Raw genomic sequence first — 72089 nt, forward strand, 5'->3', positions numbered from 1 at the left:
AAATAGATTAACTACCGAAAACCCAAAAACATATAACAAAAATAAATACCCAAACCTTGAAAACCACAAACCAATTATTTAATTTAATATATCCTTCCTAATATATATTTTGCACTATATTTTATACAACGTAAAATACTTTTTCTTTCACTGAAAAGATATCAATCTTTTAAACATTTAAAAAAAAATAATTTAAAAACACAAAATGCCCATCGCTCCTAATAACCCGTTAAAATATTTAAAGAGTTTTATTTGATTGTACAAATATTTTGAAAAAGCACGATATTGGGTGGAAAAATTCAAAAGCTATAAAAAAAAATAAAGTTGTTCATCAGCTTTTTTTTTTAATAATTGGCATCTACTTCGTTTTATATTTTTCTGTTTGGGAGACCTTTTCGTTGATGTTGAATGACTCATCTTTTTAAGATCTTCTTTTTGGCATTACATAAGAAGGATTCCATCTGCTGGAAAATACGTAAAAGTAAGAATAAGAAAAAATGCGCTGTATTTCTTTTAAAAAAATAATAGAAAATGCGTTTATGTTTCTAAGATATTTTAAGTGTTTATTTAAGTATTAATGATACAAAACGTCAATTGTCGAAGGAAGACTTTCTAATATAAAATATGTAATTTTTTTTCTAATTAATATATTAATTTCATTTTAACCTAATATATGATTTTATGTAATTTTTTTAATTAATATATTATTTCATTTTAAAGTAAAAAGATGATTTTGGCCATTGATATCATTTGTCACATTGGGTCTTTTACATTTATATAGTATAAATCTTTATATTAAGTAATATTTACATTAAGTTGAGGTTAAATTAATGTGATTTATTTGGTAATAGGATATTTAAATTGTATTTGAAAAGAATTAATTATAATATTAAAATAATATTGATATTATGTATAATTTTTTGGAGTAAAATTTGTATTACTTTTAAACAGGGGATTGCATAATAAGGTGAGAGTTTTAGGCTTGTCTGTAATTGGGAGGCTCGTCTATATCCAAAAGTGCACTTTCGTGAGAGAGTTTGCATATAAAAAACTTCCAAAAGTTCAAAATAAGACATGCATATGTTAATATGTGGTTTTTCTAGGCTATGAAACAAATAGAACTTTTAGGAGAGTAAGAGACTAGAGATATAACAAAAATATAAAGCTAGCACATGGGATTTGAGTCTGTAGTTGGAACCTAGATTGGCTCCTCATGATTGGTAGTATAGCAACCATATCCATGATAGGGGTTATAACTACCATGTTTGTTAGTTATTGCAATTGTACATTTACACGAGCGAGAATGGGGCGATTGAACTCAGTGGCAACAAGGAAAAAAAAAGCCAATTAGATAGGGGTGAGGCTAGCGAGAGATGGAGCATGTAAACATGGTGCCACGGTTATCATAGATTGTGTTCTACGGTCGAACTTTATGACATTTATGGGGATAGGCTTCCATGTCCCCCAGTTGAATGACCAAGTTGGATGGTGACAACCTTCCCCTCACCATTTCACATGCTTAACACCCTATCCTAGGAATGTATGTATTTTTGAATGAGTTGCCAACAAGCCTTCTTAAGAGGAGTTTCTGTGAGAATATTTCAAGTGGAGAATATCTCGGGAAAACAATCCAAACAAACATAATTCACAAGCATACCAACAACCTTGTTCCCCAATCATCAAATATAGAGGGGAATAATGATCAGGAGGTTAGTGATTTGAGTGGAGACTTAGAATAATAGTTCTTCCACGTGACAGATCTTAGATACTCCATGAATAGGTGTGTCATTTTGGAGTTTATAGAGCATATGGATTATGAGTTGAGAATATCCTTCCACAAAAGTCTATAAAATCCATGTTTTGTGCTATATCTAGGCCTTTGAGGAGAGTAGTTAACTCTGCTACATTATTGTTATTGGTGCCCAACGTGCTAGGGTATATGTAGAGTGGTTAAACAAGATGATTTCTGAATATGCCACCATAACCACTTCAACCGAGATTACCTTTGAAGCATCATCAAATTTTAGTTTAAGAAACGAGTGAAGCAGAGGAGATCAAGATGAAGGGATAACTAGGGTAGGTAGTTGGATTGGGGTGGACAGAGGGGCAAGGGTGATGGGGGGAAAGTTTCGTACACTAAGAAGTTTAGCTTCTATAAAATGCACTCGCTAGTCTTAAGGGGATTAGGGGAGAGTGCTAATGGTTTCTTTCATATTCGTTTGTATGATGTTCTAGAGAGAATTAAGAGGAATTTAGGAGTTTTTGAAAATGTGGAGGTTTCATTCCTCCCATGCAACCCATTGTAGGAAGCCGTTAGAGAGTGTCCATATGTGATTGAGGATGGGATTAGAAAAGGCTTGGATTCACTATTGATCTATGGTGTTTACAATGCTTAATGAATCCTGGTTAGAACAATTAAGGAAATTATCCAATCAAAACTAAAGGCCATTGGAGAAGGTGCAACTATTTAATAGATGTTTAAGGATTTCAAAGTGGAGGACATAGAGAGGGAATCTAGAGTGATGTTGATGGCTGTATTTTTAATGTTATACCATATTAGGGTTAGGATTTACACCAAGAGGCAAAATAAGAAGGAAATATCTGGCTAGGTGTTATGCTTCCAAATATTCATCTACATCATATCAATTTCTAGTTCTTGATGCCTTGCTTCCATATGGTAAGCTTTTGAAATGGTGAAGGACCCCTTTGAATTATATCCCCATCATATTTTATCTAGTTATAAGGAGAATGAGATTAACATTTGTTAGAGGTTATGCCACAACTGACTCTGTTCTTCCCCCTGTGGCTTGGGTTACCAATTTAATTATGGTAATCATTTTCTCCACCCTTAACTCTTTCTTGAATTGGTCTAGTAGTCCTTAATTGTTAGTAGGCCCTCAATTATCATTTATAGGTGAAGTTTTTCTAGTTTTTGTTGATGTTGGAGTTCATGGAATTGTTGCACAAGTCCTCCTAGTATAGAGCAAAATATCTATCCTTTACTTCCCATTTTTTTTTTTCTAGATCAGATTCATTCCTTTTTTGGCCAAGGTCCATATAGATGAGCTAGAGTGGGTAGGTGGCATTTGTGTCATAAGTTGAGGGGAAGTGTGTGGGACATATTTTTTTTTATGCCAAATAGATTTCCATAGATATGAGCCTCCTTGTATCCATATCCACTAGGATTTGGTGCTAAATATTGTTACCATAGTGGAAGGATCACATAAGGCAAGCCTCCTTTCATTTTGGTCACACAAAGTTTGTCCGGGGCAACTGAGGAAATTTTTTTCCAGGTTGGATCCTTCCCATAAGAAAGAGTGCCATAACTGAAGGATTTCATGTAACATAGAGGCTAGTTCCATACACTATGAGCATAGGTAGATGCAGATGTCTTGAAGGATCTCCTTTAAGAGTACAAATCATCAAACTATGTTGAGGAAACAGAAGGTCTAACTAGCTAACTTCTTGTTGATTTTGTTTACAAGTTCCTCCTATAAACTCCACCTAAGAAAAATATTAGCCAACATAGCATCGATGTATTTAGAGGGGATTTGGATGATATGGAAACCAAGGATTTTTCTATATGTTGCTGAACAAAGGATAAAGTATTGAAAAAGTACACTCGAGACTTCATTTTGTTTATTTCCATACCTGAAGCTTGAAATATGTTTTTCAAAATGTGCATGAAGTTCCTTGTTTTTTGGATTATGGGAGTGCCCATACACATTCTATAATACAAAAATTTTAGTAGGGTAAGGTAAGATTCAATCCAAATAAATGAAGTCCTTTGATTTTTTTCTCCATTACAGCTACCTTAAGAGCTCTTCCTAGTCCTTCAATAGCTAATATAAAAATGAAACCAAAGAGAAAGTCTCCTTGCCTTAAACATCTAAAAGATTTAAATCAGAAGGTAGGGGATTTTTTAACCAATATTATGATAAAATCTAATGATAACTGGTTGTTTATCTAGCTGATCAAATATTGATCAAATCCAAAGGCTCTAACGATGTTAGAAAGGTATTGTCAGATGATCTTTTCAAAGGATTTTAAAAGATCTAATTTCAGAAACATGACCATTTTTCTAGAGCGTTAAGTATTGGATGGTTTCATGGGTGACCATGATGTTAGTGAGGTATCTGGAGAGCTTCAACATATGTAGTTTTATCTAATGAAATGAGCTTCGGAAGTAGTGGTTTGAGTTGATTGCCTATTACTTTGGTAATTATATTATATATGATTTTACACAAAGTTATGTGTAGGTAACCATTGGGATCCTCGACCTCATCCTTTCTACACACCAGCATGAGGAAGGTATCATCTAGGACTTACAACACAAACTTTGTTTGTTGATATTCTTCTGCCACTTCTTAGAAATCATGGCCTATGGTGGGATAGCACTTCTGAAATAATTCTACAATGAAACCATAAAGGCTAAGAACACTGGTACTGATAATTTCTCTGATAGTTTCTTCGACTTATTCAATGGATATTTCTCCAAGGATAACTTCATTTTGTTCCTTTGTTACACATGAAGGAATATGCTTTGTGATTTGCTGGATCAGTTCTTGTTTATTAGGAAGGGGTTCTATTATGAGATCCTAATAGTATTTGCTGACATCTTGAGCTATATCCTCATACTCCTGCAACTTAATTCCTTCATGGTTTTTGAGAGAGGAGATGTGATTGTGATGGTGACGTTGCAACATGGATCTACAGAAGAATTTTGTATTCTATTCCCCCTCTCCGAGCCATCTTATTGCTAATTTCTGTTTCCATAGTAGTTCTTCTTGATTTTTGTGTTCATAAATTTTGTAAGATTAATTGCTTCTTACTTTTTTAATGTTTTTTTATTTTCCATGGAGGATGGATTCCACTTGAATTGTCTCCATTTTCTTTTCCAGTTCCTACATTTCTTCCAAAATGTTTCCAAATTTTTGTTTGTTCCATAAATTGAGCTACCATTTGATGTGTTTAAATCTTCTTTTTAACCTTTACATTAAGGCTCCTTCCAAAGTTTCTGTTACATTCCACCAGATTTCTATGTTGCCTTGAAAATTAGGACAATGAAACCAAAATTTCTCAATACGAAAGGGTTTATTCCTGGGACAAGTTTTAATATCAATATTCAAAGATATAGGCCAATTATTAGAGCCATGGTTAGGGAGAATATATGCTTACAAAAAGATGTTTGAGTTCATTATAGATTTTGACACTAGGAACCTATGTATTTTGGAGGCCACTTATTGGGTACCCCCTATCAAGTTATTCTAGGTAAAGGTGCCATTTTTAGTGTCCAAATAATCTAGGCTGGAGCTCACCAATGTATCCTAAAAATGAATGGAATCGACATATAGTCTTCAAGTTATACCACCTCTTTCTTCTTCCATGGTTTTTATCATGTTGAAGCTTTCATATAAGATTGAGTGGAAGGGAAATACAAAATTACTTTCATTGATGATATATTTGAGAAAATGAAGTTTATCATTTAGGAGGGGAGGGACATAAACATTTGATAAATAATAGGTTTCTGTGGAGATAATAAGTCAAAATTAGATTGTAAGGATTTGATATGAAACAAGCATGTTGAGAATGAGAACCTTGTGTGCATTCCAAGTAATTGCAAGTGCACCCAATTTCTCCTTGGCATTGTCACTTTACAATATCTAACCATTTTCTAGTTATTTTATTAATTATATCACCTGAAGATTAGTTGTTTTGAAGCATCATGAAGGTAGGATTTTAATTAAACCATTTCCCGTAATCAAGCTGTGTTAATTCCAGAATGAAGTGCATCATGATGGATCCTCAGATATGAGAATGAGGTCATCATTTGTGATTCCATCCTTGCCTTCTGAAATCTCCCACAATTCTCAAGTTGATATCATTTTAATCCCCATTAATTCAATCAATCTCTTCATCCTCAAACCCAGTACGAAGCTGAAGGAGGAAGAGTGCGATACTCCAAAATGCATGATTTACACATGCCACAAATAAATTTCACCATATATTTCTCACTCTAGGGATGCCACATCAATGGAAATGAGCTTTGATTGAAAACATTTGTTGGTTCAGTATCTATCCATCATGAGGTAAGGATTGAGAGGGTGACATATATCCCTCAACATGACCTTAGGATTATTGAGGTTTGAACTTTCAACTCTAGAGGAGACTAGGGAGGCCTTTAACATTCTTCATGCGATGATTATCCAATTTTGGGAATAATTGACAATATAGTTCCTTCCTTTCAGTCTATATGCAATATTAGCTTGTATCAGCTTCTTTATTTTGATTGCAAAGAATATGGAAATATGTGTTGTCCAAGAATGATTCCAATATTCTTTTGATTATTTCAAGGAGAGAGGAAAGAAGGTTGTTTTTTGGGAGGGGTTTAGAGTGAAGGTGTTGAATAGAGATTAAGCAATCAACCAAAATGACAATAGAAGAGATGCATCTAGCTCTGGCTAATTGTAGATAAGATGAAGCCCATATAAATCTGTTAGATTATCTGATTTGTTCCCAAAACTCTAGACCAGCTTGACCTCTTAATCTCCATTGAGATTAAACACCCACCCCCCTACTACCAGCCCTTGTAATTCTTGTTTTAAGAAATTACAATTTTGAATTTATGTGTAGATTAAAATTTTAAATAATTTTTTCTTAATTTCAAAAATTATATTTATGCTTTTAATTAAAATTTCAACATTTTTTTAATTAAATATAAAAATCAACTAAAAGAATAAAATTAATATTTGAAATATCCTTTGTAAACAAAAATGACTCATATCTATGCTTTGAGCTACGTTAAAATCTAAAGAAATTATCAAAACAATCAAAATTTCAAAAATAAGCCTTACTAGAGGAAAAAATACATATTAAAAATAAGAGATAGGAAAAAAATATTCATAATAATAATTTTGCAATATTAATATTAAAAAAAAAGAAACTTCAACATAAACTTTTGATAGGCGTCATCTACCGAGGCAGAGAAGATTCCCGAATGGTAAAAATGGCTGAAATCTAGGCAAAAAGAATTCAAGAAAATTTAGCATAGTAGTGGTTGAATCATGCTTTTTATGGTGCAAATCGATTCAGCACCATCAAAAACATTTGGGTTACCCAAAATCTTTAATTTTGATAGTTATAGTGGATTTTCAAAAATCCCTATCGGAGTTTATCAAAATCTTTCCTGAATTTCCATGAATTTTAGGGAAAAAAGGTAGTCTGGTTAATTTACGACATTTTGATATCATAAATTTAAGAAAATAAAATGATATCAAAGTTATGAAAAAAGAATCCAAAAAAATCTAAAATATTGTGCGACCAAATGACAACATTTAATGTTCAATGTTGTGTTGATATTGTGTGCCATCTTTGGATGAAAACACGAGAAGGATTTTGGAGGCAGGAGTGTGTGATATCATAACACACATGTCAAGGGTCCCATATACCTCCTGGCGATCCTCCATCAACTTCATCTAACTATAGGATTGATCCGACAATCTCTTAATGATAAGGGTCAAGCTTTAAATATAATGCTTGTTTACTTGTTTTTCTCTCCTTTTAGCCGTAAAATACAGTTTATTTTAATTAAACATATGACTCATTGTGAATCAACAAATAATTGAGAAAAAGTGTCAAAATTATGGGCATATAAAATAATATAATTTTTAAATTTTACATCCACACACACACACACACACACACACACACACACACACACACACACATATATATATTTCTATAGAGAGAGAGAGAGAGAGAGAGAGAGCGAGAGAGCGAGAGAGAGAGATCTATGTGTGTGTGTGTAGCATACACCATTGTTGCACAGTAAATGAGATGCATGCCTTGATATATATATATATATATATATATATATATATATATATATATATATATATATATATATATATATATATATATATATGTATATATATATATATATCAAGGCATGCATCTCATTTATTGTGCAACAGTGGTGTACGCTTCACATTTATTATGATACCATTAAATGGATACAAAGATGACACCTTTTACTAGTTATTTGGTAAACTTTTCAAGGTCAAAAAACTTAGATTTAAGAAAAGCATTATAAAAAATATCTTTAAAGAATTTTTGACCTATTGCAGACAACATTCTAAGAGTACTTTTCTACAATATTAATGCCCCTACTTGTGCTCAACCTTTTTGATCCAATGGAATTTAACTAGGTCTAATTTTAATGTCCATTTTGGCACTCTATAATTGTGTCGAAAGTCTCATCAATTCCATAATTTATCTGATGCATGTTTCTCACAGTATCCCTTCCATAATATATCTGAAATGTTTGTTTAGAGTAGTTAGTTTAATCTATGATGTAATTTGCATATTTAAACCCATCCAGATAAAAGGAGGTGACCTATTGAGGATGAAGTTTCCTGTGAAAAATCTTTCCAGTTCAGGTTTTTTATGACAACTTTTTCCACATCAAAAGCTCTCAGAAGACACATGAATACCCATCGCCAAGATAAAACATTGATCCCATTAATAATATTTTTGTAGTTGAATTTACCAAATAATTCAGACATTTCTACCAAACGTAGTTTTTGTGAATGCATGGACTGAAAAAAGATTAAGAATGCATGGAATCCTAAAGATTAAGATGAATATGTCCATGCCTGAGGTTGTCATTCTAATATAAGAAGTTGTCTCTTTCAGTCAAGATTCATCATATGTCTCTTTCAATCAAAGATTCATTAGATGTCTCTTTCAATCAAGATTAATCATAAGATGGAAGTGTATATTTACAAAATAATGTATATTTATTACACAATGAACATGAGGAAAGAAAAGATGAGCAATTGGATCATGATTGAAACCTTGAATAGTCAAAATGACACTTGTTCCAATCTCTGTTGCAAGCCATCTATTTTCAATTTGATTATTTTTAAATAATTTATATAGTTCAGTCCAATATATTATTTTTACTTTCATGAAAATGTGTAGCCACAACATTGGTTCTCCATTTCAAATTCAACAACAATTTTTTGGAACCATAATGCCTAGTCCCTCATCACTTGAATCTCAATTTATAGCACAAAAAGGACCCTATCAGCATAGCCCACCTCCATTAAGGTGGAATCTGGGGCACCTACAAGGCAATTGGTATGTAGACTTGCATGATCCATGTAATGGAAAACTAGAGGCCTTGCCACTCATTAATATCTAGAACTGACAACCTTATGCAAACACCACAAATATACTAATGAATACCAAAAACAGATATGGTAGGAACCAAGACCCTCAACCTTAGTGGTGGAACCAAAGTGAAGAGTCATAATGTTTTAGATTGGAGATGGACATGAATGTTGTGTGTGAAGGTCTAAGAGAATGCATGGACACCACCATCCTCAACCCCACCATCCATATGAGGCTCCTCATGGGGGTCAGTATCCACCACTTGTTCAAGGAGATATTGTGAAGATATACTCTGAAACTAATCCTGATTTCTTCTTGGTTGGTAGATATGATGGTACAAATGAATCAGACCCAAGCCAGGTTGGTGACATATCACTTTTTCCCTATGTGAACAAGACCCAAATATGTCTAGTGTGATAAATTGGGTTTTTAAAGTATGTACATGTGAACCAAACCCAAAATAGGTTGATGGAAGAGATTAATTTTTTCTTTGTGTGTTTTTGTAAATAAAACAATCACAAAGAAGGTTTTGTGACAAAGATTAGTATTTTCTATGTGTGTGTGAATAGATTGGTTGATTATATCATTTCGATCTACTACAATGGATCATAGATACTTCATGGAATGTGAAAGCCAAGGATGATGAAGGATTTCCTGCATTTTTCTTGGTAAACAAAGCTACATGCTAGGAATTGAGACATGGGAATTCTGACAGGATAAGGTGAGTTTTTTCATAAGGGTTATTATAATGACTTTATGGAAACCTTCATGACATAGATAATAATGACTTCAATGGGATTTTTGAGAAGGGCTTATGTAGGGATTTATGATATAGTTAATAGTGATTTCAATGGGGTTGCTATTAGTGGCTTATGTATGACTTAGTGATATATAGATCGGTGATTCCAATGGGCCTAGTAAGAGGGGCTTACGAAGTGAATTAAGGATCTAACAAAATGTATGGTATTTGGGTGATGTATAGGGTTTTTATGTATATTATTTTGATGTTTAGATCACTTATGTGCTTACCACCCTAATGATTTGAATGAGGTTTTTCTTTTCACTCGACGTGTTGATATGGGTAAACGGTACCAATGTACCAGGCCTGTCAACAACACCCATCTTAATGTCGATACTAGCACTATAAATAAAAAGCATCATGGAGCCCTTCGTGAGGGAGCAAAGATTTCTCTGTGTAAGAGGAGAAAGGAGGGTCAAAAGTCGACGACCAACCCAATATGTAAGTTTTACGAACTATACTCATATGTTTCCAAAACTATTGGTATATTATTTTGTCTTATTTGGAACATTGTCAAGAACTCACAAAAAAAAAAGAAAAAAAACGTTCGGAAGCAGTTTTATTATAGGTGGTGTCTAGTATGTATGGATGCATATATCAAAAAATGTCTTTAGAAAAGGAATAAAAATGATGATTTTTCATTCATTATGTTTGTATAAAAAAAATATTATGCATGGTAAAAGTAAATATTAAAAGTAATATGAAGGCAAATTTAAAAATAAAATCGTCACAAAAATATTATATGATGGTTAGTGGTACTCGTGAATTTAACCTCTGATTAGGGTGAGGGTGGAGTATCTAAGTTTTTTTTACTATTCATTATCTATATTTTTTTTTAGTAAAAATATTGATTATTTATAATTAGATATATAGATATTTTATTATAATGTTGTTTAATAAGGTAATACTTTTGTTGGAAGTTTGTGGGAGTATTTGAATTATTCTTTTGATGGTGGAATTGACAACTATAATTCTCATTTTAAAAAAATCACACAAATTTTGTTAGAAATGGGCAAAAATTATTTTTGACTAAAATATCAACTCACAAAACTATTATTTTTATTATTTATAATTAATTTTTTTTAAATAATTAAAAAAGTATTTAATTTAACAATGGTTTAAATAAAAATATATTTTTATCAACAAAATTTTGCATTGCTCAATATCATTGTATTCCTTAAAAGCTTTTACAATTATTTAAATAATTATTTATTATGAATATAATTTTTTTTGGAATTGCAATGTTTGTAATTCATGTATTTATATATAAAAGAAAGAAAATAAATATATATTTAATATAAAATTTAGTCTAAGAAACATAAAAATAGAAATTTTATATACAAATATAATAAATATTGTAGAGTAGATTAGTTTTTATCATTGAAGTTAAAAATTATGCTTTATGAAACATCGTAAGGCCATAGCATATAACATTAATTTATGCCTCTTTTACAACTGTTGAAAGACACAAATATTAAGAAAGAGACAAGACACGAAGGCAAAGAGATCACAACTTCAAAGCATGAAAAAGAGGAAACTTCAACCCATGTATGGTGCAACAACTAACCATAGATCTTGCACTCATGAATAAACACATACAATAAAAACTAACTGAAATTCACACAATATTAAGTACACAATATCTCAAATATAATTTATTAAGAAATAATAATATATTTAGAGAAAAAAATATTGGCCCAATGATTGGCCTCTCATTCCTCACTCACTCACACACTTCTACATACATACATGCCTCATGGGCTCAGCTATACAAATGGATTAGAACCCAAGTAGGTTCTAGATCCATAAACTAACCCCCAAAATATCTCTCTTGATCACTAAAATCTCTCATGTAATCCCTTATCCCTAGGTAAGAGCCAAATATCCCTTAAATCTCTGAAACCTTCCAAAATACTTTTGAATTTTCTAATATTTACAAGAATTATCATTTTCTGCTAAAACTATAGAAAAATACATTAATTAATTAAATCCTCAATTTGAGAACTAACTCCTCTATTAAATATTTGACCTAGGTTAGATGCACCTACATCAGACTTGCTAGGTAAAAAGAATTCATGGTCTCCAGACCATATGTCTTGTTAATTGATTATACATCCTCCTGGATCCAAACTTTAGTCTCACACTGATAAATTACTTTGTCATACTGTTGCCATTCTATTGTTGTCTTTTTTTGTCTTCCAGGCTTCAAAACTTTATGTTGTGGTTCTCCTCTTGCTTTGTTGATCTATACTTTCTTAGTTGTTAGTAATTTTTTATCATCCTTTCTTTTCTTTGTTCAATGAACATCTTCTGAGATTATTTCAACATCGACTTCTTCATCTCTTTAATTTTGATATCTAACTTGTCTTCTAGATGGTGTGCATCACTATTTCTTTGCTGAGTTTTTTTGTTCATCTCTATGTTTCTGTTGCACCATATTTGTTGATTTGAAGGTCTATTTTAATCCACCATAATTTCCTCTATCTTCGGATTGTCCAACCATTCTTCTAGAAACTTTAGCTCTCCTACAATATCTCTCATGTTGACATTTGACCCATTTATTTGATGATCATTTTCTATTTTATCAGCAACTTCCATTATTTTTACATCTTCAACATCCTTAAGCTTCATTTCTGTATCATTATTTTACACAAAGTCAATATCAACAACATATCCTACATCCACACACCACTTGTTAGATTTAAAACCAACATAATATTTATCTTCCATCAATGATATAGTCATCATATGCGGATCTTCTAAACAATTTGTGGTGCCATCTGTGGGAATCGAACCCACGTTCATATCATCATCGTCGTCACCAAGTAATGAGACTTGCTCTGGTTCACAAATACATACATTTGTCAGGAGTTTCTCTGCTTCTCTAATCAAATTTCTTACCTTGTGTTTATTCCTCCTTTCAATCAATTGATTGATTGGTCATTTAACTATTCTCTTTATTACCCTTCCATGTCTCTGATTTTGTAGTAGATCCATCAATATTTCAAGTCGTGCCTTTAACTCATCGATATCTGTCTCAATTTCTTCGTCATGTGTGCCAACTGCTATGGCATTGTTGTGGCCTTCTTCTGAATTCTACATAATCATCTTCATTTCATTCCATGAACTTCGCTTTGTTTACTGTAACCTACAATTGAAATACTTTACCAAGTCATCTCCTCTAAACTTGGCCAATGGTTCGCTTCACTTGAACCTTCTCCTGAGAACTCCTTACTCCTCTTTGCTTCCTTTTCTACAAACAATTATAGTTTCTCCTCAAATTGTCTTTATAATGACCAAACTTTGGGTTTCGGGCTCTATCGATCATGCACCCATTACAATCGACAACTCAAATTCAATGCACTTTTGACTTATGACTCTAAATTTCGTTTCCACCCTACACTTTTAATTTGACATGAACTGTTAAGGGACCTTGACTTGTTTTTTTTTTACATTGAAAGACTCTCAATTTGTGCAAATAATTTACCTCACTTGGAAAAATCACTTGATAAAATATTCAATTTTTTCTTTATCAAAACTTTATCAAAAGAAAAACATTTAAATTTGACCTTGACACAATTTTCTAGATTCTTCTACTTTTACTTGATCCTTACATTGAGAAACTCTTTCATTCATAACATCTCAACCCTCACATAAGTCTCTTCCCATTTACAATTGGACTTGAGTTTGATTTTGGCCATAGATTTGAATCCAACATTTTACATTTTCTCTTGAAACACTCACTTTCAAATACAGACTTATAATAAATATTATTAGTCAAAGATATTTAAACCTTGAAAAATGGAGACTTTTTAATATTCACTAAACCATTTACTTTCTTTAATAAATGTAAGTTGTATTTATTAAATAAACAGACACGTTGGAATAAATTACTCCTATCTATCTTCCCACTCATGAGTTTTTGTGCATTATAAATGTCTTAAGTTAAGTGGACCACCGTTTGAAACTATGAATCTTCATGAAAATCTTCCTTCTCAAAGAGTATTATAAACCACTCTTCCACAGTGATATTCCACTTTGACTTCATTTGGTGAATTACTAACTTGATTGCAATATGTCAACCACTCTTGTAGCATTCATCTCCTTTAATGTGAACCTTGCCTCACATACGAAAAGCAGTGATGGAAAGAAAAAAAATCTATTACGGTGGCAGAAACTAGAGGTGAGATGTTAACTCATCCAACACATCTAGTAGACTAATGAACTAATATTAAATTGTACAATGTAACATTCATTTCATGCTTCTTTCATCTCCTTCTTGAGGATTTTATTTCACACATCCATGACAATGTACCACTGTAATTCAACATGACGATACAATGCCTACCACCACCTCCTTCACGCAACATTCGACTCCACAGTGCAGAACACTTTCGACATAACTAATCTTGCATGTACCTCTGCAAGCTAGCTCTTTCCTAATTTACATAGCTCATATACTTTTAATCTCTTCAAATTTAGCTACACCACTCCACAAGTCAATCAAGTTTCGAAATGCACTTTAATCTCGAAACAACTCCATGAGAATCAATGATGTCTACTACTTCTTCCTTGCAATGATTCCCCAAAATTTATGCAATTATGAGTATCCACCTAGTAATTGTCTTACAAACATCGTTTATACACCAATCTACCTACAATCTTCGCACTCAACATTCACAACCCTTAACATGGTAGGAACACTCCAAGTTGCAAGCAACCTGGGTTCTAGCATGTTCCACATGTCAGTCTCTCCTCACGTTAGCTATACCACTTGATTTTAGCTCAAGTAGCTATATGCAACACTAGATCCTCCATAAACTACACAACACTCAACACTCCATGTACCAACAGCAACACTTGTGGCTTAATCCAGTGGTGGCATGCCAGAATAGCATCAAAAATTATCATTACCACAACAAACTCACTTAATCAGATGCTCGATTCTCATAACCTACTTTGATACCAAAAATTTGATGCAACAACTAACCATAGGTCTTGTAATCATGAATAAACACACACATACCATAAGAACTAACCGAAATTCACACAATATTAGGTACACAAATTCTCAAAAATAATTCATTGAGAAATAATAATATTTACAGGAAAACTATTGGCCCAATGATTGGCCTCTCATTACTCACACACTCACACACTTCTACATACATACATGCCTCATGGGCTCACCTAGATTTATACAAATGAATTACAATCCATTTAGGTTCTAGATCCCTAAACTAACTCCCAATATATCTCTCTTGATCCCTAAGATCTCTTATCTAATCCCTTATCCCTAGGTAAGAGCCAACTATCCCTTAAATCTCTCAAACCTTCCAAGATACTTTTGAATCTTCTCCTATTTACAAGAATTATCATTTTCTCCTAAAACTATAGAAAAATACATTAACTAATTAAGTCCTGAATTTTAGAACTAATTCCTCTAGTAAATATTTGACGTAGGTTAGATGCACCTGCATCAATGTATCAAATGAAAGTGCTATAATTGTGGAAAACTTGGTCATTACGAAAAAGTTTGTAGAAATCAAGTATGAACATTCTAAAGCAAAGTGTGAAGAGAAGAGAGATCTTAGACTCTTTATTACTTCACTATTGAACAAACATATGCTTAAGGAGATATTAAATAGACCACATGACACCAAAAGAATGAGCGGTTTTCCTAATTGAATGAAAATAAAAGACTTACATAAAACAATTATTTGAAACAACTATTGACAACTGAATCACTCGATAAACCATGATTTATAAGAACTATAACAATGTCATATATACAAAATAATGCTATGTAGAATTAATAGAAATGTGCTTCTAAGTACATAATTGTGTGTCAAATAACTGATCAATGAAAACTACGATAACCAAAAAAGTGACACAACTATGTCAAATGGACTAAATGTCCTATCTGAATGAATCATGTTTCTTTCACCACTGTTGAAAGACAAAAAAAATATCAAGAAAAGACAAGGACCATGCTATAATGAAATCTTACTACATTATTGTTTCCTTGAGCCTTACAAATCATGAGCCCTATGTTGAAGAAATAGATCGTGATTTGCTTCATTCAAAATCAGAGGTTGTTTTGGTACAATTCTTACATATTTATTTTGGATCACTTCCTCCTGCTATAGAAAACCTTAATCAGTACAAAGCAAAATTTTTATAGTTTGAAATATGTGTGTACAAAGGACTATAACAATTATGTAAATAAATTTTGAATTTCTCCAACAATTTGGAAAAGGAAATATATTCTTTTGTAGGGAATTATTGTTATCGGGAAAACTAGTGTCTATTCAAAACTGCTAGTCCCACTAAAATGGGTAGCTATCTTAGAAACAAACAAACTAAAGTTACTTGTATTTTCCTTTATGAGATATAGATGAGAAAGAAGCAGAGAGTACCAACCTCAATCTTTCTCTTGGCTCCTTGCTCATGTCCTTTCCCCTTTGACAGAATCTCGCCACTGCTTCCTTACTTGTCCCGCTTCAAAGAGCACCTGTAGAATCACAACAACATAATACCATCAAATCATAGAGATCTATCACTATAAACAATATAGGATCAAATATATATTGACCATATAAATGCATATATCAACTCAATATTTAGAGATACACAAGCATATGGAGGAAAACTCAAATAGCTTTGTTGATAAAAGTAGTAGAAGAGAGGATTACAACCACTTGGTCTATCCCAACACCATCCTCCCAGCTTGAAAGCCCTCTTCACCTCATACAAAGCAAGATCACACAACAATGTCTTCAAAGAGAAACCAACATCACTTCTTTGCAAATTACCAAATTCCAACCTCCGGATCTCTGGGATGAGGGATCCATATATAGATATTTGCATGGGGGTGAGTTAGCTTCTGGGATTTTGATTAGTGTCATCTCTCTGATAGTTCTTGGTTCCACTTGGACATTTCATGATCTCTTACTCATCCTTGGGTGAATTCAAGGAGGCAAGTGTCAAATGAGAAGCTTCTAGAAGATTCTCAGGGTTTCCACCTAGCAAATTGCTTGTGCCATTTGTCTACTCTCGCTCATCGCACCCTACAAAAGGGATTTCTAGTATGCATCACACTTTCTGCATGTGGCAAGTGAGACGCATCACACCCTTAGCACTGGGTAGTCTGTATGGTCCTGTTTTGACTAGTTCTGAGTGGTTTTTCATGGAGAACTTCTGGGAGATGATGTAATCAACTGACATTGCTCCCTTAGGGTATGAAACAACACTTTTAGGGACTTAGAAGCCCTTGGCTTATGGAAATATGTGATTCGGGTTGCAGTGCCCAAATATGTCTATAACAGTTGCCCCCTAAAGCTTGAGGTCAAAAATCTTCTGATGTCGGGTGAAATGCTTTATAATGAGGATCCGAGGTTTTTCGAATTGGAAGGTGACCTGTAATAAGAGACAATACAATACATTATCTTCATAATATTTTCATGATCTAGCTGAGGTGGGAATTCCCATGCTCAGCTTGATAAATTCATTTTCATGTACATAGGACAAACAACCGTCTATGTGTAGATTGATGATTCTGGTAGAGCCATCATGATTCTGGATGATTATCTATGTAGCAATGATGTACATTTGATGTCTTTATTTTCCTAAATATATCACAGCTCGGATGGATGAAACTAGATCTGGGGTCCTCAAAACTTGTTCAATCTTCACTCGAAAGTACAAGTCGATCCATGTCAAAAGATGTTCTGATATCGATCATGGAACGACATCACTTGATTACAAGCCAATCATGTAAGCTGTTAACAGGTGCGAGAGGAATCACTGATGATGATGATGATCCTCAAGGTTCTACAGTACAATTCACGTGGTGTGAATACATGAGTCGATGTCGAACATCAAGCAAAATCTTTCATTCGAAGGCCATTAATGTAAACCTGTCACCAGAAGTGAGAAACTTGCCATTGAGGAATGCAAGCTTCAAAGTATTGAAAGGGTTGTTCCTAGGTCAGCTTCTTGGATAATGAGCTGATGTCGACAAGAAGTGACCCGTCGTAGGAGGGCATTGATGGATCCCACATCTACGACAGGGAATGGAGTGAATGATTTTGTAGAGATGAAAACGATCTGATGATGCAAGGTTCAGGGTGGCAGTCATGAAAGAATGAAGCGTGAAGGTGTTGCAGCGAATGAGACACAAGTTGGGTCGGTGAATTCTCTAAGCGACTTCTCTTGAACATATCGACGACACTGAAATGGATTGGTAGCGTTAACCCCAAAAGTGGATGGTACGGTGGACCAATGGTGATATGACCAGCGAACGAAATAATCCAACCCAAATCAATCATGGTGATGGAGTGAAAGTGTCATGTTCAACAGCAACCTACTACCAGTAAAGTTTCTTTAAGTTTTCTTCCCAATTTTCCCCAGTCATTTATGACTAGTACCTCTTTATTTTTTCCAAGCTTGAGGAGGATAAATTATACTTACTCTATAATTTTCCCTTCGAGCAAACCTGTCACTATGTTTTAATGAGCCTAGCGACAATGAAACTCGCTCTTGTTTGAATGGACAAGTTTGTCGCTATTGTTTTAACGAGTTTAGTGACAAGGATAACTCGGTCCTTTTCAATTTTAGAGAGTCTAAAAAGAGACGGAAAGGAAACTCCAATATTCCTTTTTCGTAGTATAATCCGTTAAGTTCGAAGCGAAAGGGATGACTTTTCAATAGTTTTAATGAGCCGAACAAGACAAACACTCAATATTTTTGTGTAATAATGCCTCAGGTCCAAAAGACTAAAATATAGAGGAGGGATGGCACTTCCAATCACTTTAACAAGCTAGAGAGGCCAATTTCTTGGCAATCTTTTCATATTTTACGAGTCAGATGAAAAGAGCTTAAAGGAGACTCATTTTTGAGGAACGGGTGATATTTCGGGTAGCAGCTGGTTCCAGGTGAGGGTTGGAACATTCTAATCACGACAGTGTTAAGAAGATGGCTAACAGAATCACTCATCGTAGTTTTTCCTCAAAAGGGCTAAACAATCAAATGAAGGTGTATGATTGGCTAAAACAGAGTGGAGGTGATGGTAAGAATGTGACCAAGGCTCAAAAGCTGTTGATAATGCATTCACAATGGTTATTTACCGGAAGTGGGTTCATTTTTAACGAGCTTAAACTCTGGTGGAACATATGATCCTTGGTAGGTTTAATTTTTAACGAGCTTGAAATTTGTGTAAACTGCTCATGCCCGTCGTATAATAAGGATGTCTCATCGATAGGTTCATTTTTTAGGGAGCTTGGACTATTCGAAATTATGCTCTGACTCCTTTTATTATGTAAGCTAGGAATGACCAATCCTACAAGTTTAAGGGGTTAAGAACCTACAAACTAAGAAAATAAATGGTCGCTTTTCACTTTCATGCAAAAGGTTTGCATTCCCCCAGGTATTGCGAAGTAGATTTTTCCAGGTTACCCTTCAATTTGCAGACAAAACATTTGTTCTGTTAGGAAAGGCATACCTTCTGACAGAGGTATCCTATTATGGGCTAATATCATTTTCCTAAATGGATGGGTGTGTCAGAATAGTCATATATCCTCCGCAGAAACCTACCCTATACCTGAAGTTTTTCTGTCGAAGCAGACCAGGGTGCATGCCCCCTGGGTTTCAGTTACAACCACCGAATCACTCGCGTTCATCAGGTGGACAGACTGGAGATTGATGAGACATTCCTTGTGCAAAAATACTTGTTAGGGATGGAATTTGACTATTAGCTATGTGTGAACTGGGGAATGAAAGTTGGTCTACGAGCTGGACCACTCTTCCTTCATGCCGAAAACACATCACTCAAAAGAGTGAAGAAATAATAGCTCCCATGCTATAAATGTAGTCACGCCCAAGGAGTAGATTGTAATCTAAAGGTCCTTAGACTACCATTATGTTAAGATAAATGGTTTTCCTTCTCAAAGTTATAGGCAAATTTGGAAGGATCCCTAACGTTCGACTGGTTCCTTTGTCGAAGCCTGTCAGATTTCTAATCTCAGGCAAAAGTGATGGCGAACCAAGCACTTTCCAAGCAGTTGAGGAAAGGATACTCACAGAAGCCCCTTCATCTATGATGGTACCAACCATGACCATTCTGTAAGTTTGCACTATAATTTGGAATGGTACATTAGATGGTAAATGGGGTCTACCTAGTAGATTCCAATCGAAGGAGACAACTAGGTTGCTTGGAGGTGAGACTGAATAAACAACTGGATACATCTTTGACGAACTTCCTTCCTGCGGTAAAGGAACGGGTAAATTCCTTCCATGCTCATCAGAGTTTGTGTTTATGAAAAGAATTTGAATGGTGTCGTTCTCATTCTCTTTGGTGACTATATCATCTGAAGGTAAATCCTCTAAAGACAATATGGGGTCGACTGCCGTCTTGACCTGTTGACTTTGGTCTAATGTGGACTCAGAGGGTTCATCTTCAATGATAGGTGCTTCGACTGACAACAAAGGTGCATTAGTCGGATTTTCAACTAGAAATGGACTCGGCAAGAGTTTCTTGTATCCAGGAGGGAGTCGTTGCGGTGATGCAGGATGGTTATCCAAGACTCTTTTAGCTTCATCCAGGAAGGGACAACGGTGGAGGGCATGATCACCTTCACACAATCTGCAAGGATATTTAGATTTTCCTTTCTGTCTGGTGACTTCATTTTCACTAGTTGACAGTGTACTCTCAACATGATCGTCAGAGGTTGACGACACCGTATTGTTCAAGCAGGGAGACCAGTCCCTTAAAATCCGTGGGATGCAAGGACAATCTCAATGATAGTGGTCCCCTTTGTAGATGATACATGGAGATTTAGGTTCAGATGGTGCAGCGTGTGAATTTTTTCTAGATGATGTACGGTTGCCCCTTTTTTCCATCGGCTCCTTCTTCTTCTTCTCAGTTACTTGGTTTTTAGTTTTACTATCTTCACCCAGGGAAGAGGAAGAAGGAGAGGGAGAAACAAACGAGGTATAAGGTTGGGGAGTAACTCTAGTATCATCTAGTTGCTGATTTGATTGCTCAAGAATCACGGTGCTTTGAACAATAGAGGTCGAGAAAAGCCATACCGATAGGCCAATTGTCAGTCCTGGAAGGGACAATGTGGCCATATGAGGTGCACCAACATCCCCCCGAGAGGAGAAAGGACTAGGTTTCCCGCAAGGGGAAATCCTTCCTTGGTGGACTCCATTTTCTCAATCTAAGATCAATGAGGGAATATTGATGTTATTCCAATTAAAATAAATTTTAGATGCTTTGACACAACTTGCTTTTTCAATCTTTAAGAGTTGAGAAAAAGCTAGATATGACTCTAGTCACCTTCAATTTTTAATGAGCCTGAAGTGCCAAGTGCTCAGATGGACCTTACCCTTTAAGGAGTCTGAAAAGGAACGAAAGAGACTACTTTGGAACTCTAAATAGAGGGATTACCAAACCAATTGCAAAACTACAGAATACTTTTTATGGTATGGCAGTCAATCTTCCGGAATGTTGTGTTCAATGCATTGCGATCGATAGGGTGGCCGACACGGCTTCCTAAGGATAAAGGATATAGCCTATTATGGTCTCCCAATATATACTCGACGATACGTGGAAGCACAAGTCCGTACTGGCACTTGTCATCTCAAAGAGGAGGAATCACCCAACCTACGATGAAAGCCATAGTTACCAAGCTTTATGATGCCAGAATACATCTCTAGCCTAGACTTCTAGATGTGGTGCGTTAGGTTCCAAAGCATTTTTATGTTCATTAAATTTATTTTACAGTTGATATTTCTTAAGAAGTTTTCCTTTAAGGTTCACCACATGATGTAGATATACAACTCATAAATATGCAATCTAAGATGATAAACAATCGTTTATTCTTCTTTTTGCAATGAAAATCCCAGCTACTAACGAAAGAGAAATGAAATCCTTTCAACATAGAGCAGAGAGCACACACTAGATGCACTATCCTAAATTAAAACCAACAAGCAGTCTAAATGCAAATGCACATGCATGTACTTGTTTTCTAATTTCTTAATGTGTAAATGACAAAGGAATGCTGGGTAAAAATTTGAATTATACCTTCTTTCAAAGCGATAGTACTAATGATTTTCTTTTCAAAAAACGAAAGGGAGACAAGATGACACTTTGCGATTTTGAATTGAAAATTGCTTTCTACACTTGAAATGCAATTAATTCAGATCAAATACAAGAGTAACAGTGTAATCGACTATCAAAAAGAGAAGGATTCTTTTGTTTGACTGAAAAAAACACTTGCGGCACTTTCAAATCAAAAGAAGACAATTCGATTAAGCTACTATTTTGTAAATGAGAACTGTGAATGGAGAAAAATACATAAAAACATTCACAAATATTTGTACAATTGAGGCTAGATGATGCAAAGAAAGGGGGTTTCAATAGTGGTCTATGGATCACAGACAACAAAACTCTTGAATAAAGCTGAAGGGAGTGAAGAAAAAACCAAAATCTGGAGGCAAAAACAGTCATATCTGATCATCACACCTGTAACACAGGGAAATAGGGATGCGTCTCACCTACTGCACACGGGAGGTGTGATGCATCTAGATTTCCAAGAAGAGAAGGTGCGATGGTCCAGGGATGAGACTTTAACTTGGTTTCTTGTCACAGTTTGTAGCTTAGTTCAGGGATTTAGGCCGAGCTAATGATAGTCAGTAAATACAAAGTATAGGGGCTGATCTAATGAGGTTACTTGAGCTACCTCTACGGCACTTAGGATGTCTGCAAGTCAATTGTTTAGTTCATAAACAAACCCAGAGATTGACTGAAGTAGCATTGATCTACTTTGCACTTGCATAGCAAGTGCACTTCGAAGGCTAGCTAGTTTAACTTCAGGCTCTATCCGTGGTTTATGAATCTAAAAAATAGAGACAAGAAATCAAACTAATTCCTCCCCAGCGGAGTCGCCATTTTGTTATCAGAAAAAATTGTGTCTATTCAGAACTGCTAGTCCCACTAAGACGGGCAGCTATCTTAGAAACAAACAAACTAAAGTTACTTGTATTTTCCTTTACGAGAGATAGATAAGAAAGAAGCAGAGAGTACCAACCTCAGTCTTTCGCTTGGCTCCTTGCTCATATCCTTTCCCCTTTGATAGAATCTCGCCACTACTTCCTTACTTGTCCTGCTTCAAAGAGAACTTGTAGAATCATAGCAACATAATACCATCAAAGCATAGAGATCTATCACTGTAAACAATATAGGATCAGATATATATACCATATAAATGCATATATCAACACAATATTCAGAGATACACAAGAATATGGAGGAAAACTTAGATAGCTTTATTGATAAAAGTAGTAGAAGAGAGGATTACAACCACTTGGTCTGACCCAGTGCCATCCTCCCAGCTTGAAAGCCCTCTTCACCTCATACAAAGCAAGATCACCCAACAATGTCTTCAAAGAGAAACCAACATCACTTCTTTGCAGATTACCAAATTCCAACCTCTGGATCTCTAGGATGAGGGATCCATATATAGATATTTGCAGGGGGGTGATTCAGCTTCTCGGATTTTGATTAGTGTCATCTCTCTAATAGTTCTTGGTTCCACTTCGAGATTTCATGATCTCTTACTCATCCTTGGGCGATTTCAGGGAGGCAAGTGTCAAATGAACAAATTCTAGAAGATTCTCAAGGTTTCCACCTAGAAAACTGCTTGTGCCATTTGTTTTCTCTCGCTCATCGCACCCTACAGAAGGGCTTTCCAGTAGGCATCACACTTTTTGCATGTGGCAGGTGAGATGCATCGCACCCTTAGCATTGGGTAGTCCATATGGTCCTGTTTTCACTAGTTCTGAGTGGTTTTTCATGGAGAACTTCAGGGAGATGATGTAATCAGCTGACCTTGCTCCTTTAGGGTATGAAACAACACTTTTAGGGACTTAGAAGACCTTGGTTTATGGACATATGTGATTTGGTTTGTAGTGCCCAAATATGTCTATAACAATTATCATACCTTGTACAAGTCCAAGACATTTTGTTCTGTTTTGCTTTAGGGAACTCATTTATCATCCTCAGTCACATACAGACCGAAGCAAAAACGAGAAATCTAAAATTATAAGAACTTTGGTCATTGCAACATAATTTGAATGAAAAAAAAAAGACTGGGATTCCACATGCAACAACATAAAAACAAATTTGTTTTACTCCCCATCCAACTCAACTACCCAATTAGGAAAAAAAGATTTCTATATAATTGGACAAATTTTCAATCTAGGAAACAACTTATATATCAACTTGTATACAATAGCACATCCACCCAATATGGGTACTCATAGAACAATTGAAGTATGCCCGAAATTTCAATGTAACAAAAAAATTACAACAGTGAGGGGTACCAATGGATGAAAAAGTTCACCATATTTTATTACATATTCTTATCAGAATATCTTCATCAGATTGCATATGCTGGTTCAAAACTTTAACAAGAGATACTTGACCTTATCGTAGGACTCCTAATCTCTATACCTAAAATTCCAGAGAAGAACATAGTTGGTTGGAATGCTCTGGGTGAAGGACATGCCCATCATGGCTGTGGCAAGATTCTAGCTTATACAGGGCTTTCAGCTTCCAAAGATGTATTAGAATGTGTTGTTAAATATGTGATTCTGCTCATGTGATGCCTACAATATCCCGCTTAGGATGTGGCCTTGAAAAGTTGTGATATTCATCGCAAGTTTTGCACAAGATGGATTTTGCACACGAATGGGAAGTAGTTTACAACTCCTTGTATAATCCTCATATCAAGGAATGATCTGTTTAATCAATTTTTAGAAAATATCTTCATTCCTTGTTAGATGTCTACAAAATTAATACTACAAAACAAGCTATATCATTTTTTAGGTGGAGAAAGTGAAATAAAATCACTGTAGGGGATTAAACTTAATAGTAAATACTATTTCCACAACTTTTTCTAAACATAGCCTATTTAATATGTTAACTGCTATCAATATACAAGGTTCAAAATTGATAATGGAAAAGTATGAAGAGGTTGTAAACTTGTTTCTACATGCACATCATTTTTGAACTATCGATAGTTCTCTGGAACGTTTCAACACAATACAATGGTGCATAGCATTTATGTCAAACAATTATCCCTTGCACTGGGCCCGACCTTATTTGTTGTGGAAAGAGCATTGATACCATTACACGAGTTGGGAGAGGGCAAAGGAGAATAAGCATATTTTTGTTGTTGTTGGAGAATCACTTATGTGAGAGAGAAAAGAGGCTTGCGGTTTCTGTTAGATGAAACATGATCAAAGATACATAAAAAGAGGGTCATTCCCAATGAGATATTAATAATAGATTTCAACAATGCAATGTGAATGGCACCAAACCTTATCCCTCATCCTTCACATTTCATTGATGAAACTGAATTGGAATTACTAGTGATGGAAGAGTATTGATTTCTATACAGATTGAAGGGACAAAAAAAAACATATCTTTAATTAGATCTCTTTTTTTTTATAGGGTGTTACAGGAAACGTTTACTGGGAAATATAAATAGTGAATCTTTTCCTAACCAAGATTTCATATTATGTCAATTCATATCATAGCTTTGAATATAGATGGTGGCTTGAGGCGCTGCATGGATGTGAACAAAATCAAAGATTTTACCATGAGCAAGGGATTACTGTAAACTGTAAGAAGTGCCCCTAATTTTAGACAAACGACAAATAGGGCAATACAATCTTTGAACTGAGAGCTTGATGTTCTTCACTATTTGTTTAGACTTTTTTGTTACCTAGGTTGAACATTTATATTAAGTACTAAGTTCGACCCCAAGAAATCCAGGATGAGGTCACCGATAATGATACAACAATTGGAGAGTAATATCCTAGAAACGGTAAATTTAGATAGTAAGCATGTGAACAAAATGTTGATGACAATTTCCAAAGGCTGGCCTTGTTCACTAAAAAAAGATAGGATTAGTTGTCTTACTTCATGCTAGTGGAGGAGAGGATTGGATTGGAGCAAAACATGGTTCGGGTTCATTTACAACATTAAATTTATTGTCAATATGATTTAAACATAAACCAAAACTAATTTTGGGTTCCATTCTACGGATATGAAAATAGATTTTATAATTATTCCTAAAAAACAACACAACCAATTAATATAAAATTCTTGGCAACACTTCTCTTCATGTCTTGTGGATTTTATTTTGCATTGACTTCCTATTTGTAACAATACTCTGTTTCGTTTTGTTTCATATACTTGAGAGAAGTAATACAAGAAGAATTTACAATTCAAAAGCTTATGTTCAACATAAAAATAATAGGTTATGCCAGCCAAAAGCGGCTTCAACTACAACAAAGGACATGATCTAAACAAGTAGACTTAGGATTCCTTTCCAAAAATGTATGAGGCTTCATAGTTGATCAAGTGCTCAAAATTATCCTCAAAACTCAAAGTGTCAGAATTTTATTAAAATTAGCTTCAGATCGAAGAGCTAGTGATTCTTATTCCAATGGTGTGAATGACACTCAAATCCAAGCTCGTATGCAAAAGTTAGAGTAAGTCAATGTTTAGATTTGACTTACTTACATGGTAGGATTGGATGATGTGAGAAGGTCCTTCAGTGAATGAGGAGGCGCCAAGTGGAAAGGTTCCATTAGCCCCCTCATGTCACAAATCACAATCGCAGGTAGGTTGTCATTAGAAATCGACCCCTGTATAGGGAAGGGTGAAACACGATAAGGCAGATGAGATGGCTTTCAAGAAACGGTTGGAGGTGCGATGTGATAGATCACAATCACAGATCAACAAAGGGTCAGTGTTACAAAATCGGCACCCATTAGGTATCGGGTTGTGATGCAATATCATAATCACAGATTGCAACATGGTGGACAGGTCCCACATATTTATAAGAGCCCATGTTATTAGTTGATTGCGAAATGAAAAAGGATCTCAGATGCGAAGCAAATTTAGGTTCTAGTTAATACTCTCATTGGGTCCACCACATCACAATCACACATTGCCCACTTTGTTCATAGACCTTAAGCTTGTAGAACTTCATCGATTATGATTTGCGATGGGCAGTCGGTGCTGACAGATTATGGCCCATCGCTCGGTAAAATTCTCACTCAGTTAGCGGATTTTTGGAGCGAAATTGTGGGTTCCTGTCAGATGTGGAGCAATTTGTGGAACTAATGGTGGAAAAACTAGGCGATGTCATAACTTGTTCAATTTTCCAGCAAATTGGTGGCAAAAAGAGGTTAGATAGCCATTTTTTAGTATTCTGGACTGATTTGTTAGGATATTCCCACACATAGGAAATAGTTAGATATAACTAGGTCTAGTGTGGAGTTAGGTAAAGTGTGTTTCTTTACTATGTGCTTTTGTAACTTACAATCTGATAGTCATGATATGTAGTGATTTGACTGTTCATTCTCTCCTCGGTATTACCGACACTTGATCTGTGGCTTAATACGCGATTGGTCCATGATCTCTATTTAAAGCGCATGGAGGGTAATTTGTAGTGTAACCCTTCATGAGAGAAGCTTCTGTAAATTTTCATTCTTTTATTAATAAATTTCCTGAAGTGGCCGTGTTGGCTCAGGTCATGGATTATTTCCCTCTTTGAGGGTTTTAACCACGTCAATAATACTGGTGTATTAATCTGTGATCTGCTTGTGAACAGTGTCCTTTGGTATTTTGTCTGAGGAACTTACCCTACAAATTCCTACATGGTATCAGAGCTATTTGAGGGCCGCATCCATTGGTGATCCAAATCTGAAGCTAATAGAACTGCATTTGACTATCCTTTTCAAGATCTACTATTTCTGACCGCTTTCGGGCCAAGGGGACTACTCTATTGTGTTAGGAGCATCTGTTCCAGTGAGTCATTTGACGTGAAAAGGTTTATGGTAGCCCTAGCTACTTCATTTTTAAGCTATGGAGGTATACAATGTTTATTTGTAGTTTTTTGTTATTTTCTCTCAGTTTATTTCAGTTTATTTAGATCTATGTTTTTTCTTACCAAATCTATACCTTTCATTTCTGCGTATGCTCTTTGCCCTATGACTCTGTGCAATATGGGAAAAACAGAAATAGAAAGGAAGGATTTTTCTCATGCGTATGCTCTTTTCCGTTGTGCCTTAGTGTGATCTCGAAAAATCAGAAACATTAAGGAAAATATTCTGTTTCCAACTAAAACTAACTTCAAGCCATAAGGTTTACTTTTTTTGTATGTCCATTAAGTAAGCATGCACCCCAAAGCTTCAGTGACTAAAAAAAGCAACCCCTCTTCCTCTTTTCCAAAAATTACTAACCTTTTAAACTAGCTCACTTGGTCCAAACTTACTTTATGACAATAGAGGCCTTGGGTTCAAGTCTTTCTTTTTGTTGAGTTTGTTTTTCAAAAAGCACATGTAGATTATGTTTTAAAGTTACTTTTATGTAAAAGTGTTCTCACCCATTATAAAAAGTGAGTCACTTATAATTATAAAGTCTCTTTGTCTTTTATTTAAGTTACAATTTAGTGGGTAGTTCATAAAGTACGATTGTAAAAGTGATTTTCACTTATTTATAAAAGTGACTCACATTTTTTTTTTAAAAGTGAGCTAATTAGATTTATGTTTGGAAAGGGGGAGAATTTTTTTAAATATAACATTGTCATTCATTTCCGCGCATTCATGCACTTCATCGGTATCTTCAACAACTTTTCTTCAAAAATCCATAACTTCTTCATCAGGAAGCCGTTTTCAGAGCCATTTTTTTTAATTAGCCTAATTTTTCGAGATCGTTTCCTTGGAACACTTAGATTCAGCATCTACAGCTTAAGTTTATGTTAAAATGGAAATTCCATGGCAATTTATTCTTGACAACACCAACTGCTTCCAATGGTGGTCCTACATTGTGGATTTACTTAGATGTAAAGGTTGTTATAGAATAGCCTCAGGTTAGGAAACCAAACCTCAAGATGAAGATAAGGCAGCCAAATGCGAAAATAGGCAAGATCAAGCATGTGGGTTGATAGGGATGTCTATTTCTCTAGATCTTAGATTCCATATCGAAGAACTTGATACTCCTAATGAAGGAATTAAACAACTCATTAAAGTTTGTGGAATTAAAAATGAAATTAGAGCCCATCAACTCGAAAATGAGTTGCTTACATTGTACCCCAATAATTTTTCTTCCATTGAAGATTTTTTTCCAAGTTCAAGACCCTTAGATCTCTCTTGGAAGGTGTTAAGGTTAAGAAATATGATGGTAGCCTTATTTATTCCATTCTTACTGAGTTGGGACCAACCTACTCTTGTTTGTTTCCACCTTCCATTCTACTAGAGAAGCTTGTATTTCTTAAGGACAAGACCACAAGTCCCCCTCTTTTGATGCCTTTTGTGATTCTTTAATAAGAGAACAAGAAAAGCACTTATATCTTAGTCTTATTAATCTTGGAAACTCTTCTAAGAAAGCCTTATCCACCTAATAGCAACCAAATTCAAAGAATTTTAAGAAGCAGTATCCTAAAAAGAATGGTCCTAAACCAAACAAGGGTCCTAATCAATTTCCATCTCAAAATGAAAAATCATTTCAACAAAATGATAAGGCAAATAAAAACAAAGTGAAGAACATTGATAGACATCGCCACATTTGTAATCGATATGGCCACTTAGAATCCAAATTCTTTAAGAATATGGAAGCCTTGGAAGCAGCAATGAAGAAGCATAGCATCCATTTGGAGCACTCTTCAACTTCAAATTCATCTTCAGGAATAACACTTTCTGCATGTGGTTGTCAAGAATCTTGGTTTGGTTATGCACTAAATGTATCTTCTTCTTCTCATTCTCATGAGTGGCTCATTGGTTTTGGATCTTCCTATCACATGGCCAAAAACAAAGCCATGTTTTCTTCTTTAAATGATTGTAACACCAAAAATATATATGTTGGTGATGATAGATCTCTTAGTGTTGTACGGACTGGAACTGTTCATATAGACAATTGTAAATTTAATGATGTATTATGTGTTCCAAAATTATCCTACAACCTTTTATCTGTATATCAAATAACTCATTCAGGTGAAGGTAAAATCGTTGAATTTTCACCTCACGATGTTGTAATTAAGGACCTAAGAGATCCTAGACATATTTTAGCTACTGGCATTGCTGATGATTCTACAAGGTTGTATATGTTTAACAACTTTGGGTCATCAAATCTTCCCTCGGTATTTGTTTCTCATAATGAAGTGAGCAAACTTTGGCATGAGTGATTTTGTCACTTAAACTATCGCTCCCTTCAAAATCTATGTAAAGAAAATATGGTGACAGGTCTTCCAATGGTATCTTCCAGAGATGGTGTTTGTTCTGGATGTGTACTCGGAAAACATCATCGGGATAGTTTTGAAAAATGTCCCTCTTGGCATGCCTCATCCCCTTTACAACTTGTGCATAGTGATTTATGTGGTCCACTTCCAGTTGTTTCATTCCCTGGCTACAAGTATTTCTTAACTTTCATTGATGATTTCTCCACACGCACTTGGGTATGTTTCTTAGCACTCAAGAGTGAAGTATTTAACATGTTCTTGGCCTTTACGGAATTTTTTGAAAAACAATCTGGACATCAAATTCTTAAGCTAAGATATGATAATGGCAGAGAATATTTTAACAACAAATTCATCAATTTTTGCACTGAGAATGGAATTCAAATGCAACATATTATTCCATATACTCCACAACAAAATGGTGTAGCTGAAAGGAAGAATCGCACCTCAAAGGAAATGGCTAATTCTATGCTTCAATCTAAAGGACTTAGTCTTAATTTTTGGGAAAAAGAAATTAACTGTGCAAATTACATAGTAAATGACACTCCTACTAAGGTTTTAAAGAATATTACTCCAGAGGAAGAATGAAGCTCAATTAAATGAGATGTAAGTCACTTTTGTGTTTTTGTAAGTGAAGCATGGGCCCATATTCCAGATGAGAAACATAAAGCTTTAGGACCTAAGAGTGAAAAATTATTTTGTTGGATATTAGGAAGATGTCAAAGGATATAGACTTATTCCACTTAAGTCCAAAAATGTTATCATTAGAAGAGAGGTAAAATTTGTTGAAAATATATCGGCCTATGAGCCTAGTTCGGTGGATGTGCCACCTCTCTCTATCCCTTCTACTTCTGAAAATATTTCTTCTTCAGATGATGATAGCGAGGATGAAAATCCTCCGCCACCTTCTCGGGATCCTCCTTCCACTTCTTAGATTCCAAAATGGGTCCGTGCTACTAGTGATGCAATAGGTGCTCTTACCGGTGATCCTATAGATTAATGATGTACACATTATCAGTTTGATAGAGCCTCTTCTTTACTGGCTGAAGCTTCATTAAATTATGATCCTGACATGTTTGCAGAAGCTTCAGGCTATCCATATTGGGACGTAGCTATGAATGAAGAATATAATTCATTATTGGCAAATGATACATGGGATCTTCTTCCTCTACCAAAGGGATGAAAACTTGTTAGATGGAAATGGGTTTACAGAACCAAGTATGGACCAGATGGAAAAGTTTATAAACATAAAGCTTGTCTTGTTGCTAAGGGTTTTCACAAGTTGAAGGAATTGAATATACTGAAACCTTCTCCCTTGTTACCAAAATGAACTATATATGCCTTGTTCTTTCCTTTGCTGCCTCTTTCAAATGGGAAGTCCATGAGATCGATGTTAAATATTCCTTCTTACATGGGGACTTGCATGAAGGAATATATATGGAAGAACCTACTGGATTTATACAAACAGACTCCAGCCTTGTATGTTGGCTTAAGAAATCCATTTATGGTCTCAAGCAAGCCCCTTGGGCTTGGTATGCCAAAATGGATATCTTTCTTTTAGAAACTGTCTTTTCTAGGTGTCATTTTGACAATACTGTCTACACCAAGAAAGTGGGAAAGTCTCTTATCATTCTTGTTCTTTATATTCATGACCTTATCTTGACTAGTGGTGATCCCAACCTTATAAACCATGTGAATTCCAACCTTAGAAAGAAGTTTGAAATGATAGACATAGGACACTTGCATTATTTTCTTGGTCTTCATTTCTTGCAATCCAAGGAAGGTATTTCCATTTCCCAGTCCAAGTATTCCTATGATCTTCTACGCCATTTTTACATGGGAGACTATAAGCTAGCCCCTTCTCCCTTTTAGTTTGGAGACAAAATTTCAGTCACTTGTACTTCCCCTGAAGTTGATGCTACCTTATACCGTCAACTTGTAGCAAAAATTTTGTATCTGACCCATACTCGTCCTGACCTTTCCTTTGTTGTTGGTCTTATTGCTCGATTTATGCAAAAACCACATGAAAGTCATTGGAAAGAAGCTAAAACAATACTTCGTTATGTTTGAGGTACAGTTTAGTTTGGGATTCATAACAGTGCATAAGCATATCCTCTATTGGTTGGTTTCACTGATTCCAATTGGGTTGGTGACCCTGATGATCAGAAGTTTACTATAGGTTTTGTGTTCACTCTTGGTTCAGGACCTATTACATGGGCTTGCAAGAAACAAAGTTCCATTTCTCTTTCTTCAGCAGAAGCAGAGTATTATGGTGTCATAGAAGCTAGTAAGGAAGCCATGTGGCTTTGTCAAATCTTGTCAGATTTTGGCTTTTAGCAGCAACATCTGACTACACTTTCGTTTGATAATCAAAGTGTCATTCAACTATACAAAGATCCAGTCCAACATTAGTGCAACAAACACATTGAACTGCACATGCACTTCATAAGAAAGCTCATTCATGACCATGTTCTTAAAGTGCAATATTGTTCAACAAATGATCAGTTTCATACATCTTTACAAAGGCTCTCATGGAGGGGAAGTTTACTAAAATTCAATTTATGGTTGGAATTCAGGAAGTTGTCACTAAGGGGGGATAGGCTCTAATGCCTCCTTCTTTATCCTATTGTGTCGTATTAGTACATCCTTCAATCCTATCCCAAGTTTTTCTTAACGGGGGATGTTAGGATATTCCGACACATAGGAAATAGTTAAGTATAACTTGGTCTAGTGTAGAGTTAGGTAAAGTGTGTTTCTTTACTATGTACTTTTGTACCTTACAATCCGATGGTGATGATATGTAGTGATCTGACGGTTCATTCTCTCCTCGGTATTATTGACACTTGATCTATGGCTTAACACCCGATTGGTCCATGATCTCTATTTAAAGAACATGGAGGGTCATTTGTAGTGTAACTGTTCATGAGAGAAGCTTATGTAAATTTGCATTCTTTTATTAATAGATTGCATGTAGTGGTCGTGTTAGCTTAGGTTGTGGACTGTTTCCCTCTTTGAGGGTTTTAAACACATCAATAATACTCGTGTATTGATCTGTGATCTGTTTGTGAGTGGTGTTCTTTGGTGTTCTCTCTGAGGAACTTACCCTATAAATTCCTACATGATTGGAGTAGGTTTTAGAAGCATTTGAGCATTGTAAACACAATTTTGTTTTACAGTTTTGAGCATAAGAGAGGGCCCAAGCCATTGGAAACTGGACCAAGGAGATGTAGCCCAAGAGGGGAGGACTCCTTTATCATGTGCTTGTTGTAATTTCTTTTTTATGATGTTCTGTACATGTTTAGGATGTTGTTCAGTTTCTGGATAATTTTAAATTGCTCATAAAGTTAACATAAAAACTCTTCATTTTACTTGCAAAAATTGATGAATCCTTAAGAACAATGAAATAATTTTGTTTATAATATAATGAATATCTTATCATTACAAAATAATACTCTAAATTAGATTAATTTGGTATCAGAGTGCTAGTTTTTTCTTCGTGAAAGAAGGATTTAGCTGTTTACAAGTTTATGTCATGCTTATAAGGTTAAAATTGAAAAGAGGTGAAGCAAATCTGGTTGGAAGCCCTGAAGTTGGGTCAAGGGTGAGAAGAGAAAGGTTGCCACAATCTCCAACACTAGCTGAACCTCAAGTTGTAGTTGAGACTCCAGTGATCATGTCTCTTGAAGGAGAACCTAAAAATATGAAAAAGGACAAGAAGACCTTTAGAAAGGATTTCTTTGATATGACATAGATGGTGAAGGTCCTCTATGAAGTGAGGAATAGCAGATTGCAAGGAGAAAGCTCCAGACCTCCCAATGGAAAAGGACCTTTAGGAGGAGGTAATGTAAAAGGAGGTAATAGAAAAGGAGGTAATGGGAATGGATACAAACCTCCACCCTCTCCACCATCTTCTTCATATTCTTCTTCGCAAGCATCTTCACACTCTTCCACTAATACAACCCTTACTCATAGTCATCATCATTCTTCAAAAGGAACTAGTAAATCACCTTTTCTAAAACTTGATGTTAAATTTGAGTTGCCCATGTAAATGGTGAAGTGAATGCAAAGAAGCTTGATAATTGGATTCTTCAGTTGGAGGTATATTACAGGATTCAAAACCTTCAAGAGGATGACATCAAGATTCAGCTAGCTTCCTTGATAATGGAGGGTGCAACACTAGTATGGTGGGAATCAAAGACCCAAGAGGAGATTAAAAAACATGGTAAGATCTCAATTTATTGGAATGATTTCATTATTGAAATTGAGACACAATTCTACCCTCTAGCTTATATGCAAAAATCGATCATGAATTGGAAAAACCTTAGACAACTAAAAGGTCAAAATGTGCAAGATTACACCCAAGAATTTAGAAAAAGGTCTCTGATGTTAGGTGTAAATATATAGTCACAGGACACTTTGTTGAAGTACATAGGGGGTTTATATAGTTTCCTTAGGCATACTATATCAATTTTTAATCGCAATAATCTAGATTATGTGTGTGTGCAAACCAGTCATCTTGAGGCAAGAGGGAAAAACACCACAGAAGAAGGTAGTAACAAGTAATTTAAGAGTAAAGGAAAAGAAAATTTCTTTCAAAGGGAAGACAAAGAGAAATGTGTCTATCAAAAAAGGAGAGAAAATTACATGCAAAAATTGTTCCAGAGAAGGTCACGATGAAGCTCACTATTGGAAGCTTCATCTCGAAATGAAACCAGAAACAAAAAACAACAAGGGAAAACGGAAGACAACTGCAACCACTCAACAGGATTTGGGATCCGATTTGGGTGATGAAACTAAAATCATACCCATGGGGTTGAAAGGAAAGGAATCCATTTCTAGCATTAGTTCTTCAGACTTGCAAAATGAAACTCCAAATGAAAAGAGGAGAATAGAATTGTTTCACATAAGGGTGATATCAAGACATAACAAGATTGATACGTTGTTTGATAGTGGCTCTCAAGCTAATATTATATTTGAAAAAATTGTCAAGAGTTTAAATCTAGAAACTATCCCACATCATAAACCCTATCCACTAGGATGGATATGTGACAATGCGCAATTGTAGGTTACTAGAAAGTGTAAACTGAGATTCGCTATTACTAGAAATTTCATAGATGAAGTGGAGCTTGACATTGTGTCGTTAGATATCTGTGGCATGGTTTTGGGTAGCCCATAACTTTATGACATAAAAGTTATCTTCCATCAACAAGAAAATAAATATAATTTATTTAAAAATGGAGTCGAATATATTGTGAGAGCTCATAGCAAGAAAACACATATTTCACTTGTTAATGTAGTGCAGATGAAAAGATTGGTGAATTCGAGAAAGAATTTTGTGCTTCTTATGATGAAACCCAAAAATGATGCTGATAATGAAGCTTGTAAAGGTTGTGATACAAATTTGAAATATGAATTGGTTGACATAGTTAACCATTTTGATGAAATGTTTGAGGAACCAAAGGGATTACCTCCCAAGAGAGGAATGCAACATGAGATACAATTGCAACAATATTGTCTTCTTCCTAACATTGGCATGTATAGGATGCCAGTGATGGAAAGCACATAAATTAAGATGCAAATCCCAGAGTTGTTGAATAAAGGTATCATTAGACCATCCTCCTCGCCTTTTGGCTCACATATTGTCTTGGTGCCAAAGAAGGATGGAACATGGCACATATATGTGGACTTCATGCATTGAACAAAATTACGGTAAAAAATGGTTACCCACTGCCCATAATAGATGATTTACTTGATCAGTTTAAATATGCAAAGTATTTTACTAAGTTGGACTTAATAAGTGGCTACCATCAAATTATAATAGTTGAAGGAGACATTCTGAAGACAACGTTCAAAAGAAAACATGGTTTGTTTGAATGACTAGTTATGTCATTTGGTTTATGTAATGCTCCAGCTACATTCATGCATGTGATGAATGATGTTTTGAGGCCATTTATAGATGATTTTTTCATAGTCTACTTATACGAAATGTTAATTTTCAGTAAATCCTGTGATGAACATGTGATGCATGTAAGAAAAGTACTTGTAAGAAAAGTACTTGATGTCTTGAAAAAAGAACAATTGTATCTTAAGATGTCAAAGTGCGAGTTTGGAAAGACTTCTTTAATTTACTTGGGTCATATTGTTGGAGGAGGCGGGTTGAAAATAGATCCCTCCAAGGTTGATGTGATTGTAAATTTTCCAAGGCCCAAGACAGTTATAGACGTAAGAAGTTTTCTTGGAGAAGCCCAATATTGGAGGAAATTCATTGCTAATTCTTCTCTTATAGAAGCTTCTTTCCATGCGTTGACAAGCATAATTTTTTTCTTCAGTGGGGAGGAAAAGAGAAAAATGCCTTTGATGTGTTGAAGAAAAATATTAGTACAACTCCCGTACTTGCACTTCTAGACTTGACACAACCATTTGAGATTCAGACATATGCTAGTCTCTATGCTATGGGTGTAGTCCTCATGCAACATGGTAAGCATATTTGTTTTCATTCGTAAACTTTTAATGGTGCAATGATTAACTATCCTAAATATGACAAGGAATGGTATGCATTGGTGCAAAGTGTGAACAAATGGAAACATTACCTGATGGTTAAGGAAACAATCATTCACACTGATCATCAACAATTGCAATACTTGCATTCACAATCAAAGTTGCAGCAATCAAGGGACTTTCGATGGATGGGTTTCCTTCAACAATTCCACTTGGTAATTAGGTATAATAAAGGTATCTACAATAAATTTGTTGATATGATTTCTAGGTTGATTGTTAGTGCAACTGATTTAATGAAGAATAATGTTTTTTTACATGAAAGTTATATGAAGCAATATGCATTAGATAATGACTTTCAAGATTTTTATGCAAGCATGAGTCAAGGTAACTATGTATAGGAATTAGATTACCACTTGCATGATAACTTGTTGTACCATCTTGGCAAGATTTGTATTCCACAGGGAGAAAGAGTTAAAATCATAAGAGAGGCACATACTTCTCTTATTGCTGGTCATTTCGGTGTAAGTAAGACGATGGCACATCTACAGAGGTATTGTTATTTGTCTCATATGCTTGAAAGTGTGTCTCATTTTATTAATGGAGGTTCATTATGTGCAATCAGTAAGCCTAGTAATAAGAATTTAGGATTATACACACCAGTTCTGGTTCCTTCACGATCGTTGGAGAGTGTTTCTATGGATTTTGTAGGAGGTCTTCCACTGTCAAAAAGAGGTCATGATTGTTTGTATGTAGTTGTGGATAGGTTTAGAAAAGTTTATATTTTGATGCCATGTAAAAATAAAGTTACAACTAAATAAACTGCTAAGTTATTCTTTCAGAATGCTTGGGTACATTTTGGATTTCCATCACTTTGTGGGAATTTTTGGTCAAACTTGTGGAGATTCAATGACACCAAATTAAAAAAGAGTACAACCTTTCATCGACAAATAGATGGTCAAATAGAGGTAGTGAACAAAAAAATGATACATCTTCTGCGTGCGTATTGCAACAAGCTTCCTAATTTGTGGGATGAAGAGTTGCACTATATTTAGCATGCTTACAACAGAGCCAAGCACTCTTCCACTTAAACTTCACCATTTGAGGCATGCATTTGATATTTGCCTAAATCTCCTTTGGATTTTATTTTTGGAAAAGATGTTGCTATTGAAGGTGATAACGACATAGACAAAGCAAGAAAGTCCATTGAACAAATACAATTCGTACACCAAAAGGTTCAAGAACAACTTGAGAAAAGCCAAGGAAAGTACAAAGCAAGGCATGAAAATCATCGTCAAGATCACAAGTTCCAAGTTAGTGATGAAGGTTGGCTTCACATTAGCAAAGAGAGGCTCCAAGGAGAAGGTAAAAAGATAAAGACAATTAGATATGGTACACTCAGAATTTTGGAAAATATTGGTAATAATGCCTTCATGATGGATTTTCCTTCATATATGAAAATTTAAGTTGTTGTTAATGTTCAGAATTTAAGGTTGTATGAGCCTCCTTTGATTAAATATCAAGGAGAGAATGTTCAAATTCTATCTATTGAAAACCTTTCTCCAGAATTCCTTGATGTGCTTTAGCAAGACACTATACTTGAAAAAAAAACAAGGACATCGAAAGGGGGAAGTATTGATTATCTTCGAGTGGGACTCAAAGGTATAATTCCTTCAAAATAAAAATGGATATAGGATGGAAAGGTGAGGAAACTATACCCTCACCTGCTGAACAATTGAAAGTGATCATTTTGGGGTGCAAAAGGCTTCCAGTGGGGAGGAGTGATCAGGTGCTCAAAATTATGCTAAAAAATCAAAGTATTATAATTTTGTTAATCGTAGATTCGGATTGAAGAGCTAGTCATTCTACTTCCAACGGTGTGAACGACCCTCAAATTTGAGCTCGTATGCAGACGTTAGCGCAAGTCAAAGTTCAGAATTGACTTGCTTACATGGAAGGATTGGATGATGTGGTGAGGTCCTTCAATGAATGAGGATTTGACAAGTGGCAACGTGCCATTGGTCCCTGCATGTTGCAAATAAAAATTGTAGGTAGGTTGGTGCTAGAAATCGGCCCCCATACACGGAAGGGTGCAATGCGATAATGTAGGTGGGATGGTTTTCAAGAAATGACGAGAGGTGCAATGCAATGGATCGCAATCAGAAATTGGTGAAGGGTCGGTGTTATAGAATTTCCCCCCGATAGGTATCGAGTTGCGATGCGATATCGCAATCACAAATCACAACATGGTGGACAGGTCCCGGATATGTATAAGACCCCAAGTTATTGGCCAATTACGAAATGCGAAAGGATCATAGATTCGGAGCAACTTTAGGTTCCAGTTAATACTCTTGTCGGGTCTTCCACATCGCAATCGCACATTGCCCGCTTTGTTCACATATCTTAAGCATTCAAAACTCCATCAATTGTGATTTGCGATGCATAGTCAGTTTTGATGGATTATGGCCCGTTGCTTGGAAAAATTCTCGCCCGGTTAGCATATTTTTGGAGAGAAATTGTTGGTTCCTGTTAGATGTGGAGCAATTTGTGGAACGAATAGTGGGAGAGCTAGGAGAAGTCATAACGTCTTCAAGTTTCCACCAAATTGGTTGTAAAAAGAGGCTAGATAGCAATTTTTGAGTATTCTGGACTGATTGGAGAAGGTTTTAGAAGAATTTGAGCATTATAAACACATATTTTGACACTTTTGAGCATAATAGAGAGGCCCAAGCCATTGGAAGTTGTACCAAGGAGACATAGCCCAGGAGGGTTGAACTCCTTTATCATGTGCTTGTTTTAATATGTCTGCGATGATGTTCTGTATATTTTTATGTTGTTGTTCAGTTTTTGGTTTATGTTGAATTGCTCATCAAATTAAAATAAAAACGCTTCATTTTACATGCAAAAATTGATGAATACTTAAGCACAATGAAAGTATTTTTTTATAATCTAAGGAACATATTAGCACTGCAAACTAATATTCTAAATTATATCAATAGAGGGTGGTGAGGCAATACTATGTGAGGGAACATCTAGCATGAACTTATCAAATGTAGTACCACGATTACGATTCACTTGTCTTTCTTTGTGTGTTGTGTATGTCCTGAATCTGATGAGCTAGAATCATTTCTTGTGTTGTCTATATCATCTTTAGAAGGATAATATGGAAATATGGGTTGGTGAAAGTACAAAAACATTAGAAAGTAAAACCATGCAATGATTTCTTATTTCTTCTAATCTATCATGCAATAAAATTAAATTTATTCGGATAAATTTTAAAAATCTATCAACTGAAAATAGCAACACTAAAATTCTAAGAGAAATCAATTCCATAGTCCATCAATGGTATATTCTCGAGTAGACCATCATTCTCACATATAAGCTCTCGAATATCAATTTTTCCCTTCTAATATTAGTCCACAAAAATTCCAAACGACTTTTGTACCTCAATTTCCAGTACAATCTACAATTTTAAAAAGTCATAAATGAGAACATTTAGATTCTGGATGTCATGACCAAAATTGCAACCAGAGTAGTGCAGTCATCTATCATAAACAAAATTGAATAATACAACCATTTATTCCTTTATTAAAAAATCTTTGTCAACTTTAGTATAACACTCACCCTTCACTTTAGAAGTACCATCCAACTGTGGCTAAAACCAATCATGATAGAAGTCTGGAATGCAATAAATAAACTAACTGAAGCCTTTTCTTGTAATTTGTAGGAAGATATTCATAAATCCACCTTAAAATGGACAATCCAGGCTATACTTCTTCTCCCTGGACAACAATGTGTATGTGTACAATGGAGAAAGTTCCTTTTCACATAGTAGTAGAGATCTTTTGGCATATATATTTCTTTAGCCTCTTTCCACCAATAATAGGAGTTCTGCCAAAAGAAACAGTAGCATCAAAAAAATCCAAACTATATTTCTTACAGTAGGACAATAAAACACATTTATGTTGTCCAGATAATATATGTAGCATGAAAAAAATATAACTAAAAGTCCTTGCACCATGAAATACATAGCAGTAGTTTTAGTGTCTAGTGACAATTTTTCTATAGTGTAATGACCAAGAAAAACAATTTGAATTTCCACTCACTCCAGAGAAAAAAAAATTGGAAAAACTTACATCATAACATGGTGCCGATGAAGTTTGACCCTACAACGGGTATTAAAACGGTAGTAGAATCACCAAGTTAAAATCACCTACCTACTCAAAAGCTAATCAAGGGAAGAAGGCAATACTCTTTCAAAGTCTACACCCAATCTTCAAATGGTGAGTGACAAACCCCAAAAACTATATTTGGAAAAAATGTTTACATAATTACCAAAAACTTTGGAACCCCCATCTAGGAAAACCAAATAACCAACAACTAAGTGTCTGCAAGAATAAGCTTCAAAGTACATAACTAAATTTTCTGATTTTGAGCTAGCAAAGATCAGGACTCAAACACAACCTTGTGCTGATTAAGAACCAAACTTTCTCACTGTGGCTTCAGAGGTCCACACTATCCACTGCTCATCTACATTGTTAAATTGTAATCTTCCTGATACACTTATACAACTGAAGAGTGCCATTTTTATACACTTATTTTATTTTATTATGTACACTATTGTGTATTTAAGTTGGATGCATATTACTATTTATGGGTTATGTAGTATACAAATGTAGCTACTCCCTTTTTTATAAAACTCGAATTCAAATAACAAATATAAGAATTTTTTATGGTATGCACTTGTGTGAATGCATGTTGGATGCATTTGAATTTATGGGTGATGTAGCATATAAGTATAGCTATGCCCAAATTCAAATTCAAATTGAACAGTACTACAATGACTAAAATCATCATTAACAATTAGGATATGATAAAGCTAACCATGAAATTTTAGGTCCATAGGTACAGATTGCCTGTCAAACTAGAGGATTAGTGTTAGCTAAATATAATAGGATAGAACATTATGGACATTGAATTAGGGATAAGTGTCAAGTCCTCGTTGTTTGAGCTGCTACATTGGGCATGCAAATAGAGTTGTTTGTCTTCATAGGTGAAAATTCACCTGATTTTATCAATATTTTTGTGAATGTATGAAAATATTTAATTTAGAAATACATGCTCAAGGTTCTATTAATCTAAGTAAGCACTATATCAAAACAATGAGCTTTTGGCTTTTTCATTCAGACTTATGGTTTCCTTTTTCTCCCAAATTTTGAGTTGCTGAAGCTGAGGTCTCAAACATTACTACATGATTATTAGGTTCTTGTATTCTCAACGTGGCTAGGGAGGCTTGCATCGGTTGTTTATGATTTTTTTTAATTGCGTAGTTATGCTAAAACACTAAGAAAATAAGTCTTGTTTCGACAAAGGTTATTTGAATAATTTCTGTTGAACAACTGCTACATCAAAGATTTCATGATCCTGAATAACTGGTTCCTTCTCTCCCTACCAACTAAACTACCTAAAGCGATATTTTTTGACCTTCCCTTAGGTTAAGTAGATAAATTGGGAGGGAAGGAGAAGCCCAACCTACAAGGAGGATGACTAAAGGGAAAAGGAGACACTTAAAATCCTACAATATTCGGTGCTCTGGTAACAAAATTTTAACTACATGGTCAAATACCAAAATACTTATAGCTTGAAAATTGTGCCTTGTTATGGAGATGCAGAAGACTCTTACAAAGATCACTCAGATTATTTTTAATATTGTTTTTCCATAATTGTCAAACTTATTATGTCTCATCATATATGGGGTGGCTAATAAATTATACGAAAACCCTTTAGATAAACACAAATCTCTGTGAGTTGAAACAAGGAACACCCAGGTAATACCCACAATTCAAACCCTAATTCATCCCCAAAACATAAGAATATACTAGAAGAGACAAAAAACCATGAGTTCAAGAAAACCCTATTATTTTTAGAGTCACGGTACGTGGAAAAACTTTGCCCAAAATTCTCAAGATACTCCTATTGGCCTCATCCTTCCCTTGAATTTCTAATATATGAACCTAGTCCAAGTCAGAGAAGTCGTCATCATCATGCATCACAAGAAGGGGGGAAGGGCAGACTCACACTCATGCCATTCTTCATTTTCTTCTTCTTCCTGGATGTCGTTGTTTTGTTTCATAATGCCATAGGCATGAGCTTCCACTGTGAGATCAGAAGCCATCATGGATAGGAAAAAATCATCTTCGGCATCAGTCTTTATTTCCCTCACTACTGCTTCTTCCATAAAAGTCTATACATGAATGTCTTTCCTATTGTCATTACAGAATACTGTACCGATGTCGGCTCTATTTCTTCTTCCAAACTTTCTATATTGTGCTTGCTAATACAAGGTTTTGGCTGCGAAAAAATCTTGCAAATGATATAGCTTAAAATCAGTTTCGAGATTTAGTGCTCCATCACATTCTATTAAGAAACAAGCATTCGCCAGTTACAACCACCAACGTTCCGTCTTTGCAAGTTCCTAGCCAGTCACAACTGCCACATGTCATTGTATCTCAAATCAGCGAATCATTATAATTCAATTTTCTAACAAAAGATCGAATGGTGCATAGTGAAGACAGATGAGCAACATAAAAGTTCTTCCTAAATAGAATTACATCATAATTAAACATTAAAATTTACATTAATTAACATTAGAGTGATAGTAATAAAAATATATCAATTATTATAGTTGTACCTTAAGAGGAAATCAATAATATAAATATAAAATTTATATATATTTTATAATAAATAAAAATAATATTCATAAATATTGCTAACCAAGTTGGCCCAATGAAATGACTATCTCAACATCACTATATCTTTCCTTATATGTTGTATAAGTCAAAACACATTCTATTTATGTAGAATGAGGATGATCACAAGGACTTTTCAGGTACATGTTCAGTCATAACTTTAGAAAATATTAAAAAAAAAATTTCATCTCAAAAAAATTAACTAATAATTTATTAAATATAATTTTGAATTAAAAATTATAAAAAAATGTATTCTTAAAATTTTAAACACTTTGAAATTATATCTAATCATTTTTAGATATATAAAACTAAATAATAGGTTGCACTTTAAGCTATTGATAGCACTTTAAGCTGCTATAGTGATAGAGTGGGCAATATTGGGAGTGCTAATAAATCATGCCATGATGAAGAAGATTCAGGATGAGGTTGAAAGAGTAGTTGGAATGGATCACATGGTATGCGAGTTTGACCTACCGAGTCTCATTTATTTACAAGTTGTGGTGAAAGAGACGCTTAGATTCCACCTATATAGGCCTGTCTTACTACGCCACTTACCTGGCACATCCTGCAATGTATTTGGCTATGAAATCCCACAGAATACTCTCACTCTTGTCAATGTTTGGGCGATAGCGAGGAGCCCAAAGTGGTGGATGGACGCTGGAAATTTCATCCCAGAGAGATTCATTGAAAGAGTTGGGTTTGAGGTAGATGAAAGTGGAGGTCAAAACTTTGTGTGCCTTCTCTTCGGAGTAGGTAGGAGAGGATGCCCGGGACAACAATTGGGAACCGTTATTGTAGAGTTTGGTCTAGTGCGGCTCTTGCACTGTTTCAACATGAGACTTCCCTTCCATGACATACGTGGGCAAACTCAAGAAGTGGATATGAGTGAAAGGTTTAATGGAGTCACACTTGGAAGGGGTCAAGAACTATGGGCTATTCCAACATCACTGTCTCTTGAGCAACATTTTTTTAAGGGACCAGCGCACTTACTCTCTGTGCTTAACAAAGATGAACCACCTCACCATCACTATCTCTCTGCTTAACAAAGATGACCCAACTAACCATCACTATGTCGAAAGATACGTTGAGTAGTTGACGCCGAATTTACCAAAAAAAAAAATTACCCCGTGAGAGAATGAAATGTGTTAAGGTAAAGTCAACTTGTTGAAAGTCTCCAATGTTTTTTTAGCCAAGTTATTTTTTTTGGTTTCATTTGATCCCTCTTATTAGTCCCTGCCTAGAAGGCATACAGGGACTACCACATTCAATATCATCGTTGACTCATATTAGTTTTGAGTTGACCATATATTAACTTAGAAAGCTAATTATATATATTAATAATAAAAAATTAAAAGATTTTTTCACTTTGTTATAGGTTGAATTTATTTGAGGGTCTTGGGTCTTATTTCTAGCTTTCTGTGTTCTGAGCTATATTTATCATAAAAAATTTAGATAAAACTAAAGTAATAAGTTATGTTATGGATATAAACCTGAACTAATGCTAATTTTCAAGATAGCATTACTCTGAAATATTTAATGTTTCATATGTTTTCGTAAGTGACATGTTTTCATCATTGACTTTTGCATGAAACTGTTAGGTGTAGTCACCTATGTTTATCGCCTCAGCACATGTTTGGCTTCTCATCACACTACCTCATCTCAAGACCTTGCAAGGTTGTCTTCGCTTTGAAAATTTAGAGCCTGAAAGCATTTGGTTCCTAGATATATGTATATGTTAGAGGTTCCTAGTCTAGTATTGTGGTAATCAAATCCATCCATGTCTACATACTATTAGGGTTGCTAACCCCGAATCTTACATATTGTTCTATTGTTTTTATTGTTTCCCCATCCTATTTTTCCTTTGTGACATGACCTACCTGTTCTTTTGGTTTCAACAACTAAAAGCATAAACAAATCTTCATAATATTTTAGCATAGCCACAACCTCTTTGCGATATGTTGAATCTACTTATGCACCAAAATTTGGTTATTTGTAATTCCTTAAGTCTCAATGGATCCAAATCCAACAATTGATTCACCTGAAATGCTGGTAGGTGGGGATAGTTGATCAGTGAGGGAAGAAATGCATAATTATGGAAAATTTTAGCAAATGGCTTCACACCTTGGTTGTTATAGTAGCTAGCCTTGTTACTTGAGGATGTAGGTGTAGAAGGGCTTTGTTGCTTATTGGTATGAAAGCGCGAAGTTTATGGCAAGGGAAGTTTTGGTATTGCGATGTCTTGAAAGTTGGAAGGGCGGATATGTGACTGTTATGTCTTTTTGCCTATGGTTCTTGTGGAAATTTTTTTAACATACTAAGAATTATTTCCCTTGCTAAATTGAAGCACGGACTTGGAATTCACCCATGTTCTCGAACATTTCATCAAATAGCCTTGCAAACACAACAATATTACCAGAAACGAGAAACAAGAAATGAAACAGGAAACGAGAATGGTACGAGAAGTAAAGTTTGGAGGTTTCGCATATAAGAAATGAGGAGAGAGAAAAACACAATATTAAAGGTGAACAATATAAATGAAGCATTAATCATAAACATGCAATGTTTCTACTTATTAAATTGTAAAGAAACATTCATAAATACTAATGTAGTTTTAAGAAAGAGGTGATAATTTTGTAGATCCAAAAACTTAGCCATCATTAATTCCAAGAAAATAACAAACATTGATAAGAGTAATAGATTCGAAATATAAATAATTAAATGTATACTCTTGAATATATATGTATCTCTAAGGTCACTTCCAAAAATTCATATAAAAATGCAAGTAAATTTAATAATCTAGATTTTCAAGCTCATTTTCTGGAATTGTTGTTGAGCTCGAGCTAATTCCAAAAGATTTATTTTGGTCAATAGACTTCATGGTATCATCAAGAATGTCTTTGACATTGTATTGTAACACGTCAAGTGTAAGCTCATCATTTACATCATCTTGTGAACCACCATAATCCCACATTCTCGTGGGTCCAGTTTTATATTCTTGTTGTTGTCGAGATATCAAACGTAGATTTGAGTGTACAAACACAAAATCTTGTGCCATTTTTGTGCCTAGGCAATTCCTTTTCTTTGAATGGATGAAAGCATATTCACTCCAATTTCTTTCACATGCAGAGGAACTAGTCACCTATAAAATAAAATTAAAATTATGTTTGCCATAGTCAATTGAAACCTTAAAAGAGAAATAATCCAAAAGTAGCATTAGAATTAATTGTTTGAACCATAAATCAATACATTAAAGGAATTTGTAATGAGAATCTTTCCGAAAGAAAACAGATAGCCAATCGATGAAGCAAGGTGGTCCATGTACCATATTGTATCTAGAAGTCGATGGGTCCAAGTTGTTGTGTGTTGTATTCTTAATATTCATTTGCAAAGTGGTCTTCTGATCTTAAATACTTTCCTAACTCAAACTGTAAAGCAGTGTGATCATGACAATCGTAACACCTACTTATAAAAGTGTTCCAGTTTTGCCTCACCTCTTCATCTGACAATGGTTTCTTATGAAACCATTTAGGATTGACAAAGAATGTAATTGAATGAAGAGGGAAATGAATCATTTTACACCTTATCAGATTAAGTTCCAACACTTCATTTATGGTGACTTTGTCGATCCTAGAATTTTCATCTTCCATTATTTCATGAAGCTCCTCTCTCATTTGATCCACACTGTCAAAAGCATCCCCTAAGCATGGTTTATCACCATAAAATATGCAAAGTGTGGAAACAATAGGTGTAATAAGGGTGACAATCTCCTCCACTCTCCTCCAAAAATTCTGTGAAGAAAGACCAATAATAATGTCATCATGTTTTAGGTTATCCCTAGTATGAGAACCCTTCCACCTTTGCCAATCCATTGATACCACCATCTCTCTCAAATAGTGATGCATTTTAATAAGGAGTTGAAGCATAATGAATGCAGATGAAAATTTAGTCTTGAGACATCGAAGAAGCTAAAGTTTTTCATATTTCGTATAAATTGTTATGGATGTTGCATGATTAACATTAAAGTGTTGTAGCATCTTTGCTTCAAATATAGTTTTATCAACCCATGTAATCTTATTAATCAGGAGAAACTTCAAGTAGTGCACAGAAAAAGGGGTCCACTATCTTCTGTAACATATTGGACAACGCTTTCTCTTCCAACCTCCTCTATTGCCTCTTTGAGGAGACCCGTTAGATATGGACCAAGTTTTTTCTTTCCTATAGTATCATATTATTTTAAGAACATAACTCATTTTGGGATAGAAACCAAAATATTGATAAGGGGATGATGGTTAACATCTGTCCAACCATCTGAGATAATGGAGACCCCATATTCCTTCCAACTATCTTTAATATCTTGAAGTCTAGCTTTTTCCCGAGCCCTCTCTTCAGATGACACTATTGTCTTCATCTTTTCATAACTATGAGGTTTGTAACCTTTAGGAGCATTGTTAACTAGATCCCTTACCATTTCATTCCAATAAGGAGACCTACAAAAATTGAAATCTATGCCATTTGTGAAAGAATTCGTCTAATGGATGCATCGATATTTCTCCTCCCTTTTACGTCCCATAATTCTTCAAGGTGAGAAACATAAACTTGATGTTGAGAACAAGAGTGTGGACCACCAATTATCAATCCACTAGGATTATTGTTGCTTTGAACTAAACCTTCAGCAATATGCATCAACCTTTCAAGTTCATTAGATTTCTTAAGTAGAGAAGCTTTCTATATTTTAGGTACAATCTAACATTAGGCTCATTGCTCTTTTTTCACCATTCCAAGTAAATGTCATTGAACTCTTCCTACATTCCCAGACTTTTGTTTTTTACAATAAGGGCACAAACAAACATTTGAACCAAATGATCCACTTGATCCTTTGCAATAAGATATAGTGCATTTCATAGCTTCCCATAACATTGCCTCAAAGGCCCATTTTGTGTCTTGATATTCTTTGCTTTGGATTATTTTGGATGCCTCCACGGAAGATTTTTGTTGGGAAAGGGGAGGTCTACTTTGTAACATTGATGGATTTTCTTTCATTGCAATGGGAAATGTGTGGAATACAAAATATATGATTCTCTGCCACAACCAATTTTAATCTCCACAATTTATATTTGAAAACTATTTACAAAGAAAGAAAAAAAATAATTCATACCCAATTAGAAAAATATAATTAACTAAAAAGTTGAAAAGATAAATTTATTCACATGTATAATTTGATGTATTGTATGACGGACATTTTCTGACATTTTTTTATGATGGTTGAGCAATGGAAACATCATCTACAATGTGCATATAATACCAAATATGTAGTATTTCATTTCTATGTATCTTGTTTTTAAAAGCCAAGTATTGAATTCTGGAAGAAATGGGGAGATTAATATCAATTCCCCTAAGATTTCTATTTATTTTTCTTATTTGACATATTTTGTATATATATATATATATATATATATATATATATATATATATATATATATATATATATATATATATATATATATATATATATATATATATATATATATATATATATATATATATATATATATATCTATATATATATATATATATCTATATATATATATATATATATATATATATATATATATATATATATATATATATATATATATATATATATATATATATATATATATATATATATATATATCTTATTGATTCAAATAAAATTATATCCATTTGACAAGTGTGGAGTAGCTATCATATTATTTTATACAAGAATATTTTTGAAGCCCTTCTGGGCTAGGGTCAAGGCATTCAAAAGTTGTATTTGAAGCTCATTTTTTTGCCATGACTCGTGTAAATCAAAGAGATCGTGACAGAGAGCGGGTTTCTGCCTAAGCTACTAAGGCAGCGAAGACCAAGGATGACGAGCTTACTCCTCATTCATGAACAATGAAGAGGAGTAGCTAAAGAACTTCTGGAAAAGGCTAGCATGTTTGCAAAGGAGTATAAGTTCAACCTAGACAAGGTCTTTATGATTCGAAATATTTTTATACTAGATTTATTGATGATTCTTCTCTATTTATATTTCTATCTAAATTGCAGTTTGCAGGAGGATTTGATGAAGAAATAATTAACTATTTTAAGGAATTGAGAAAACAAGCTTGAATCCATGATGAAGAGCAACAAAATCTACAGTTTTCTGGTTTAGCAGCTTAGTAGCCTTCCAAAGAAAACACCTATGATTATTCAAAGATAATTATGTGTGTAATAATACATTAACTTCTATATAGCCACCATGAATTTCAAGAATAAAATTTGTCTCTCCAATTGGATTTGTTAGGTTGTTCTCATCGCAAGGTCATAAGACCAAATCACTGAGAGCACACTACTATGCATATGCCAATGTTCCATTCTTTAGCCCTGTTGCATTGTATTGGATGTTTGAGTCTTGATAAATACAGTTTTCGATTATCTCTACGATTGTTGGTGCCTTCTATGTATGGGATGGGGCATGGTGTTGGACTACTTCGAGTGAAATTGCAAGAGGATAGTCCCTGATTGAAAAATTTAGGTGTATTATGTGCAGCTCCCAAGACACAATGAGAACGTAGCTACCTACTATGCATGGAGTTATATTTTAGCCTTGTGCTTTGTTAGATAAAAATGAAAAAGAAAAACCATGTACATAGCCAATCTGTGGAGCCACTGCCTTCTTTAGTTTCATTCCATTAAAGTAAATAATTGCCTAAATGCTAAATGGCATTTTAGCATAGTAAATATGTTTCACTTGAATTCCTAAAATAATGCAAATCATTTTCATATAATTTGTTCTAGAAACTCTCAAGACTTTGCACAAAGTGGGTAACCTTTCAAGATTTTCATACAACTTCATAGTGTAATAGTACAAGCCAGTTGCAAATAATTCTTGTATGATGTGTGTACCTAAAACTTCATCAAGGTCGATGATAGGGACTTTGATGAATACATGATATATAATTGTTATTTATATCATTTAGAACTAGATAGTAATCCTTTACCATCAAACATTATATATGATAAGTTTAGTTTATTACTAATAACAATTAAACATAATAAAATAAAGATTATAAAAAACTTCTTATTAAATTAAAAAGTATTTTTAAATCAAATATCTAAATAATTTCTAAAATATTTATATTTTAATTTAATTTATTAGTTAATTTAATATCATGTTTTTGGGGCCACAGTTGCCACTGTGAAGTTAAGCAATTTAAAGGAAAAGGATTTATCAAATTCACCAATGCTTAAAATGAGTTATCAATTGTATTTCAACTGCAGCAAATTATATATGTGGCATGCTCTCTCTTATTTTCACGAGTGTGTTTTAAATATATTTTTAACTTGTGAATTTATTTGCAATAACTTAACTATTTTTTAGGGAAGTCCTGCTAGTTGTATTTTAAAGTATTCTATTGAGATTAGTTATCTACTGTTCCAATGACAGACATTGGTTAAGACGATGGCTTCATTCATTTCATCCATGCTGGAGAATTGGCAAGAAATGGTGGCTTGGATAGACTCTCATGGCAATGAAATTAACGTTCATACTGAGTTTAGAGCATTAACAATGGACATCATATCCCATATTGCATTCAGTTGTACTTCCAATCAAGCCAGAGAAATATTTGAATTGCACAGAGAATTACAATAAATGGCTGTTGAAGCTGAACCATATGTCTTCATCCCTGGAATCCAGTAATGACAATATACTTATCCTTTAATTATATGGCTTTGCAAGTTCATTGATACTTGTACTTTTTTTTAAACGTCCTTTTGGATTGTTGTTCTATTTTGTCCATGAGTGTCTACTTAGTGCTCTGCATAATCCATAAAGCATTTACTGTGATACAAACATAATGCTTCAGGTTACATATAATTGACAATTGTGGACTTAAATTATTTTGGGTTCTTTGCAGATATATTCCTACAAGCTATAAGCAGGAACAATAAACTATCGAAGTCTTTTGGTAGGAGAATTAAAGGAACCCTAAATTCTATAATTCAAAGTAGGTTACAACCCAGAACATTCCTCTATTATATAAAGAGGCTGCATGAAAAAAACTTGTCTGAAAAACACTTGTCAATCACCATTCATAAGAAAATCCAGAGATTGAAGTTTGTAAATAGTACCTTTTGACAAAAAAATTGACAATGCCGCTGAAGATAACTCGATGATGGCATGAAGTTGCGTGAAGCTACTTGCTCTGATCTATGCCTTTCTTGCATCTGACGAGTGATGAGTTTGCTCTCCTCTCTGACTTAAATACTTGAAAAGCCATGAGCAACTGCACAACTAAAAAAAGCCACTGGTTTGCATGGATCACTGCACAATTAAAAATATTAGATAACTATTGTCCGAATAAATAAAAATATGTGATACACAATAAAAATACTACCCAACTAGAGTCTGGAGCTAGAGTTTAATGGCATAATGCAACTATTAGAGCCTGCATAGATTCTTTAAAAACATAAAGACAATTGGTGCTTTCCTTCGACTTCGCTCTCACAATTCTCGATAGTTCTCTCACTTTGTATGCGTATCTTCTAGAAAACTAAAAGTCAATAGGAATTGAACTGTGAATTGAACTGGACTTAACCTACGTTTGGGAAAAATAAATTCAACTGGAGTTAACGAGAGTCTATCCTAAGAAGAAATTTTTTGTTTCTCTAGAAATGCGAGAAGAAACTATTTCGTTTCGCCAGAAACTGTTTCTGGTGATTGAAAATGAAAACGACCATTTAATATGGTGTTTCTAGTGTCCTTCAGTTTCTCTGGGCGTTTCTCCAAGAAACAAAGGGCATGTCCCATTTTTGGTAACTAGGAAACATAATATTGGAAAGGGTAGTCTTTCCTATACCATCAAAGCCATGCAAGATAATTTCTACCGCATTTTTATCATTTCCATACTTAGCAGTTCAATAACTTATTCCACTCTTTTTCTGATTAAAAAATTACACTGCTTGTGAAATAACAATTCAGGGTCACCGAGATAATGGTGTTTGAGAATGTTTCCTTCAAACAGTAAATTTAATGGAAAAACCTATTTCATCATTCACCTGTGTAGATATTGGAAATGGGTGTGAACGTCAATTGAATATTGTAAGTGGTCAACATCATTGTAAATAATATATAGAGAAAATAAAATGCATAGGTGAGGTGATGAATGCATCTAATAAATATGGAATAGGTAAGGATTAGAAAGAGATATCTAGTCAACAAAAGACAAAAAATTTCATGATTGATTCGTTCCAGTGATAATTTCGTGAATATTACTACGAATAATACTCCACACAAAAATATGCAAAGTCAATTTGAAATTAGTATTTTTGGGTGCATCCCTCAATTAGAGAGATTGCAAAGGAAATAAATAGTTTACTGCCATGTCCATTAAAATAACATTCCATGTTCATGTTGACAATGATGCCAAAGAATCCAATGAATGTTGCGTTCAAACAAAAGTAAATGCTCGTGAAATGTGAAGAACTGAGAGTGAACTCGAGTTTGCATTTAATAACGAATAAATTTTCGGAGGTTTCCTATCCCTTTTTGATCTCTTCCCATCTTCATGGCTAGAAGAGAAACATCATAATTTATATCCCCATCTAGAGGAATAGGAGAAAGAGTATGACCTGGTTGAAAGTGATAAAAACAATATTGGATCATTGCAAGACATAACCCATGACTCTAGATTGTAAAATGTACGTGACAACACTTACCATCTTGGAAGTGATAGATCTAGCCCCATTCATGTGCTAGGATAGGACATAGAAGGCATGACACAGTTTCGAGCTTCATTGCCAAATATGGGGTTCCATTAATCTGATAGAGAAACTTCAGCTTCCAAGGACTTTATTGAGTCATTCTCTTGAGATCAATTCTTTCTTTTGTGAGTGATCAATGAACCAAGATAAACCTTTGCCAATGCCTGAAAATATGGAACCCGATGTTCAGAAAAATAATGTAGTTTAAGAGGCAAAAACATCTTAATCATGCAATTTATATGGAAGAGAAAGTTCAAATGGAAGTGTGCAGCATGAGGCTAGTATTTGTACATTACTAAACCTTCATCCATATACTACAAGTTTGAGGATATGTTGCATTTCTACTAAGGCATCTGTTCTGTTGGTCATTTCCTTGTTCTCGATCTCTTCTATGTAGTTCATATTCATTATTAATTACATTGAATATATTTTGAAAGTAGAAATTTCCTTCTATTGATATTTTGTTTTAATATAATGGGAACTAAGGCAATGGCTAAGGCATTTGATTCTAAGCGAGTGCCTATGGACGAGTTCAGTAGTTGAAAAGATACAATAATTAATAGCGAAAATATTTTCGTTAGAATAATAGGTCGGTATTTCCCTTAGTCTGCAGGTGTGCCTATTGTTCTTGGAAGGGCTTCCATTGGCCTCGAAAATCCTGTTGAACCCGAGGGTGAAATCCTTGTAGAAGACATAGAAACAGAAACACATAAAAGTTATACATCTGATTCTAATGTTCCTTCTAGTGGAGGTTGGAGTTGTTTTTCATTCATAAAATAGAATCCCTGTGAGATCACTTTCAAATCATGAGGTGATCATTGACCGAGACACTTCTTTTTAGAGCCCATCTGATAAAGCCTTAGAATTAAAGAATGGTTATAGCAACCCACCAAAGAAATGTAAGGTGCAGACAATTTTTCCAACCTCAGAGTAGTTAGCATTATTGAACCTTAAACAAGGGTAGAACATGATCACCTTTAAATTTTTGACAAGTATTTGGGGGAAGCAACAACTTTGAAGTTTTATTTCAGATTTTACCATTGAATTTGTCTTATTAATGGGGTAGAAGTCCAAGTAGTTATTAGATTTCCATTTCTTTGACTTTACAGGTTGATTCCCTAATCTATTTATTGAAATGGAACACACGAATTTTCATCTTAGATGTTGATGGAACTATTTCCAAGTAAGTCACTATGTTATTTCCATATCTTAGTTGTGAGTCAGTTCAATTTGATATTTTAAAAAAAATGGGAACTTTAAATTGAATATAACAAAAACAATAAGCATGTTTCTGGGTATTATTTCTCTTCATTGTCTTTGGTTTAAGGATATACCATCATGAAACATGAGTATAATTTTTTAATGACGACATTTGGTACTTAAGTGGAATATATGATCTGTACCTCGTCAATTTTTTGAGTGCTAGTGCTGATAATATTCATATGCCTTTAGGTTGGAATACTATGAGAGCATAGACATATTTGTCAAGAACCTCACAGGTTAGGGTTCTGAAGTTAATAAGGTGCCAAGTTCCAATCATTGCATATAACTTTTTCCATGGGATGAGTTTCAAGTAAAATTAAGGTAAAGGAGTCTTCATGATAAATTATGCGCTTTTTTGTTTTTATTTAAATAAAAGAAAGTGAGTATGTTACTTTATGTGTTCTTTTGTTTTTCTTGAAAATAGAAACAAGTGAATATGTTACATGTCTTCAAGATAAATTATGTGCTCTTTTTGTTTTTATTTAAATAGAAACAAGTGAGTATAATAATTACACAAAAATCTCGAGACCACCTCAACTATATCGATGGGTAGAAGATTTACAAAATGATAGAGAATGAGGTGAACTCCATTTTTATTTGACCATTAAATTATACAGTTGTGAAGGGGTGATGCATTTTGGAAATGATAAATTAAGCTTTCTTTTAGAAAATACAAATGCTTTCATAGAAAGAGTGTGAATAAAAACACTATGAAGGGATGATGCATTTCAGAAATGATGAATTAAGCTTTCTTTTAGAAAATACAAATTCTTTCATGGAAATAGTGTGAATAAAAAAGTTGTGAAGGGTGATAAATTAGGCTTTCTTTTAGAAAATTGAAATGCTTTAATGGAAAGAGCGTTAATAAAAAATTAAGAACTCATGGATGGAAATCCTTGGAGAGCCAAGGTTTAGAGATGAGGTTGCAATTTTACTTAATTATCTTAATTATATTATATAAAAGAAGAAAGGTTTCATTGCAAAGATTCAAAAAATTTAGAACTACCACATGGAAATCCATAGTATATAGGCATCATTTGCATTTTTATCAGTGCAAGCCTATACAATTGTCAAATAGGTAAATTAGGATAAAATAAGAACCAAACAAATTTTCTTAAGAGAGCATGCACAGATGGTTACGTCTACGATCATGAAAATCCTAAAAATATATACTAACCATTAGTTGAAATAAAGGGCTTCTGGCTTGATGTTTTAGTTTTAGATTCGCTTCCACCCGATCTAAATTCTTGCATCATTGCAATTTTTGTTAACGTTATTGGTTTTGTAATTTGGCATTAACACCCCTATATTCTTGAAATTAATATTTTTGTTTTGTACTTTTTCCTTCAGAGTATTAAAAGTACTAATTTTCTTATTTTTCAACTAAATATATTACTTGAACCTCTTATATTACTTGTCAACTAAATATATTAGTTGAAATAAAGGGCTTACAACTTGATGTAACATCTAAATCTAAATATATTAACTGAAATAAAGGGCTTATGACCTGATGTTATAGACATATTTGGGCACTGCAACCCCAATCACATATGTCGATAAACCAAGGGCTCTTAAACCCCTAAAAGTGTTGTTTCACACCCTAAAGAATCATGGTCAACTAATTACATCATTTTCCAGAGATTGCACCTGAAAAACCACTCAGAACTGGCCAAAACTGGACCATACTGACTGCTCCTTGGTTAAAGTGTGATGCATCTCACCTGCTACACACAAGAAGTGCGATGCATACTGAAAAGACCTTTTGTAGGGTGCGATGAGCGAGAGTAGACAAATGGAAGAGACAGTTTGCTAAGTGGAAACCCAGAGAATCTTCTAGAAACTTCTCATATGAAACTTGTCTCTTTGAATTTGCCCAAGGATGAGTAAGAGATCATGAAATCTCCATGTGGAACCAAGAACTATCAGTGAAATGACATTAACCAAAAACCCAGAAGCTAACTGACCCCTCTACTAATATCTATAAATGGATCCCTCATCTGAGAGATCTGGAGGCTAGAATTTTGTAATTTCTAAGGAAGTGCTATTGGTTTCTCTCTGAGAATAGACATTGTATTGTTGGATGATCTTTCTTTTCATGAGGTGAAGAGGGCTTTCATACTGGGAGGATGATGCTGGATCAGACAACTGGGTTCTAATCCTCTCTTCTACTTCTACTATCAATAAAGTTCTTTGAGTTTTCCTCCATATAATTATGTATTTGTAAATCTTGTTATTTGTGGATGTAATTGTATGGTTAATGTATTTCTGATTCTGCATTATTTATGATATCATAGATCTTGATGCTTTGATGATGTGTTGTTGCTTTTCCTCTACATATATTCTCTGAAGTGGGACAAGTAGGAGAAAAGTGGCAATCTCTATCAAGGGAGAGGAAACAAGCAAGGAGCCACGTGAAAGATATAGGTTGGTCCTCTTTGCTTCTCTCTTATCTATCATACATAAAGGAAATCTTCAAGCGCTTTGAACTGTTTGTTTCTAAGATAGCTACCCGTCTTAGTGGGACTAGCAGGTCGAAAAGACAGTAGTTTTCCCAGAAACAAAATGGCGACTCCACTGGGAAGTGAATAGTTTGTTTGTTTGTTATTGTTGTTTACTTTATAAACTATAGACTGAGCCTGAAGTTAGCCAGCTAGCCTTCAAACTACTTTTGCTATGCAACTACAAAGTAGATGAATGCTGCTTCAGTCAATCTCCGTGTTGGTTTATGTACTGAACATCTAACTTACAAGCATCCTAAACGCCCTTGTGGTAGCTCAATAACCTCAAAAGATCATACCCCTGTACTTTGTTTTTACTATCTATCATAGCTCAACCTAAATCACTCAACTTAGCTGCAAATTTTGAGCAAAAACCAAGCTCAGTTTCATTCCCTGGTCCATCACACTGTCTGTAACTGGTAGCCTAGATGCATCGCACCTCCTGTATGTTGCAGGTGAGATGCATCCCTATTTCCCTTAAGGACAGGTGCGGTGACTAAATGATACTGTTTCTCTCTCTGGAATTTGGTTTTTTCCTCATTTTCAGCTCTATTCAGTAGTTTTGCTACTTATGATTAGTATATCACTACTGAAGCCCCTTTCCTTCACATTATTCAGCCTCCATTGATCAGGATTTGTGAATGGCTTTTATGTATTTTTCATCATTTATAGTCCTCCTTTGCAAAAGTAGCCTAATCAAACTGTTGTTTTTGATGAGAAGAAGTGTTGTAACTGTCATTTTGAGTCAAAAAGAAGAGTGTCATAAATTCTTCCTCTTCTAGATAGTCGATTGTACTTTTGCCATTGCATTTGATTCGAATTATCGATATTTGAAGTGTTGAAAGTTGTTTTCCATTCGAAATTGAAAGTTTCGTCTTAGTCTTCCTTTCATTTTCAAAAGAAATCATTAAAGTGTCGCTTTGAAGAAAATAGTTCAGATCTGTACATAGTTTCTTTATTTAGCATTCTCACATTAAGGAAATAGAAAAAACAAATACATGCATGTGCATTTGCATTTAGACTACATGTGGAAAATGATCTAGGAAAAGTTCATTTAGTGTGTGCCCTCTGCTCTCTGTTGAAATAATCATACTCTTCTTTTGTTAGTAGCTAGGATTATCATTGCTAAAAGAAAACAAACGATTGTTTAGCATTTTAGATTGCATATTTAGGAATTTTACATCTACATCATGTGGTGAACCTTGAAAGAAAAACTTCTAAAAAGATCAACTCTAAAATAAACCTCAATGAACATAAAAACTCTTTGGAACCTAACGCACAACATCTAGAAGTCTAGGCTAGAGACATATTCCAGTGTCGTAAAACTTGGTAAGTATCGTTTTCATCGAAGGTTGGGTGATTCCTCCTCTTTGATATGACAAGTGCCAGTACAGAGTTGTGCTCCCCATACCATCGAGTATATATTGGGAGACCACAATAGGCTAATATCCTTTATCCTTAGGAATCCGTGTCTGCCACCATATTGGTTGCAATGCACTAAACGCAGCATTCGGGAAGATTGACTGCCATACATAAAATCCTTGGAAATTTCTCTTTAATTTACCACCAAGGTGTATATTGAAGTTTTGTGATTGGTTTGGTAATCCCTCTATTTAGATTTCTAGAGTAGTCACTTTTATTCCTTTTCAACTCCTTAAAAGAAAAGGTCCATCTCAGCACTTGTCACTTCAGGCTCATTAAAAATTGAAGGCAACTAGTGTCATCTTTATCTTTTTCTCAACTCTTAAAAATTGAAAAAGTAAAGTTTTGTCAAAGCATCATAAAATTTATTTAATTCGGAATAACATTTTCCCCTTTTAAATTTTGAGTTGATAAAGTAATCTACAATCATGGAAGAAAGTCAATCAAAACCCCGTCATTTGTGGAGGCTAGCGAGTAAACCGTCTTTGACTTCAGAAACGAAACCATTCCGGGAGAAACAGTCTCATTTAACTGAGTCCACCTCTCCTGGTTTATTTGAAACTTGTGTTTCAACATCATTAAAGACTACAGTTACTCCGATCATTTCTGGTACATCTGCCTTTACAGAAGAAGTTCCGCAATTACAAGAGGACATTAGAACTAATCCTAGCGTAACGGTAGACACTTCTATACCTGAAACAACTCCATCCAGATCTGATCCAAAAACTGAAGTTCACTTACCTGAACATCTAGAAGTTGAGTTCCAGAATTCAGAAGGTGTCACCCCTCTAGTATTTGTCACTGCAGAAGCTATACCTTCTTCAGCTCCAGGAATATTTTACGAACCTGATGGTCTACCTCTTCCCCCTGGACTGATTTCTATAGAAGAAGTTGTAGAGGATCTTCCATCTAGTACTCCATTGCATTTTGGAGTTGGGATCCACTTATATCCTTCTATTCCTGAAGTTAGTTCTTTTAATCATCCTTCATCACAAGTTCCTATCAAATCACCAAGAAATATTTTGGATAGACTAAATATGTCTGAAAAACCGTCAACATCTAGGATTGTGTCATCAGATACAGTCGCAGAAAAACTTCCTACTACCATACCTATGATGTTTTTTGGTGTACCATCTGTCCCAACTAGTTGTCAATCACTAGATGGAGTCCACCCAGGGACTGTTTTGACGACATGGTCTATTCTCATTGGTTCCTCTAGGATCCTAGCTGGATTTTCTTATGTTGAAGCTCAGCAAATTGATCCTGCATACCAGTTTCAATTTGGGCAGCCCAGTCTTCAAAGACCCATCTATCCTTTGAGCACTGGATTGCCACCATGCGAGGGGCAGTATTATTTTTCATTGTTCCCTCCTGGAGAACAACCATATGAGAGCTCACAACAAAATTCACGTGAAACTGGAATTACATCCAGTGGTTGGATGCCAATACTGCCTCAAGAACTAAGGGTTGTATATTCAATGCAACCAACACACCCTGTGTCGAATATTACCACTACGCCTGCTATTCTGATTGTGTCACAAATATAAGCACAGCCTGTTGTATGTCAACCTCAAATTTCTCAGGTTGCGGTACAACAACCTTTTGTCTCTACGACTCCACCATAATCTCAAATTAGTGCTTCCTTAACTGGAACGACTCAGGCTCAAACAAGTGTTATCACTCCGCATCTTGGTCAATCATCCAGTATTGGCCAACAGCAAATGGTTCAACAACCATGGCTGGTGAAATATCAACAACCCCAATTCCAACAAGTTTACTGAGGACCTAAGCAACAAGGCGCTTCAGGTAATGGACAACCACATTTTCAAAGCAGTTATCAACAACCATACTATAATGGTTATGCCAGTCAACCTTATCAAAGTTATCAACATCATATACATTATGCTGGTATGCAAAGACCCACTGTTCAGGCAATCCCATCATATCCTGGGTATGCTTCGCCAAATCTAAATTAGCAGTTGCCCTTTGTAGCAACTTTGGAATTACCACATTTGAACCAGTTAATGAATGATCCAATTTCTTACGCCCCTTGGTGGCCAGCGATTCCCCATAAACTTCCCTAAGATATTCCTAAATTCAATGGAAATCCAGGTGAAGATCCATCAAATCACGTAATGAACTTTCATTTGTGGTGTTCATCCAACACCCTCAATGATGATTCGATTAGGCTTCACCCTTTCCAGCAAATACTAGCTGGTCCGGCAGGGAAATGATACATCAAATTGCCTAGAGCTTCATTCGATAACTTCAACATCCTTGCCACTACCTTTTTAACTCACTTTTAGTTACCCATAAGGTATGAGACGGGAACAGAACTCCTTACCAACTTTAAACAGGCAAGAGCCATTCACATATCTAATCATATTCATGAGTGGCGACATCGTCGTCATATGGTAAAGATGTATGTTCCTAATCAACTTCTAGCTAAGTGGTTTATTAAGTCATTATTACCTTCTATTACAGAAGATGTGGCGAAAGGAAGAGTTGTCATTGAAGAGCAAGTCATTTCTTGTGCACAATATTTAGACTTGATCTATACTTAGTCTGGCACGCTCAATGAAAAAATTCTTGACACTCCTAGACCAGAATTTTGTTCTGCCCCCTCCTAAATCAAACAGGGACTCTCATGCTGGCAATGGCGTGATTGGTACCTGAAGTACGCAAATCGCAAAGGCTCAAACTGGTAAATCCCTTGCAGTTTCTAGTGAAAAGGCAAATGACAAACTTCCTACCTTGGAGGTTAATGTCGTGTCATCCGATAAAGGCAAAGAACCGAAGCAACAAGGGGGCAAGAAGAAAGGGGAAAACAAAAAGAAGAAATAGGAAGATTCAAATTCTGAAAAATATTTTGAAAACCCTGTTGGGCAGAAGAAACCTAATCAGCCATATTTCATATGTAATGAGAACCATTATACAAAAAATTGTTCGCATCGAGCTGAGGTCAAGAAATTTTTGAAACTTCGAGCACCTCAATAGTACTGACTGATCCGTTTCCAAACCCAGAAAACTAATCTAGTTGCTATCAATCATTCTTACCCATCGCAAGTGCTTATGTTATCCGTCTTGAAGAAGCAAAATGATGCTTTGATATCGACGAGGAATAAAGATTATGGGAATCCACAGATGTCGAACAACAAGGCAATAGATCAACCTAGTAGTTCGACAACAACTTCGTCAGAACTTGTGCCACCCATCATTCCTGAACTAACAATAAAGCCACCAAAGGGAGTAGTACATAAATCGGCATTTAATCCTCATGCTTAAGCAGCACAGAATTATAATATAGTAAAGGATCTGGCTCAATCACCATTTGCTATGTCGACACTCGAAGTACTGCAGAATTGCCCCTCCCAAAAGCAAGCTTTATTATCAGCAATAGGTGGGATTGACCCAATAGGTTCCAATTTGGTGGCCTTTAACCACAAAGGATATGAACCTCAGTTACCGGCCCAACTCGCTTTCCTTATACAGGTAAAAGCCCTGAACAAAATTGTTCATCAAACAATCATTGATGAGGGTGCATCTACCTATATAATGTCAATGAGCTACTGGAAAACTTTAGGCTCAGCACCCTTGTCACGATCATCAATGACATTAAAATGCTAATGGAAGAGCATACACGCCGTATGGGATATTAAGTAACTTGCAAGTTGAACTGGGGGGAAGACAGTAGAAATTCAAGTTGAAGTTATCGATGGAAACCTTGATTACAATATCCTACTGGGAAGGCCCTGGATATATGCTATGGCTGCTATTGTGTCAACATATTTTAGAGAGATTGCATTTCCCTTCCAAGGTGGAATTACAACCGTTGACCAACTAACCTTTTCCCCCAACAGTTCACAAGCTACAGGAAGAATTCCAATGATCCATGGAAGTTCTCAATCACTTTAAAATTTTGGAGTAGGCCTCCTAAAATACCCTGCCTTAATGGGTACTTTTGCCCTCCCACCTCCAAGTAATTTGGTGGAAGTGGCCACGATGGAAACCTGTCATGTGGTATCTTCTACATCAACAAAGATTAAGAAGATTTATGAACATTTTGTTCGCATGGATCATCACCAGGTATTGCCTCCAAGCCCATTAGAAATTTTGTAGCAGTCAATTTTCTGGGCATGGTCGACAAACCCAAATCAACACTCGTCAAGTGTTTGCATAGATTGGTCTCTAGAATATGGCACCTCTTCAGATCCTCGGTCTCGTATACATTCTACAGATGAAGGAATCATTCAGTCAATGATGATAGGAGAGGCACCAGGGGAAGATTACCACCATCGTCCCCATCTTCAAGATAACGACGAAGATTATTTCGGCAACCTTAATCATCCTTCAATTTTTGATTTTCTATCAAATACTATAAATACGGTGGAGTCCAAGCTAAATCTGTCCATTATTGAAGAGACTATCCCCATAAATATCTCAACCAAGCCTAATGTTGTAGAGAATATTCATGTTGGAAAATCTTGTTCTTCTTCAGAACTGGAAATATACTGCGCTCTCTTTCGTGAATCCAGAGATGTCTTTGCATGGTCATATGAAGAAATGCCAAGCATTGACATGAGGATCATTGAACACGAAATCAAGATGTATCGAGATGTCAAACCAGTACAATAGCGTCTTCGACCGGTTCACCCGAAGAAAGCTGCTGCCATCAAGGCAAAAGTTGAAAAAATTTTACATTATGGTTTCATTTACCCTATTCCTCTAACTGATTGGGCATCGAATATTGTTCCTGTGATAGAAAATCAAGAAACGATTAGAGTGTGCATCGATTACAGGGATTTAAATCAAGCTTGTCCAAAGGACAACTACCCTACACCCTTCATTGACCAGATAATTGATGAATTTGCTGGATGCAAAATCTTTCCATTGATGGATGGATTTTTTGTATACAATCAAATTAACATCCGCCCACAGGACCAGTCAAAGACTGCATTTATATGTCCATGGGGCACATTCGAGTGCTGTAAACTGCATTTTTGTTTGAAGAACGCAGGGGAAACTTTTCAGAGGGCAATGAACTACACCTTCCATGACATCAAACATATATTTCAACCGTATCTCGATGATCTACCAACTCATTCGCGAAAGCGGACTAATCATCCGCAACATTTGAGAGCTATATTTCTATGTTGCCGACACTACAAGATACGACTCAATCCACACAAGTGTGTGTTTTGTGTCGGTTCTGGTTGTTTACTTGGTTTTGTAGTTTCTAAAGATGGAATTTGACTTGACCCATGTAAGGTTCAGGCAATCATTGACATGCCTCCACCTTCAAATTTGTTTCAGATTCAGAAACTCCAAGGGAAAGCAAACTTTCTAACGTGGTTCATTCCAAATTACATTGAACTTGCTAAAGGTTATACACGTCTTTTGAAAAAAGAAGTGCCGTTCAATTGGGATCAGGTTGTACAAGCTTCCTTTGATGCTTTAAAGGATTCCCTAATAAAAGCATCATTAATGTACACTCCTGACTATCAAAAATACTTTAACCTGTATCTTGCTGCAGCAGATACAACCATCGCAATGGTTTTAGTACAAGAAGATGATGGAATTGAACATCTAGTCTATTATTTAAGCCAAAACTTAAATGATACAGAAAGCAAGTACTGCTATTATGAAAAGTTGGCTCTAGTAGCTGTTCAAGTAGTACAGATATTTCGACACTATATAATGTTTCACAAAGCTACCATTTTGTCATATTGCAACCCTATGACCTACATTCTGTCGCGTCAATTACTAGGGGGAAAATATTCAAAATGAATAACCATTTTGCAAGAGTTTGATCTGGAATTCACAAAATCCAAATCAAAGAAATCTCTAGTTTTCGTAGAGTTACTATGCGACCTCCCATCGTCGTCCAATGATTCAACATCTAAAGCATCAATGGTGGATGAATCTCTATTTCTAATATCATCAAGCGATCCGAGGTATGGAGATATACTGATCTATCTTCAAACCCAAACCTTTAGGACTAACACCTCTCACTCCGAACAATGAAGTACTCGATACCAAGCCAAAGAATACATGATCGTTGGTGATACACTTTACCGTCGTGGTGTCGATACAGTTCTGTGAAGGTGCCTCATGCATGAGGAGGCTGAAAAATTCTTGAATGATTGTCATTTAGGTGCGTGTGGGGGGGATCAATCTGGTTACGCTACGACACAAAAGATCTTATGAGTGGGTTACTTCTGGCCTAATATATTGAAAGATTGTATAATAACAGTCAGAGGATGCTATGCTTGTCATATGTTTAATCGCAAAACTAGACTACCACCCGCACCTCTGCATCTAGTAGTTGTTGTTGCGCCATTCGCAAAATCAGGCATAGATTTCATGACATGTAACCCCACCTTGGCCGGGGGGCATGGGTATATCATAGTCGCAGTCGACTATTTTACAAAACGGGCCGAGGCGATGCCTACATTAAACAACAGGGGCGAAACGACTGCTCTTTTATTTTTCAATCATGTAGTCTCTAGATTTGGCGTTCCACAAGCTATAGTCACAGATCGTGGATCGCATTTTCGCAATCACATGATGGTTGAATTCGCTACCAAATTAGGACTGTCCCACAACAGTTTTACTCCATATTATCCGCAAGCTAATGGACAAGTTCAGGCCATCAACAAAGTCTTGAAGTGCATGTTGCAGAGGATGATTGGAGTCCAAAAACGGAATTGGCACTTAATCCTGTACTTAGCTTTGTGGGCATATAGGACATTGGTGAGAAATGTGACTGGATTTACACCCTTTCAGTTGGTGTATGGCCTGGATACGGTCTTACAGATTCAGTGTGAAATTTCATCTCTCAAGCTCGCAGTCGATCTACTCCCCGAAATTTCGGAGGAAGAGGCTCTTTTCTTGGAACTAATCCAATTATATGAAACCCATCGTGATGCCACTTTAGCTAACGAAGCTCATAAGAAACGTGTCAAGGTGCAATTTGACAAAATTGTCAAACCCTGTGTCTTCTCAGAAGGTGACTTGGTTTTGCTATATGATCAGGACTCCGATAAATTGGGAGCAGGTAAGTTTGAACCTTTGTGGATGGGCCCCTACATTTTTAAAAGAGTATTAGCAAAATGGAGCCTACAAGCTAGTAGATTACGATGGAATTCCACTATCGCAACCTCGGAATGGGTTGTATCTTAAGCGTTACTATGCTTGATTAAGTCTAGTAATCCCTTTACAAATATGCTTTTGTTACATTTTTGTTTTCGTCAAGAGTTATCATTTTGGTTAGGTAATCCACTTTGAATTTGTTGTAGATGTCAGACCTGTTGGGATCATTCATTGGATAGATCGTTGGAGCTAGTTGTAGTACGCGGAACCTACCTTCTATAGCATGGGCCATTTTCGATCCAAGCAGCGAGTTAGTAAGTTTCAGAGGGATATGTACTGTTTGATCAATGAACAACATCACTGAGTACAACGTGTTGATGGAGCTTCTCTCTAATGCCATTGCACGTGGCATACGCCGACTTGTTGTCAAGCTAGATTCACAACTCATCATCCTACAACTCACTAGCGTCTATTCTGTTTGAAATCCAGCTATCTATCATATGTTCCTAAGGGTCATGATTTTGGAAAGGCAGTTTTAGTCTATTCAATATCAACACATTTCCAGAAACTTAAACACATTAACTGATTCATTAGAAAATTATGTGTTAGATAGACATTTGCAGCATTTATAAAGGAAAAAGCATTTCAATTAACATTTGCATCAAGATCTCATAACTTAACCGAAATAAAACTCCGAAAATAAAAAATATATAATTGTTCACAGTTTTTTTACAAAATGTTCTGTGTCTAGGATAAAATCGGTGATACAACCCAAAAACTCAAAAATGCAGAAAAGCGCCCTAAATTAATGGTGCTGGTGATAGCAAGTCGCCGCCTGTGCGATCATACATAAGAGCCTAGTCCATTGACTCGGCACGCCAGTAGTATGGCGCTGTAATCTCAGAGGTAACTCGTCGGTCCTCACATCCTAAATACCAAGGGTGAGACCCTCGATCTAATCCTGAAACACTGCAACGGTCTCTACTATGTCCAGATCACGAAGGACAACCCTCCATATAGCCTCTCTGGTTCGAACGGCAATTGCTACGCTCGAGCGTGCTGCTGGTCACACTTTTCCAACATCTGCACACATATATGAGTTTGATTAGTCTTGATAACATTTTAAAAAGCACAAGAACATTATAAAAACCAATAAACAAAGATATGGTCAGATCATTTTACCCATAACACTCCACTGCTTGCCAGTCGGTCACACGAAATCTGGGTTGCCTCGGAAATCCATCCCAACGTATGGATACTCGACAAAGACCATCTCCCAATGGTCAAACCACTCAAATAAGGCATCAGAGAACGAAATCTATGACTGGCCAGCATGTCTGGCCATGAGGTCAACCCATCTCTGTATCCGTGGTTCCCTCAGTGCTGGCAATCCTAGTGAAATGTACTATGGTTGCATCAATGGAATCCTCTCCAAGTCGAAAGCAGTCAGAATGGAACCTTAACCAAAGTCCTTGGATCTTCCATTCTTCACCTTGGAAACCTGTTTTTTTATAACCGGAAGCACTGCCTCACACCAGTTGAATACCTTTGGTTCAAGGCATTTCACGGCATACTGCATATAAGATCTGTTAGCCAAATGAAGAGCCGCGCTACCAGCCAATCTAGGAAAGGTGAATAAAATGGTCCTCAAGGACTGATCAGTGGCATCTCGAACACTGATCTTGCCATCCCTGCTCGGCTGAGATCCATCTCTACAAAACTGGTGAATATAATCCTTCGCAGATTCACCCCCACGGGTGGATCTTGATAGTGAGAGAGGGGCACCATGCCTCGATCAAGCAATGAAAAAGTAGATATCCTCGACTGTCAAAGGAATGGATTTTCCTCTAATATGAAACACCTGGTTGATCGGATCCCATGCATCGAAAAGATATTGCAACAAATTGATTTGTTGCCTCATGCTGGACATGTGGAAGAATTTGAGCAAGCCACAGTTTCGCAGTGCAGTAACCATACCTGGATCATGTAAGGCAATCATGTCCTCTTCTTCATGCTCACGTCCACACCATGTAACGACCATCTTGATCCGATGAATCTTTGAAAAAAAAGAAAAGATGAATTACGATCCTGATTTGGGCAAGAACAGGCAAAATTTCAAGAAAAAACAGTGCACAAACTTTCCCTTCTGCGCCCATTGCACCCTGCCTGCGTATAGGGTGAGATGCATACTGATTGGCCAAAGGCCAGCTCAGTATGCATTGCACTTTTCAATGCATACTAGGTCCGATGGGGAGAGAACGAATTCTTCAAACAACTGTGGCCTAGAAGAACAAGAAAACTTGCTCAGAATCAGAAAAGGATGGAATGCAATTGAAGAGCTCAGGGTTAGCTCCTACCCAGTCCTGATAGTGCGGAAAATAGTCCATTGGATCTCCTGAAATCGGCTGATGAAATTTGAGGGGGAAAACACCTCCAGAGCTCCAAAAATCCCAAATTTGAATGAAATGGTAAAAATGAGAGGTAAAACTGCTTTTATGTTACTAGTCACATAATTCAAGTAAAATGTTGATTTTTAACTCATTTTTCAAGCATGTATTTGTATTTCTAATCAATTGGATGGAGTAATTGAACAAATTGTACGACTGTCGAAAGAATATAGTGTTAATGATCTCTGACTATTATAATGAGAAATGTTTCCATAGGGTTCAAGCTCGTTAAAAAATAAACCTGCCAATGAGAAATGTTTTTATAGGGTTCAAGCTCATTAAAAAATAAACCCGCCACTGACTATAGTTTCTTCTGATTCAAGCTCATTAAAAATGAATCCACCCTTGATAAATAACCTTTGTGATTGCCTTGCTATCAGTCTTTTGAGCCTTGGTTGTGTTCTTACCGTCACCTCCATTCTTTTGGCCGATCATATGCTTCCACTTGATTGTTTACCCTTTTGAGGAACAACTGTGATGAGTGATTCTATTAGCCACCCTCATTACACTGCTGTGTTTGAGAAGTTCCAAACTTACCCGGAACCATTTGTTAGCCGAAAACATCACTCGTTCCTAAAAAACGAGTCTCTTTTAAGCACTTTTTAAACTCGTAAAATATGAAAAGGTTGTTGAGCTACTGGCCTTTCCAGCTCATTAAAGTAAGGGGAAGCACTATCCCTCCACTACATTTTAATCTTTTTGGACTTGAGGGATCATTCCACAAAAAGATCAAGCACTTGTCTTTTTTGGCTCGTTAAGAAAATATAAAAGTCATCCCTTTCGTATTATTTTATACTTTTTCGGACTTAAGGGATTATGCCACAAAAAAGGACTACTGGAGTCTCCTTTCTATCTCTTTTCAAACTCTCTAAACATGAAAATGACCGAGTTATCTTTGTCGTTAAACTTGTTAAAACAATAGTGACAAAATTGTCCATCCGGACAAGAGTGAGTTTCACTGTCGCTAGGCTCACTAAAAAATAGCGACAGGTTTTCCCGAAGGGAAAATTATAGAACAAGCATATGTTATCCTCCTCAAGCTTGACAAAACTAAAGAGGTACTGGTCAGCAATGACTGGGGAAAAAGGGAAGAGAACTTGAATAACTTCATTGGTAGTGGGTCACTCTTGAACATGACACTTTCACTCCATCACCATGATTGAGTTGGGTTGGGTTATTCCGTTCACCGGTCACATCACCATTGGTCCTCCGTACCATCCATTTTTGGGGTTAACGCTACCAATCCATCTCAGTGTCACCGATATGTTCAAGAGAAGTCATTCAGAGAATTCACCACCCAGCTAACGCCTCATCTACTGCAATACCTTCACCCTCCATTTTTTATGACCACCATTCCTAAACCTTGTATCATCAGATCGTTTTCACCTCCAGAAAATCATTTGCTTCATTTCATGTTGTAGATGGGGGATTCATTAATGCCCTCCTACGATGGGTCACTTCTTGTCAACATCAGCTCATTATCCAAGAAGTTGACTTAGGAACAACCCTTTTAGTACTTTGAAGCTTGCATGCCTCAATGAAAAGTTTCTCACTTCCAACGAGAGGTTTACATCAATGACCTTTGACCGAAAGATTTTGAGTGGTGTTCGACATCAGATCCTATATTCACACCACGTGAATTGTACTGTTGTACCTTGAGGGTCATTATCATTATCAGTGATTCCTCCCGCACCGGTTAATAGCTTACATCATTGGCTGGTTATCAGGCGATGTCTTTCCATGTTCGACTTCAGAACATCTTTTCACATGGATTGACTTGTACATTGGGTAAAGATTGAATGAGTTTGAAGACCCCGGATCTAGCTTCATCCATTCAGGCTGCGATATATTCAGGAAGATAAAGAGATCAAATCTACACAGTAGCTGCACAGATGATCATCCAAGCTAAAGGATGATGGCTCTACAAGAATCACGAGTCTGCAATAGCAGATGATTATCTGTCCTATGTACATGAAAATGAATTTAGAAAGCTGAGCATGGGAATCCCGCATCAGCTAGATCATGAAAATAACATGAAGTTGATGTATTATATTGTATTTTATACAAGTCACCTTCCAGTTCGAATACCTCAGATCCTCATGATAAAGCATTTCACCCAACATCAGAAGATTTACGACCTCATGCTTTAGGAGGCAACTGTTATAGACATATTTGGGCACTGTAACCCCAATCACATATATCGATAAACCAAGGGCTATTAAACCCCTAAAAGTGTTGTTTCACAACCTAAAGAATCATGGTCAACTGATTACATCATTTCCCAGAGGTTCGACCTGAAAAACCACTCAGAATTGGCCAAAATTGGACCATATTGACTGCTCCTTAGTCAAGGTACGATGCATCTCACCTGCTACACACAAGAGGTGCGATGCATACTGAAAAGACCTTCTGTAGGGTGCGATGAGTGAGAGTAGACAAATGGCAGAGACAGTTTGCTAAGTGGAAACCCAAAGAATATTCTAGAAACTTCTCATATGACATTTGCCTTTCTGAATTCGCCCAGGGATGAGTAAGAGATCATGAAATCTCTAAGTGGAACCAAGAACTATCAGTGAAATGACACTAATAAAGAAACCGGAAGCTAACTCGCCCCTCTACAAATATCTATAAATGGATCCCTCATCTGAGAGATCTGGAGGCTGGAATTTTGTAATTTGTAAGAAAGTGTTGTTGGTTTCTCACTGAGAATAAACATTGTATTGTTGGATGATCTTGCTTTTTATGAGGTGAAGAGGGCTTTCATGCTGGGAGGATGATGCTGGATCAGACAGCTGGGTTGTAATCCTCTCTTCTACTTCTCCTATCAATAAATTTCTTTGAGTTTTCCTATCATCTATGTATCATACATAAAGGAAATATTGAAGCACTTTGAATTGTTTTTTTCTAAGATAGCTACTCGTCTTAGTGGGATTAGCAGATTGAAAAGACACTAGCTTTCCCGGAAACATCTAATGCTTTAGTTTTAGATCCGCTTCAATCTGATGTAAATTGTTGTATTATTGCATTTTTTATTGAGGTTATTAGTTCTATAATTCTCTATTAACACCCCTATCTTATTCCAATATTTTCTAAAATTATGATTTGCTTCTTGTTAATCAATTCAAATTTCTTGCGCAACAGGCATATCACTTGTCATGGAGGGGAACAACAATATTATGTGTGGTCAATCAACTTTTCTCCTGGTGTAAAATATAACAACAAATAAAAATAATTTGCATGAATACTTTGAATTTGTAAATTAAAAATAGAAATATTTTAAATAGTTTGCATTAATTAGTGTCGATTGAATTTCTAAAATTATTATTTTTATCATTAAAAAAAAGGAAGAAACTATTGTTGTAAAATTCATTTATGATAGTGTGAGACCAAAGCTCAATATTCAAGAAATACTTTGCTTGAAACTAATGCTAGTGTGAGACCAAAGCTCAACATTCAAGAAATACTTTGCTCAAAACTAAATTAGAGTAGAGTGTTTTGGAAAAGTTTTGAGGACCATACAGTACAATGGATTAATTGTGGAACATAATTCTTTTTAGAAGGTTGAATTTTTTTTAATAGTTATTTAGTGGTTAGTCAATATACATGGAAAGTTCATTCTCGCTTCTAGCTTTTTGTTCTATGAGACAAGCTGTTTGAACAAAAGGTACTAGTTTTTAATTAGAATATTAAATTGAATACAAGGAATTCAAATTTGCTGAAGAGGGATTTCTCGATTATCATGATTAAGTTAATTTAAAAAAAAACTAATGAATTTGAAAATACTATCACGTAATGGTTAAGAAACACTACATTAAAAACAAAATATAAACATAAAAATAAATATGGCATGAAAGAAAAATCCAAAACATAAATATGCAATAAAAGAAAAATTGATTTACATAATATACTAATTCCTAATCCCTATCACATTTGGTGCTTATGCACGTTATGCTTCTTTGGTGTCTTGAAGAATGAAATGATGCTAAAATAAAAATTTATAAATAAGAATGAAATGATGCTAAGATTATTGTGGTAAGTCCTGGTCTACGTGATATCTACATGACCTG

The 72089-nt window shown here is 35.3% G+C and overlaps 2 pseudogenes; one reads left to right on the plus strand and one right to left on the minus strand.

The window, feature by feature from the left end:
* The first annotated feature begins 9366 nt into the window (after positions 1 to 9366).
* Positions 9367 to 39641, plus strand: LOC149232364 (ricin B-like lectin R40G3; annotated as a pseudogene).
* A 452-nt stretch (positions 39642 to 40093) lies between these two features.
* On the minus strand, positions 40094 to 43018 carry LOC149232365 (uncharacterized; annotated as a pseudogene).
* Positions 43019 to 72089: the final 29071 nt, after the last annotated feature.

This window comes from Pinus tabuliformis, chromosome J (assembly GCF_031772625.1).
Source record: "Pinus tabuliformis cultivar Carrire ecotype Pingquan chromosome J, CPIR1, whole genome shotgun sequence".
In the NCBI taxonomy this organism is placed as follows: Eukaryota; Viridiplantae; Streptophyta; class Pinopsida; order Pinales; family Pinaceae; genus Pinus; species Pinus tabuliformis.